The sequence below is a fragment of the Hibiscus syriacus genome, unplaced genomic scaffold (genome assembly GCF_006381635.1).
Source record: "Hibiscus syriacus cultivar Baekdansim isolate YM2019G1 unplaced genomic scaffold, ASM638163v2 tig00110773_pilon, whole genome shotgun sequence".
NCBI classification, from domain to species: Eukaryota; Viridiplantae; Streptophyta; class Magnoliopsida; order Malvales; family Malvaceae; genus Hibiscus; species Hibiscus syriacus.
Genome location: NW_024062855.1, coordinates 897,421 through 969,509, shown reverse-complemented (window position 1 = coordinate 969,509; position 72,089 = coordinate 897,421). Strand labels below are relative to the sequence as shown.

At 32.9% G+C, this 72,089-nt stretch overlaps 1 pseudogene; it reads right to left on the bottom strand.

The window, feature by feature from the left end:
• Positions 1-37,002: 37,002 nt before the first annotated feature.
• On the bottom strand, positions 37,003-55,974 carry LOC120139777 (annotated as a pseudogene).
• Between the last annotated feature and the right edge of the window lie 16,115 nt (positions 55,975-72,089).

Below are 72,089 nucleotides of genomic sequence, written 5' to 3'. Positions count from 1 at the left end.
CCAGTGGTGAAGACAAGGACGGGCTTCGAATCGGCCATCTGTAACACGATTTCACGAGGTGTATTGAGGGTGTTGCCATGGAGATTGTTTCCTTTGTTTGAGCAGTTTCTTCACTTGCTAAAACTCCATTAACTAGAACCAAGAACTTGTGGGAAGATGCCGAGAACATTGAACAAACTGGCACCAAAAATACCAGTTCCGAACATTTGAAATAAAAGATTAGAGCTGTTGGAAATGACAAAGCAATACCTTTTATTTAATTGATTTCCAGCTTTTGGTGGATACAAAAGCTAGCTGGTTGAAAGTGAAAGTTGAAAGCAATGTATTCCAACCTTATCTGCAATACCATTATCCTTACTTAAAAAATTATATCTCTTATTGAGTGGCCCTCAATTTGTTTCATAACATAATAGTATGATAACACACTCATTTGCAAATCAACTTTATATCATTACACATATTTTAAATTGAAAGAAAACTAACCCCATTTTGGGGTGTGACAAAGCCGGCAGTTGGGCAAACGATGCTTCTGGAGACCCCCTCAATAATTCCAAGGCATAACATTTGGTTATCCAAGCTTGAGAATATGAGATACTAATCTTGAACCGAGCATTCATGTCAGTTATAATTTCATGTCCCCGATATACCCTACCATTCAAAAACATTAACTCAGCCAGAAAACCACCCAACACCTTTTTGTTTGCCTGTCTATGGTGAAGAAAAACTTGGGTTCTTGAACATGTATGTTTATCAATAAAAGTCCTAACTTGAAACATTTCGCAATCTTTTATCGCCACGTACAGTTTTTGTCAACCATACACCTTGTTTCGAAACGATCTTTGCTTGATTTGTTAACTTTTAGTTGATAGCCATCTTCCACACATTTTGTATACAAAGCTATCTTCAAGTCTTTCTTTGTATCAAAACAATCATCTTTCTTGATACGAATAATTTTTGTGTAACAATCAATTGCTATCTTTACCAACTCTTCTTCCAGTATATGAAGTAATTCTGGCATATTCCAGTTATACTCCCGTGGCATTTTCTTCGGGGACTTTTCTTTGGGGATTTCTTCTTCTTCTTTTTCTTCTTCAGGGTTATATGAATTACAGAATAGATGTTCAACATGTTCATTTACAGTCGTAACTTCCTCCTCATTATCATCAACAACATCTTCCTCGGCAACGGCTGTTTCATCGTTAAAATTCGGGTATTGACCAATATCAAAATCATTACACGCATGGTCTGTTTCTTTTTCTGAAAAATCATCAAAATCTGAGTATTGACCAAGATCAAAGTTCGGGTATTGACCAAGATCAAATTTCGAATACTGACTAGTACTCACAATTTTTTCTATTGGCTCATCATCGTCTAACTGGTCAATACGAAAATCAGAATTTGGTGCTGAAAGTTGATTGGGATTTGGATTAGGGAAAGGTTGTGGGTTTTGAGATTGTGTTTGGTATTGGAAATGTGGTGAAACAATATTTGCTTGGTGATGAAATTGTGGTGGAACCATTAAATTTTGAGCACCATAAACTGGGGTTGAAAAACTTAGTTGATTACTACCCGCTACTGACCCAACTTCACTACTTCTAGGTTCAGCAACATACAATGTAACATCATCACTTGAAACACTAATGTAAGCAATGAATCGTTCAACATCTTCATTGTCGGTTAACAAATAAACTTTACCATTTCTCTGATAAGATAGCCTAAATCCACTTAGGGGCTCTAAATTCAATTTATTTGCAACTCGTAACATTAGAGTTTCATAAGTTAACTTTTTTAATGACAGTTTTAGTTGAAGATTCATGGGTAAAGGCATATATTGTAAAATACCATGAACATTCTCCCATGACCCTCCAAAACACAAATCTATCCAAACATGATCAACATTAGATGATTTCATTATTGTAAATTAATTTACTAAACAAACGAGCTGCGAAACTAAAACCTGTTGCCAGATGGGGAAGGATGTCGTTGGATATAGAAATGGATGTCGCCGGAGAGAGTGATAGATGGAGATGGAATGAGTTGTGATTTAGGGATTTAGGTTATGAGTTGCTACTGCTGCGTAGTTATATACCCAAAACATTTGTGTTACGAAACTAAAACCTGTTGCGAATTCAGAAATCGAGTTGCGAATTTGAAATTCAGTATTGCGATAGTCAGAATCTCGTTGCGATAGTCAGAATCTCGTTGCGATAGTCAGATTCGCGTTGCGATTTACGTATTCGCATTGCGATTTACGTATTCGCATTGCGAATTAGGAAAATCGCAACGCGAATATGGAAAATCGCAATGCGATAGTCAGAATCGCGTTGCGAATCTGGAAACTGATTTGTGATACCGGAGATCGCGTTGCGAATTATCGATCGCATTGCGATTTAGTTGGTCATTTTGGCAAATCCAAAAAAAATATGATTAAAATCGTATATTATAAGGCATTTTTGGTCACTGAGGATATTTTTTTTTTCTTTTGTCTATTTGCATGGACATGGAAGTCACAACTCCCTCCTCTGCTATACTTTTGTACCAACTTTCGAAAGCTACGAAAATAAAGATTTTGAAGGAATTAACTTACAGATTCATAAATATTTTTTTAAAGAGTATATATAGAGTTTGTATTCATTTATATTTAGTATAAAATTTTTGGTTCTATATATTTTAGGATCATTAGATGAGAGAAAATCAAAGTATGAGATTAATTTCTTATTTTTTTTTAATTAAATATTTTCTCATTTCTTACGGTTAATCTCAACCTTTGATTTCTCCCATCCAACGATCCTAAAAAAATGTAAAACTAAAAAAAATTTACACTATATAATTAAATAACTAGATAAATAAAATTTTAGAGTATAAATCATCATTAAAATAGATAAATAATAAAATAAAATTCAGATTCCGGAATGAATAACTAGACATGGATCTTTATTGGTAATGTATTTTTTTTAACTAATAGTGCTTGATTTAATTAATTTGGTATCAACTAGGTGCTTTTTTTTTCTTTTGAAATATTTATGCACCATCTTGAATAGATAGAATCACATTACTTATTTGTGCAGACGGGAGTGAAGAGGTTATTTTTCATTTCTTTTCTGCCTTAATTGATTATTTGACTGTGACACATTAAACATTATGCGTGGAATAAGGCAATATGTTTAGGGTAAATACGAGTATCCTACGCTAGGACAGGGATCCATTGAAATTAGTATAAAATTAATTAAATTTCATATATTTTATTTGTTATGATTACTATTTAAATAATCAAATCATTAGATTATATTGCTAAATTTAACAATTATATTTATTAAAATATTAATTAGAGACAATTGACATGACCCCTAACTAGTTAACTTTATTTTTAGTCCCTTTAGGTTTTAAAGATAAAGAAATGGTAAAATTGCCTTCTGGCCCACCAAAAATGGCTCTTTTCAATTTAATCGAATTAAAAAAAAGTATTATTATTATTATTATTTACTTATTTTTTTATTAATATGGGGTAAGTACAAGGCAATATCTATTCAAAGATAACTCTCAACAATGACATTGAACGCTCATACCCCTAACATACATAGTGTTCGAACTCGAGACCTTAAAAAATAATAACAATTAGATTGTAAAAATATTAATTCGATGGTAAGTTATGTGAGTGTATAATGTTAGTGTAATTTTACCGTAATCCCCTAAATTTGGCCCAAAAATTATGTTTAAATCTCGAATATCACATTGGTCACTGTAACACCCCAACCCGTACCCGATCCGGATATGAATCTGATATGTCACATTGATTTTTTTAAAACATTACATATTGAAAACTTATTGAAAATTTTTACATTTATTTATATTCTAGTGGTGAAACCCTTAAATCACATTCATTAAAAATAAATATTCAAACTTACATCGAAAGTAAATACTTTATAATTTACATAAATACAAAATAATATGATTACAAAATGGATCAGAGCATTTCAATTTAAACATTTTACTACATGCCAAAAATTTACATAATAACAAGAAAACCTAATGTTTAAATTGTTCTGATCTGATCTTTCTCCCTTGTATGTTGTCCCTTTCTAGCCTTAATCTTCTTATTTCTTTGAACCTATATGTGAAACAATCACACGCTAAGTCTTTGACTTAGTGAGGCAATAATGAAAGTAAGAAAACTTTTAAAACACTTAATGATTCAATTCATATAAACATATTCATACCGAACTCAAAATACTTTTCATAAACATGACATATGATGTTATTCATTATTCAAATGTATATTATTTGATTTTTTTAGCTCAATGCATACTACTGAGAACTAAAGGTATTTGAGTACATTGAGGTTGTGCACTAATGCATTCACCACTGCTTATATAATTTGCACCGAAGTGTCACGTAGAATTTGTCCCTAAGGACTGCATTGAATTTGTCCTGAAGGACCACGTAGAATTGTCTCGAAGAGCCACATATTTGTCCTGAGGAGCCTCGTAGAACCCTAGACTCTTGGCATGCCAACTATACCTCTAATTCTCATACATATACCTTGGCTTTAACCCTATAATTATTTCTCATTTCATTATTTAAAGTGTGTCTTATTCACATGGAGTACATTCTCGTAGTTTACTTTCACGTATAACATTTTTGTATAAAGCATATTCACATATCACATGTTCACATTCATGTACATATATCAATAAAAACATAGCTTTAGAAATATAACTTGAATAAAACAGTTTTCGATCGAAAACTTCGAGGTTGGCTTATCGCAAACCGTCCTCATATCTAATATAAAATATAATTCTGCACTCACCTTTGCCTCTCGTAAGTCATAAATGTAATTCTTTTCCATTAGATTAATCTCGTACTATATCAATTCTTTTGATACTCTTTCGATCCAAATCTACATATCAATATGTCCAATATCAATAACGAATTTCCATTAACAATTCATCCGTTAGCAATTACGTAAACGAAACAACAACTCTTGATTTAAATTTCAAACTGAATAGTATCGGTACCCCTCCTACAGTACCGATACTTCACTTCTATGGCACTGATACCCACTTCGGGTATCGATACCATTTTAGCATTCTGGAATTTCATTTTTGATTGCGGTATCAATACCTTCCTCTTGGTATAGATACCTACACCTCAATATCGATACTTATTTAAATCGGTATCGATACTGTTCATCCGAATCCTATATTATCCTTCCATTTTCACCTTATAGTATCGATACTGTTCTTCCAATACCGATACCCTTACCTAGATTTTACAACTTTTACTTTGAATTTTACACATACCTCACCTAAATCTTAACTTTCAGCTTCATTCATGCCCTCAAACATTATATCATTTATCTTGACTAACCTACCTCCATAAATCCCCTTATAACATCTAATTTCCTTCAAAGAACACTTAAAACTAAAAATCACACTAAATATTCAAACATGTTTTCAATCACTTCTAAGGCTTCAAACACCTTAATTGAACCTTTGACAAGTCAAATATGCATTTAGAATCCAATTTCTAACCAGATATAATGAATTCCCTTAAAAAACCTCTTTTCTTAATTCACCATAATTTCTTACTATCTTAGCTTTTAATCATCTTTAAGCTTTCCTTAAGATTTTATATCACCCAAAGACTAAAAGCCAACTTAAAAAATTCAAGAAACAGTCAAATTGAAAGTAACTCACCTTGGAAATGGAGGTTCACGGCAAGAAGGAAGAAGAAGAGAAGCGAACCAATCTTCCAGATAATCCCCTTTTTAATATTCATAAGCTTAAAATATCTAAAAGAAATGAATTTTAAATTCATATCCTGCTAAAATGCCTCTTTTCCCTTCCATTCTTTCATCTTTGTTAATAAGTCCTAAACACAAATTTCCAAAATTAGTCCTTGAACTTTTTAACTTATTCCAATTAAACTACTAAATTTTAAATTCTTACAATTAGTCATTGACCCGATGTTTGGGGTATTACAGTCACAATATGACATACAACAATTCTTGCATATACACTTGATTCTAGACAGTTCTACAAATGAGATAAGTGACTGATTTCCCAATGGGTTTAATAATAGGCATTGGTAAGTTATTTTTAAGTTACTGATTTGATGTTGATGATATAAGGGTTGTTCTGGTTTGATGTTGATGATATAAGGGTTGTTCTGGTTTGATGGTTCAGATTAAAACAATGTTAAGAACAAATTGGATCTAGGAAAGCTCCGATAGAGTAAACACTTAACGATGAAATCGTATGGTGTGTATCCATCTGAATGATTCCGGTGTAATATTATATATATATTTAACAATCTATGCTGATTATAAAGTTTAAAATATTTCTTTGTCATTAATAATACACACACTCAAAGATATAACTACTTGTACCGGTATTATCATCACAGTCAAATACATTATCATCCTTATACACGACAGACATAAATCAATAATTTTAATATGCAATTTCTTTCATTTAAATACAAGTCAATAATTTATGTCTTCTACGGATAAACTCGAATACTATTTTATGAATCTATGTGACTTAGAAAGACCAACTCGGATACGATCAACCTTTCAGCCACGTCTGCCTCTCCACTCTCCATATAGCTACTATTCAAGAGAGAAATTCCTCTCTTCTTCCCGCACATCAATATATCGATTTGTACTTATGGGTAACAAACACTCACAAGTACAACTATTTGAATCTAAAATATTTAATGAAAACAATACTTTCTTAATCATTGAGATTACTTGATAAATTCTCCTATGTTATACTATTTATTGCTCATCGTAGTTGTTAAATTGAATGTATGCACTTGCTTGACTCTTATTTTGGTTTCGCTCTGCCTTGATTGTAAGTTGGTTTCCTTCCTTATATTTGTTTACTGTAGAATAGAATGATTGAGTAGGTTCGTTGTAGCACAAGGTTTGATCATTGAGTAGCGTAGTATTGTTTGTATGTGTGATTTGACATTGAAAATGCTTGTCTATACTGTCAGTGACCAATAAATGAATAAATGATATCACAAGGCATAGTTAAATGTTGTGTATTATATTTTTAATAAGTATGATTTAAAAATTTAAGAGTCTAATCTATAAGTTAAATACGTATGATTTAAAGGTTCAAGAAATACTATTTATAAATCATATATCACATGATTTACAATGATTTATATTAGTATGTGAAAGTGTTTAAAAGTATGAGTTGCATATAGTATGTTCCTATGTAATATGTGGCAGCGTTAATTTAGTAGTATTTTTTATCATTCATTGAATTTATTTAAACTCATACTCGTTGTTTACTATATATATACTCAAGACTTTTGGTGGTAAAAGATTTGGTGACTTGGATATAATACTGAATTAATTAATAAGCAAATAATTAATAATTACACAATAAAACCTTTATAAATTAATTCTCGATAAAAATGATAACTTCTATAAAATAATATTTTTTGAGTTCCAATTTAGGTCCGAAGTCTAAATTAATACTTTTGATAAATTAATAAGATAATAATTTTTCGCAAGACTCTTGTATAAATTTATGGTCTCTTCAATATTATAAATTAATAATTCTATAAAATTACAAATAAACTAGAACAACTTAGTAAAATATGATTCTATTATTTTTTTTACTTCTTCTTAAAATTTAAATCTAACTATATTTTATCTTTAACTTTTCTTACCATACATAAACTTATATTAAGTTTTAACTAGTACAACGTACTACAATGAATTTTATTTTTTTAGGGGTATATATTATATTTAATTAGTCACATTGTACATGAACATAATTTAATTAGTCAATATAATATATATATTTTATTCATGAAAGATAATGTAGATTCATTAAATTAAAAAAAACTTTAAATTAATAATTTATTAATTAATTTATACCTCTTTAAATTGATAAAATTACGTAGATCTATACGATTGTTCATCATTGAACCTTTTATACCTCTTTACACACTGCAATTGAGATGAATGGACATTATTCTTCTAGATTGATGGGACATTATTAATTTATAGAAAAATCAATTTCACCATGTATCAAAAAATTGGAAATGGGATGAGGTGGAAAACCAAGGGAAATTAATTAAGGAAAAATAAACCCAAAATGTGAAGAGTTGAGAAAAATCTTAAATCTTAAAGTCCTAATTACCCTTAAATCATATTTTTCTCATTGTTTAGCTGCCCAAAATCCAGGATTCCAACTTTCAATCCAGGATTATAAAACAATTGTCTCGCAGGCAAAAATGCCTATGGTAAGGATGCCTAAGGTACGACAACCTTAATATACGGTTAAGAAAATACGGTATCAAAAATGTTAATATTTTTTTAACATTTTCGATAAAACGCTACCTAAAATATTATTTTTTTTACCAAAAATGTTAATATCGAGCGCTACCTAAAATATTTAATATTTTCGGTAAAAAGTTACCTAAAACATTATTTTTTCTACCGTAAATATTAATATTGGGCACTACCTAAAATGTTATTTTTTACCGAAAATTAGGTAGTAAAATTAACATTTCCGATAAAAAAAATAATGTTTTAGGTAATGCATTACAAAAAATATTAAAAAAATATTGTATAAAAATATACAATATTTTTTTAACCATATATTAAAAATATCATACAACATAACTATCCTTATACAAGAAAAGATTGCCTGTGGGGTCAATCGAGATCTCAGTTTGCTGGACGAGACATGACCAAACAATGATTTAAATAATAATTAATTGTCAGAAAATAACGGTTGTTATATAGTAATTTTAATATCATTTTAAATTGTTATTGTATGACCGTAATATTGATAAAGACTACTATAACAATCCAACGCAACACAATTAATCTACGTACCAGAAACTCCCTCACACTGACTAACCAGTAATGAGACCCATTGCTTCAGCTGACACTTACTTAACTCCAACTCCCAGTTTCAACTACAATTCTATAAAGTTTTAGTACACACTCAGAAACTGCAGTCTCTTTGCAGCTGCATTTGTTTGAGAAAATAACCTCAATGACCGAAAATTTCTTATAATATACGATTTTGATCAACTTTTTTTCGATTTGTCAAAATGACCAACAAAATCGCAATGCGATCTCTAAATCGCAACGCGATATCCAATATCGCAAATCAGTTTCCAGATTCGCAACGCGATTTTGACTATCGCATTGCGATTTTCCAAATTCACGTTGCGATTTTAGAAAATCGCAATGCGAATATGTAAATCGCAACGCGATTCTGACTATCGCAACGCGATAATATATAATCGCGACGCAATTCTGACTATCGCGTTGCGATAATACAAAATCATAATGCGATTTTCAAAGCGCCATTAGTGTCGCAACGCGTATTTTATTTTCAAATTCCAAACACGGATATTAATATATCCCGTAATCGCAACTCTTAACCTAAAACCCTAAATCACAACTCAGTCACATCTCCATCTCTCACTCTCTACAGCGACTTCCGTCCCCATCTCCGACGAAATCCATCCCTATCTCCGGCGAAATCCGTCTATCTCCATCTCTCAGAGCCACCATCACAATCATTCACGATCAGAAATGGAAAATCAACCAAATCAACCACCGAGGGTTAGTTTTTTTTAATTATTTTTATTTTGAAATTTTTGCATTATTATTAGGTTTTTCATATTCAAATTGATGATAAGTTTACTGGTAATTTCAATAATAGATTAACCATTTCACTTAGATTAATTATTAAATTCATTCGATTGCTGCCAATACTGCTAAACTGTTTAGTCTTTAACCTTGTAAAGTTAGTATTTGTCTTTGTTTTGTCTGTTGGTTGAAGTAATGCAATTTATTCAAGTTTCAATTTTAGACAATGACTATTTGAAACCGAGGATCGCAACGACAAAATCGCAACGCGATTTTAGTTTCGCGTTGCGATTTTCATTTCGAGTTGCGATTATCTCGTTGCGATAGTCATTTTCGTGTTGCGATTTTAAGTTTCAGAAACTATTTTTCTTCTGCAAATTGAAACTTGAATGAATTGCATTATTTCAACCAAAAAACAAAGACAAATACGAAATTCACAGTGTTGCAAATTTAAGTTTGAAGAATAAACTACTACTACTCTTTATGTTTATTATTGTTTTTGGTATATCTTCACAGTGTAGTTTTTGGTATATCTAACTTGGTATGTTTATTGTTTTTGTAGAACTTTTTTTCGGCTCAATTGACCTTAAGGAATAAAATAAGCCTAGTCACTACAATTGCATCGAAGTTTTCACATGTACAAAGAAAATTGTTTGAGGATACTTGCTTCGAGCCATGGCTGAAAGTACAACATCCGGGTGGAGATGCTATGTTGACCCATTTTTGGCTTCAGACCATGACTAGCTATCTACCCGAGAGTATAAAACGTGGTAATGAAGAGATATGGTTTCATTTTCCACCGGCGTATACGTGTTTTGGGCGGGAGGAGTTTTGCTTAATCACTGGTCTACGCTTCGGACACGATGATGTAGGTCGATACACTAGTCATATTACCCGCCCATCATGGTTATCCCGGGTTTTTCCTGAGCTGTCAATGGAGAAGCCGAATTTACACATCGACGACTTGACGAGATTATTGAATAAGAAAGATGGTTTTACTCGGATGGATGACGTCGATATTGTCCGAATATGTCTTTTAGTACTTTTGCATGCCGACTTTTTAGGCAGAGAGGCCAGACAACCTATTCCTAAGGACCTAATATTATTGGTAGAGGACCTAAATGCATGGAACCTATTTTCGTGGGGTTCGTATCTATGGAAAGCTACCTGGAATAAGTTATCGTCTACCTTTGATGACCGCAAAAGTTTGCGTGGTGATGGTTCCAAATACACTTTGTCAGGATTTATTTGGGCCTTTAAGGTAAGAATTTCTATATAATATTTCCAAAATTATAATTAATTATTTAACAATTACTAATGTTTGTGTATTATATTGTTTGTAGATTTGGATATTTGAGGCTTTTCCCAACATGCAGACATATGCATTAAAAACTTCAAATGATATTCTTAGAGCTATTTCCTGGAAGAGGAAACGACGGCTGTTGATTTGGGAAGAGTTACTACGGTATACGACAATAAATGATGTAAGTTAACACAAATACTACCATATATAAACAAGTTATTACTAGTATACGTTTAACTTTGTTTGAGCTTTTATATTGTTAGGAGACCAACACTCCATTACAGAGGCTGACACCCACGGAGGCTGAGCTTGCCACTGATTGGTGGCAAGCTAGTAAGCATTTTTTTGATGGCATGGATGATGAGCAGCCTCCACTTCGAGAGCCATCACCTCACCCAGAGCCATCACCTGATCGACCACACTATACACCTCTACAACGAGAGCCATCACCTATTCCGTCACATCATCGAGCCTCTTCTCCACCATCACCTCATGATAGGCGACCGGCAAAGATGCCACAACATTTATCTCCCTGTTCTTCACCTCCACCTCCACGGGATGAGTTAGGGGAGTTACGTGATGAGGTCAATGCCTTGCGTGAGGAGGTCGATACTTTACGCGATGACAATGGTGCATGGCGTGATGAGGTATCTACTTTACGTGGTGAGGTAGCGGCTCTACGTGAGATGGTAGCATCGTTGCAGAATGAGGTTCATACTCTACGCAACGAGGTAAGTTTAAGATTTTCATATTTAACTTGATTTACTAGTAATTTCACTTAGATTAACCATTTCACCTAGATTGCTTAGTAAATTCATTCGGTTGCTGCCAATACTGCTAAACAGTTCTAAAATAACCCTGTGAAGTTAGTATTTGTCTTTGTTTTGTCTTTTGGTTTAAGTAATGCAATCCATTCAAGTTTCAATTTGCAGAAGAAGAATAGTCGCAACACGAAACTTAAAATCGCAACGCGAAAATGACTATCGCAACGCGAAAATGACTATCGCAACGCGAAAAATGACTATCGTAACGCGAATTTGACTATCGCAACGGGATAATCGCAATGCGAAATAAAAATCGCAACGTGAAAATCGCAATGCGAAAATGAAAACCGCAACGCGAATTTAGTTTCACGTTGCGATTTTGGTTTCGCGTTGCGATTTTTATTTCGCATTACGATTATCTTGTTGCGATAGTCATTTTCGCGTTGCGATTTTAAGTTTCGTGTTGCGATTTTAAGTTTCAGAAACTATTTTTCTTCTATAAATTGAAACTTGAATGGATTGCATTACTTTAACCAAAAGACAAAGACAAATACTAACTTCACAGTGTTGCAAATTTAAGTTTCAAGAATAAACTACTACTCTTTATGTTGTCCTTGAACATGCACTAAACCTATATGTTGTCCTTTTAAATGTTTATATAAGTTCTTACTTCTGGAATGTTATCTGATGCATTTTGTGAACTATGATAGAATAATGACTTGGGTGAATACCGTGCAACTTTGAAACATATTTGTCTTTATTTTCACTGTTTAATATCATGTCTGTTTATTTACTGATTTATGTATTAATTTATTTTTAGCGGCCCGATAAGGTGGATGCTTTACGTCAGGTTTTTATTGTACGATGGGGTTCACGCATCAGACGGCGTGCACGTGCCATTACGTCTCCGTTCACCCCAATAGTGCGAAGACTCCGTAAGAAGAAGCCCGACTCACCTGTCATCATTCAAGAGTCTTCTCCTATCGTTCAAGAGGCCCCTATCATCCCTTAAGAGTCCCCTCCCATCGTTTAAGAGGCCCCTGTCATCGTTGAAGAGGTCCCTCCCCGCCATTCAAGAGCCCGATTCACACGGCGTAATATGTCGAATTATTGAGAAACCCTCTCACGTGCCAGACATGATGGATGACTGTTGGCTTTCGTATGAGTTACCGGCCAATACCATTCTGGCAGATGAAGTGGAGAGGAGAAAACTACCAGAAACAATTCTGGATAATACCCTTTGGGCTAAGGCCGCAGTTGATTTTTATCTACATGAGCGGAGCCAGGGGTGTTACGCTGACATATACAAACTCAACGATGAAATACATTTGTTGATTGATCAGTCTTTGTGGGGTGTGTTATTAGGGGTTGAAGACAAAGGCTATTTTGATGGGGGGTAAGTCTTATATTTTTCTTATATTTCATTTTGATTAATTTTTTTTTAAATTTATATAATTCACTGATATATGTCTTTTTTTGTAAAACAACATATTGATGCATGGGTGTCATGTCTTCTAATGATAAGGAAAATGAGGAAAAATAAAAAAAATACGCGATATACAATTATGCCGACTTATTTTCACGTAGTTCACTTGAAGAATCAACGACAGGAATCATGTGTTGGCTAATGGACAAGCTAAACTTTATCCTGCATGCTGGGAGGTCGATAAGGTTAGTATTTATTTTTTAAATATTTTAAAGGTGTTCATAAATAAGTGCGTAATTGAATTATTACTTATGATTGTAGGTGTTTATCCCTGTTTTGGAACATACTTATTGGCTTCTCGTCGAGCTTCAGCTCCCAACCCTGAAGACAATAGTATATGACAGCATGATAAATTACATATCATTGTCTGATTTGAGAGATATTATTAAGGGATGGAGCTCTCTTTTGGCTAAATTCTTGGATGCGATTAATTATTGGACTTATTCTGGAAACAAGAAGCCAAAGAAGTTCAATGTTACAGTTATCATAGACGAGACCGCGCCACAATAAACGCAGGAAGCCAGAGGGGATTGTGGTCCTCTCGTATGCATGTTCTTGGAGGGTTTGACGAAAGGAAGTACACAGTTTCTACCTCCCACCAATAGAGATAGAGGTGCAGTAGGCTTGTGGTTTTGGCATTTTATGGCTCGAGCGATATATGCGAGAGCTGCCTACCTACATCCGCGTTATTAAAGTACCATAAACAATTTATAATTCAATTGCAAGTGTTGTTAAGTACCTAGAATTCAATAATAATTTGTTATTTGTTGGTTTTAGATGTGTAGAAAGTGTTGTTTGAGCAAATGTTTGGTTTCTGCAGGTTAATCCTGAAGTAAGCTGCGTGAAATTGATGTATGGGTACATAAATAACTGTCTGGGGTACACTTTTTTTTATTGTTTAATTGATTCTTAAAAGTCTGATTTGTTTAATTGATGAGGAAAATAAGAATTATTAGCATTTTTTGCTTGTTTAATTGATTTGTAAAAGTTGATTTGTAAAAGTTGATTTGTTTAATTGATGTGTAAATAATTCTTATTTGTGCTTGTTTAATTGATTGAAATGTAAAAGTTGATTTGTTGATTTCAATCTGCATCATATTGAAGGCAAAAGACCTGTTGAAGGTACACTTTCGCAACGCTAAACTCAAAATCGCAATGCGAAAGTCAAAATCGCAATGCGAAAGCCAAAATCGCAACGCGAAAGTCAATTCGTGTTACGTTAGTCTAATACGCTTTGCGATTTTCTCGTTGCGATAGTCAAATTCCCGTTACGATAATCAAATTCACGTTGCGATAGTCAAATTCGCGTTGCGATAGTCAAATTCGTGTTGTGATTTTTGCGTTGCGATAGTCATATTCACGTTGCGATAGTGAAATTCGCGTTGCGATAGTCAAATTCGCGTTGCGATATTCAAATGAATGTGTAATAAGTGATAACAACTGAACATATCATAGCAATGTTCAAACTCAAGTTACTAATACATGCCTAACTAAAAATGTTAAAATTTTACACATAAAATACACATAATAGTCAAATTCGCGTTGCGATATTCAAATGAATGTGTAATAAGTGATAACAACTGAACAGATCATAGCAATGTTCAAACTCAAGTTACTAATACATGCCTAACTGAAAATGTTAAAAGTTTACACATAAAATACACATAATACAACGTTTGCATTTAAAAATCACCTAAGTTAATAGTCCCAAAAGGTGAAGCCGGTTGTGATTGGGATTTTGATTTTGATTGCGATTTTGATTGCCTTTTTCTTGACACCATATGAGCTTTGAATTTTGATGAGGATCCATATTTTGGTAGAGGAAAAGATGATTGTGATGGCACTGGTGATCCACATGTCAACCTTGTATGACCACTTTCCTTTCACCGACTACATAACGATCTCTTCTTCTCTTCACCCTTAGACGGTATACGATCGTGACTTTTTGGTCAGCCAGGTAGCCTTCTGTCCATGGCTGGTGGCAAAACTATTTGTAAGTCATCTGGTATGTCCCACTCAGAAGGATATGGAATAGGGTAGATAATCTCGACATAAGTCTGTCGATATACTTCTGTAGTGTAGCAATCCGTAGCGTATGCGCTTGAATCATCTTGGTTTAGATGAAGAGCAATTTTATAACATGGCCACACTGATAACCAGATGTTTGCCATTTCATACAACTACACGTCTTTGCATTTAGATCGACAAGCTCATTTAAGTTATTATTCAGTACTTCAAACAAAGTGTTTGAACATGGTTCAACTCTCCATGACGTTGACTTCACAACACGTTTCGTTATCTTTTTTTTTCAGTCCATGGTGTAAAACGATGTTCAAATGTTCCTGTAAATTTAAATAAATAATACTTAGTAAAATATATGATAAGTTACGAATTTAAAGAAATAATATCTGCATGGTTTCTTTTCTTGTAGTACCACTGTTGAATAGAGGCTCGAAAAAACTCCATTAATATAGTAATGGGTAATTTCTGGGAATGACGACTTAGAGCATTGATTGATTTTGCACTATTAGACGTCATGAAACCATATCTTGCTCCAAGTTGACGTACTCTTGACCATCTTTCAAACCCGACATCTTCTAGTGTTTGAGCACACTGAGGCAAAACACGTCTTAAACAATTTATATGCTTATTAAAATCCACTTCCAGATAAGCTTTTACAGCCTTCCAATATGTCCATTTGTGATTTTTTATACCAGCAGACCTTGATTTTAGATTTCTATACAAATGAACACCACAAAGTCCATGAAAAGCATCTGGGAAACACCTTCTAACAGCGTTGTCAATTGAGTTTGCACTATCGGATATGATTGTCAGATTGCTAATAGGACTTATGCAATCCCTAAGATGCCCCATAAACTATGCCAATGAATCAGAGGTTTTAGATTTTCCAACCTCGTAAGCTATTGGCAGTATCCCATTGTTAGCATCCATGGCTATTTCTAATAAGTTTACTCCAAGGTATCGACCTTTTAAATGTGCTCCGTCAACTATAATAACTGGGCGCATGCAAGTAATAAACGAACGAATCTACAAAATCATATACACAAGAAATATAATCATTTAAATGTGAAATGCATCTAACTAACAAAAATGAGTCAACAAAATTATATTGATTTACTAACCGCAGCACCAATGGCGATAAACAGCAACTCAAAGCATCCATCTCTATCTGTTTTGATATGAGTTACCGACCCAGGATTTTTTAGCTTTAAATTGTGACAATAAGTCGACAGTTGGGCAAACGATGCTTCTGGTGACCCCTTCAACAATTCCAAGGCATAACATTTGGCTCTCCAAGCTTGAAAATATGAGATACTAATCTTAAACCGAGCATTCATGTCAGTCATAATTTCATGTCCCCGATATACCCTGCCATTCAAAAACATTAACTCAGCCAGAAAACCACCCAACACCTTTTTGTTTGCCTGTCTATGGTGAGGAAAAACTTGGGTCTTGAACATGTATATTTATCAATAAAAGTCCTAACTTGAAACATTTCGCAATCTTTTATCCTCTTTGCAATCATGCGTCACGTACAGTTTTTGTCAATCATACACCTTGTTTCGAAACGATCTTTGCTTGATTTGTTAACTTTTAGTTGATAGCCATCTTCCACACATTTCCTATGCAAAGCTATCTTCAAGTCTTCCTTTGTATCAAAACAGTCATCTTTCTTTATACGAATAATTTTTGTGTAACAATCAACTGCTATCTTTACCAACTCTTCTTCCGGTATCTGAAGTAATTCTGGCATATTCCAGTTATACTCCCGTGGCATTTTCTTCGGGGACTTTTCTTCGGGGATTTCTTCTTCTTCTTTTTCTTCTTCAGGGTTATATGAATTACTGAATGGATGTTTAACATGTTCATTCACAGTCGTAACTTCCTCCTCATTATCATCAACAACATCTTCCTCGGCAGCGGCTGTTTCATCATCAAAACTCGGGTATTGACCAATATCAAAGTCATTACACGCAGGGTCTGTTTCTTCTTCTGAAACATCATCAAAATCCGAGTATTGACCAAGATCAAAGTCTGAGTATTGACCAAGATCAAATTTCGAATACTGACTAGTACTCACAATTTTTTTTGTTTGGTATTGGAAATGTGGTGAAACAAAATTTGCTTGGTGATAAAATTATGGTGGAACCATTAAATTTTGAGCACCATAAACTGGGGTTGAAAACTTAGTTAATTACTACCCGTTACTGACCCAACTTCACTACTTCTAGGTTCAACAACATACAATGTAACTTCATCTTGCGAAACACTAATGTAAGCAATGAATCGTTCAACATCTTCATTGTCAGTTAACAAATAAACTTTACCTTTTCTCTGATAAGATAGACTAAATCCACTTAAGGGCTCTAAATTCAATTTATTTGCAACACGTAACATTAGAGTTTCATAAGTTAACTTTTTTAATGACAGTTTTAGTTGAAGATTCATGGGTAAAGGCATATATTGTAAAACACCATGAACATTCTCCCATGACCCTCCAAAACACAAATCTATCCAAACATGATCAACATTAGATGATTTCATTATTGTAAAATAATTTACTAAACAAACGAGTTGCGAAACTAAAACCTGTTGTTGGATGGGGAAAGATGTCGTTGGATATAAGAACGGATGTCGCCGGAGAGAGTGATAGATGGAGATGGAATGAGTTACGATTTAGGGATTTAGGTTATGAGTTATTGTTGATTCGTAGTTATATACCCAAAATATTTGTGTTGCGAAACTAAAACCTGTTGCGAATTTCAAATTTAGCGTTGTGACAGTCAGAATCACGTTGTGATAGTCAGAATCGCGTTGCGATAGTCAGAATCGAGTTGCGATAGTCAGAATCGCGTTGCGATAGTCAGAATCGCGTTGCGATGCGATAGTCAAAATCGCGTTGCGAATCTGGAAACTGATTTGCGATATTGGAGATCGCGTTGCGATTTAGAGATCGCATTGCGATTTTGTTGGTCATTTTGGCAAATCGAAAAAAAGTTGGTCAAAATCGTATATTATAAGGAATTTTTGGTCACTGGGCCATGCTCTTTTATATTTATACTTAAGGCCCCATTCTTTTAATCTTTACAGTTAGGGTCCTATTTCTTTTTATCTTTTTATTTGTTTGTGTGTTTGTTGTTTAGGTTGATCTCGGCCTTTTTTTTATTCAAAAACTCTACCGAATGAGAGAGAATCAATGAATAAGGAAGAGACTTTTAAATGGATGTTATTATATACAACCTTTCTTGAGGTTCTTGGTGAAAACCGATAATAGTTGTTAAATATGAGAGAATTTTTGAAATTTTAGTTTGTTCTAAAAATTTCAAAAAGAAAAAAAATAAAATTTGTTTCTACTTTAATCCCTTTTCCTGTATTCCTTTTTAATTTACTTCAATTTCACCGTTTGTTTATATTTTTTCTAATTTGATTGTCTTCCCATTTTTTTTATTATTCTCGAGATCTTTTTTATTCTCATTTAATTTTCTTTCTTTAACCCAATATTCTAGTATTTGTTCTTTTTATGTTAATTTATTTTTTTAGTAACTTTTTCTAAACTCTTAGTGTTTATTATTATTATCCATATTTGTTTCATATTTCTTATAAATTTCGTATATTTAAGTTTTTATACATTTATTTTTATGTTAATTTAATTTATTTTTATGTATATTTGGGTCATTCCTTTTATTTTGGTACTCGTAACTTTTTATTTTAATTTTGCAGATTAAACTCAACTTTAAGTTCCATTTTTATTTAAAATAAATTGATTCTTTTTATTTTGTAGTAATAAACTGGCAAATTTAAGTAAATGAACCATTTTTTAAAATCAATAAGTCAAATTTTTTATTTTTGCTATTAAGACAATCTATAATTGTGTTGATATCGATTCTGAGTGTTGTGGGGGTGCTCATCTTTCTTCATACTTAATAAAATCTCGAACCATTCCAAGTAAATCTATAGTAATATGCAAATCCAATAAAAAATATAGGTGGCAACTCCAAAAAAGGTGAAATGTTCACTTTAAATCGAGTTTTGATATGAGCTTTCAAAGGACTGTTCCGACAATAGATTTAACATGAAAATATATTGGTATATATATATATTAATTACATTGATAATATATATTTAAAATGTTATTTAATATATTAATAATATGTTAAATGTAAAATTTAGTTACTCCAATAGAAGAGTTTTATGAATCAAACCTAGTCCAAATTGAACACCATAATTTCACATTTTTATCAAAAATAGAACAATGTAATGAAACATTCTATGAATCAAACCTACTCCAAATAAATTTTGTTGGTTAGCACTCACATGAACTTCACTTCGTTTCCCTTTTATATTGCAAACCTTCCAAGATTTTTTTGTATTATTTTCTCTAATTTTGCCACCACATGTGCTTTATTATGATTTTCATACAAATTTTGCAACTTGTAATATTCGTTATTTATTAAAAGTAATCTTGTAACATTCCAAAAACCGGGCTAGTGATCAAAGTGTAAGATTTTAAAATTTTGTGGTCAATTTAGATAAAATTAAAAAGTTTAGGGAGTTAATTTGAAATTATTGGTGTAGGTTGATTAGCAAAGTTGGAAAGAGGAAGGGGCATAATAGTCATTTATTAAGGAAATGAATTTAAAATTCATTCATTGGGTATTATATCCACGTGGAAGAGAAAGAAGGGGTTAGAAAATCCATAATTTTCTTCATCTTTCTTCCTTCTCTTCACCGTGAGTCTCCATAGCTAAGGTAAGGAATGCTCAAATTGGTTATTCCTTGTAATTTATGATTGGTTTTGATTATTGGAGTGTTAGGAAAGCTTAAGGAAGCTTAAAGAGAAGTAAAAACTAAAAGATGGACAAGTTAAGAGTGATTAAGTAAAAAGGGTTTTTTATTGAATCAATGAGAAAGGGTTAGTAATTGGATTTAGGAGTTATATTTGACTTGTCATAAGCTGGAATAAAACATCTAAAGTATTAGATATGGATTTGAGACATGTTGATTAATTGGTATGATTTTTGGTTCTAAGTATTCAAGTGAGATATTGGAGGTTTAGATGTGTTAAAGTGATGTAATTCGATTTGAATAAGTGTAGTTGAGTTTAAAGGCTTAAAAGGAGAGTAAAGTGGAAATTTATATAAGTTTTGGTTAATTTTTGGGTTAAATGAGTAAGTTCTGGGCAAGAGGTATCGGTACTGGATGAACAATATCGATACTTCAAAGTAAAAATATGTGAAATCTGGGTTTGGGTATCGATACTAGAAGAATAGTATCGATACCATAAGGTAAAATTGTATGAAATACTTTAATCAGTATCGATACCGAAGGAGTACCATTGATACCTAGTGTATCGATACTAATGGACAAGTATCGAAACCATTTTTAGAAGTCGAATTCCAGAATGTAGGATGGGTATCAATACTGAAGTATAATATCGATACCATAGTGAGGAAGTATCGGTACTAGGCCTGGGGTATCGATACTATTCAGAATAAATTTGTGAATCAAGTGTTTCATTTAGCTTAAGTTTGGATGATTGATTAATACTGATTCGAATTCCGATATTTATATCAATCGTATTATATTGTAGATATCTATCGAAGGCAAGTACATAACGATTTAAAGTTATAAGGTCAATCAAGAGTGCTTAGTGTTTTGCTTTGACTAGTGAGGCCAAGGTGAGTGCATACTACCATATATATATGGTGTTATGGAAATAAGACTTGCGATGAGTTTATTTCCAATATATTGAATTAAACCATGTCTAAAAGTGTATGAAATGATATGGGTATATGTTACATGAATATAATCCCAGTTTTGATTTTATTTATATGTGTACGTGAATATAAGTTATGAGTACAAGTCTATGTCTAAATGTTATATGCATTGTCTACATGATATATATGTTACATGTCATCTTATGTGGTTACTTGAACACATGATATAAGATATGTAATATGGATCTATGCGATTATATGTCTATATGATACATGTACTGTTATACATGAGCTATGGGTTACATGTTATCCTATGTGTTCTATGATCTATGTGAATATATGAGAACAAGATATAAGCTATGTGATATGATCTACGTGATTACATGAATATGTGATATAAGCCATGTGACATGACCTACATTATTACTTGTCTATTTGATATAAGATACAATAAAAGATATAAATGGTAAAGCCCATAGTATGTGATATGAAAGCTGATGGTATAATTGACATGTCAATAGTCGAGGGTTCTACGTGCTCCTTCGGAACAATTATACGTGGTCCTTCGGGACATTTATACACTATCTTTCGGGACAATTCTATATGGTTCTTCAGGATATTTCTATGTGGCACTTTGGTGCATATTCTACGTGGCAATTCGGTGTAATTTATATGAGTTGTGGTGACAAAATTTGTGCACAAACTTAATGCACTCACATACCTTAAGTTCTCATAAATGTACCATGGGCTATTAAAAGATATAACATGAATAAACAATGTGTGATGTTATATATATTGCTTTATGAAATGTATTATGATTTCTGTATTATATGGTGTTTTACAAATGTTAAGTATAAGATTAAATGTTTTCAATGGTTTAATTGTTTTGAATAGTGACAATGATAATGATGTTGATGATGATAATGATATGTATATATATATATATACATTTATGCTTTTGTATATGATGTGTTCTATAGTTTCTTTACATGATTGTATAAAATGCTTAGAATATGATTAAGTGGTGTAATATTTTATTATACATTTTATATGCCTCACTAAGTTAACGACTTAGTGTGTGAGTGATTTTCACACGTAGGTTCAAAGAAGTTGGGAGATCAAGATTATAGCTAATCAAGAAAACATAGCTCTCCAGAAAATCATATCAGAATTGATTTAAAATGTATGTTCTTTTTTTATATGTTATTTTGTTGCCATGTAAATGAAAATTTAAATTGAAAATGCACTAATCGAATTTTGTAAACATTCTCGATTATATTCATGTAAATTACTAAGTTTTATTTTCAATTTAAGTATAAACTTTTCTACGATTTACTTTTATTTAAGGGTTTCACTGCTTTAATATGATATACTTTTCAAATTATTGACCACTTTTTAAAAGTAAATATTTTGAAAAGTCAATGTGACACCTCATATTCGTATCCGATTAATATGGGTTGGGGTGTTACATTTAATGGTATCAGAGATATGACTTAGTCGATTCTAGGTTTAAGCCGAAGTCAAGTGTGTTTTAAAAAGTATACATGCCAACACAAAGCGAAAATTTCTGATATGATAGTGTAAGGAGTGTGTTGTCTTGCTAATAGAGTTGAATTGTTATGTTATATTAGATGTCTTACCACGAGATCTCCCGAAGTGAATCGGGAGATGATAGACATGAAGGTAGTAGAAATTCACCTGCCTTGGCCAGACAAGGTAAAGAGTAGGCATCTCAAAGAGTATCTGTACAAGATCATAGGGTGTTTTTTAGGACATTAAACGTTATTCTGACGTGTTTCCAACCTCTTGCTCTCTCAACTCCTAAAATGAATGTAGCGAAAGAGTTAAAAGGGTTAGGAGTACCCAAGTTCAAGGGTGATGCTAAGGAAGGTCCTGTTGCTGCAGACATTTAGTTAAATGATGTGAAGATAATGTTGGAAGGTCTCCACTGTTTTGAAGTGGAAGTTAAATGGAGTAGTATCGTTACTACGTATGCAAGCTAGAGTATGGTGGACGAATGTCACCATGATAATGTTAAATGATCAAGTGACGTGGTCATTATTTTTAGAAGAGTTCAAGAATAAGTACATCGGTGATCAATTTATTAGGCAAATGAAGTAAAAATTCATGAGTTTGAAGCAAGGGAATTACATCGTGTATGAGAACGAAAGTGAGTTTAATAAGTTAAGTAGATTTACTACTGAGCTAATTCCGACTGAAAAGGATGTATGCAATTGGTTTGTGGAGGGCTTGCACCCTAGATTAAAAAAGTTATTGTTAGCTTTGAATATGTCCTCGTTTCAAAAAGTGCTTAATCGTGCTAAAGCTCTAGAGAGAGCTCAGAATGAGAGGTATGGAGAATAAAAATCTAATATGATTAAGAGAACTGGTGCTTCATCGAGTCGAGCACCATCAAAGAGAGGTAAATATTCTTGTTTTCAACCTCAGAATAGGTCTGAGTTAGCTGCATCCTCTGCTAGAATATCAAATCTAAGTCAATCAAGGCAATGTTAGTATTATAGAAAGAATCATACCGGAGTATGTCGAGTGGTCTCTGGAGCCTGCTTTAGATGTGGTGACACCAGACATTTTATCTGGGATTGTCCATTGATGACTGATGAGGCTGCACAAACCGAACAATCTGTTATGGTATCTCAGAGAGGTAGAGGCAGAGGCCGAGGAAAAAATCAGACTGAGTCATCCACTCAACATAAGATGCGTTCTACTGCCCGGGTCTACAACATAAATACTAATGAAGATTGCGATGATCCAGAGATCATTGCAGGTACTTTTCAATTCTTTGGTAAATTAGTTTTGGTTTTGATAGATCCGGGATCAACAAATTTTTATATTAGTAGTAATTGATGAGAGAATTGAAAAATTCAATTGGAAGCAATAAGTAACGAGGTACTAGTGACTAAACCATTATAGCATAGTACTCGGGTGAATAAGTTGTGTCGAATTCATTTGAGGTATGAGAAACTTATTCCAAAAAACCTCTAAAGAGCTTAAAAGATCAGAAGAAAAAAGTTGACCTATGTTGCAAGGAGATTTTAATTTGTAAAGGAATATAGAGCTAAGGAAATTAAATGATTGAGTTTAAAGGATACAATATGATAAGGATTATTATAAGGTGTAGATTATAAGTTTGGTATATAAGTTATGAACTTTATATCATGATTTCTTTAGAGATTAAATTTGGATTTTTATGAACAAATTGGTTAAGTTAACACCCTTTATTTTAGCAAGGTAAATATTCTATGGATAAGTACGTGTGATTATAAGAAAAGATTGTTTGATTTCGTGAAGTATATGTCTTAATTATATCAATGGAGATTTAAGGTTATCTTATAGTTGTGGAAGTCTTTGAACGTGATCTCAGAAATTCGATTTAACTGTAGCATTTATATATATGTATAGACAGATAGTTAGTTTAAGTATGTTATTCAGGTTTTAAAAAGGTTATGTGAAGGTGAGTTTAATAGAGTTAATAAGATCTAAATAATAATGTCAGACAAAGTTAATCAAATATGACGTGGATTGTTTAAGATTGTGTTTCTTGGCCATGTAGACGTAATCAAAGAGATAAGGATTTATATATTAAGAAAACTTGAGATATAATTAAATGATTATTATTCCCTCTGATCAAGTTGTTAAGATAGACATGATACTTTTGAACGGTTTAGCAACAAGAAATTTTGAGATGATAAAAAAATATTGATGTTAACTTCAAGGTTAGTATAAGTAGAAATTGGAAAAGATTATGTGGATTGTAATTAGGATGTGGATTTAACAAGAGTAAAGGTGTGGTTTATGGTGGAAAACAATTAGAGAATGATGAAAGAAATCCACTTATTTATGGTCTTGAGTTGAAAATAATTTGAGGTTACCGTATTGATAAAACCCTATTATATACATGGTAAATGACATTATATGGATTTCTAAAGGTTACAAGTAGGTATAGAATCGCAGGAGTAAAAAGGCAGGTAATTGATTGAATTCCTTGGAGATTGAAGACAAGTCTATTAAATGCAACACAAAAGATTAAAGTAGAAGAAACAAAAAAGGAACGTGAGGATGATATGTGTAGATAATTTCCCCATCTATTTGTGCAGTGAAAATTCGAGGATGAATTTTCTTAAGAGGGAAGAATTGTAACATTCCAAAAACCGTGCTAGTGACCAAAATGTAAGATTTTAAAATTTTGTGGTCAATTTATGTAAAATTGAAAAGTTCAGGGAGTTAATTTGAAATTATTGGTATAGGTTGATTAGCAAAGTTGGAAAGAGGAAGGGGCATAATGGTCATTTAGCAAGAAAATGAATTTAAAATTCATTCCTTGGGTATTATATCCACGTGGAAAGGAAAGAATGGGTTAAAAATTCATAATATTTTTCATCTTTCTTCCTCCTCTTCACCGTGAGTCTCCATAGCTAAGGTAAGGAATGCTCAAATTGGTTATTCCTTGTAATTTATGATTGGTTTTGATTCTTAGAGTGTTAGGAAAGCTTAAGGAAGCTTAAACAGAAATATAAAATTAAAAGATGCATAAGTTATGAGTGATTAAGTAAAAAGGGTTTTTAATTGAATCAATGAGAAAATGTTAGTAATTGGATTTGGGAGTTATATTTGACCTTTCATAAGCTGAAATAAGAAATCTAAAGTATTAGATATGGATTTGAGATATGTTGATTAATTGGTATGATTTTTGGTTCTAAGTATTCTAGTGATGTATTGGAGGTTTAAATGTGTTAAAGTGATGTAAGTCAATTTGAATAAGTGTAGTTGAGTTTAAAGGCTTAAAAGAAGAGTAAAGTGGGAAATTTATGTAAGTTTTGGTTAATTTTCGGGTTAAACTGAGTAAGTTCTGGGCAAGAGGTATCGGTACTGGATGAACATTACTGATACTTCAAAGCAAAAATATGTGAAATCTGGGTTTGGATATAGATACTGGAAGAACAATATCGCTACCATAAGTTAAAATTGTATGAAATGTTTTAATCAGTATCTATACCGAAGGAGTAGCATCGATACTTAGGGTATCTATACTAATGGACAAGTATCGGTACCATTTTTAGAAGCCAAATTCCAAAATATAGAATGGGTATCGATAGTAAATATTGATACCATAGTGAGGAAGTATTGGTACTGGGCCTGGGGTACCGATACTATTCAGAATAAATTTGTGAATCAAGTGTTTCTTTTAGCTTAAGTTTGGATGGTTGATTAATACTGATTCGAATTTTGATATTTATATCAATCGTATTATTATGTAGATATCGATCGAAGGCAAGTACATGACGATTTAAAGTTATAAGGTCAATCAAGAGTGCTTATTGTTTTGCTTTGACTAGTGAGACCAAGGTGAGTGCATACTACCATATATATATGGTGTTATGGAAATAAGACTTGCGATGAGTCTATTTCCAATATATTGAATTAAATCATGTATGAAAGTGTATGAATTGATATGAGTATATGTTACATGAATATAATCCCAATTTTGATTTTGTTTCTATGTGTACATGAATATAAACTATGAGTACAAGTCTATGTCTAAATGTTATATGCATTGTTCTATATGATATATGTGTTACATGTCATCTTATGTGGTTACATGAACACATGATATAAGATATGTAATATGGATCTATGCGATTACATGTTTATATGATACATGTACTGTTATACATGAGCTATGTGTTACATGTTATCCTATGTGTTATATGATCTATGTGAATATATGAGAAAAAGATATAAGCTATCTGATATGATCTACGTGATTACATGAACATGTGATATAAGCCATGTGACATGACCTACGTGATTACTTGTCTATGTGATATAAGATACAATAAATGATATAAATGGTAAAGCCCATAGTATGTGATATGAAAGTTGAGGGTATAATTAGCATGCCAAGAGTCGAGGGTTCTACGCGGTCCTTCGGGACAATTCTATATGGTATTTCAGGACATTTCTACGCGGTCATTCAGGACAATACTATTTGGTCCTTCGTGACATTTCTATGTGGCACTTTGGTGCATATTCTACGCGGCACTTCAATGCGATTTATACGAGCTGTGGTGACAGCATTTGTGCACAACCTCAATGCACTCACATACCTTAAGTTCTAAAAAATGTACCATGGGCTATTAAAAGAGATAACATGAATAAACAGTGTGTGATGTTTTATGTTTTGCTTTGTGAAATATTATGATTTTTGTATTATATGATGTTTTACAAAGGTTAAGTATAAGATTATATGTTTTAAATGGTTTAATTGTTTTGAACAGTGACAATGATGTTGATGATGATAATGATATGTATATATATACATTTATGCTTTTGTATATGATGTGTTATATAGTTTCTTTACATGATTGTATAAAATGCTTAGAATATGGTTAAGTGATGTAATATTTTATTATATTTTATTTACCTCACTAAGTCAACGACTTAGCGTGTGAGTGATTTTCACTTATAGGTTCAAAGAAGTTGAGAGATCAAGATTAGGGCGAGTCAAGATATCATAGCTGTAACACCCCTAACCCGTACCCTACCTGGATACAAGTCTGAGGTGTCACATTGACTTTTCAAATCAAGTACTTGTACAAAAATGGTGTAAAAAATTAAACTTGTAATAAATAAACAAAATAATTTACATAGATTTAATACAAAAAGTATACAACAGATCATAGCATATACAACTTAAACCTTTAATTACATGCCAACATTGATTACTATAACAAAAGAACCTGCTGTTTAAGTTGCTTTTGATTTGATATCTGAAGGAGTGATGCTATCCCAGCTGCCTATCCTTGCTCGGTTGACTTCCTTGATCCTACGTGTGAAACACTCACACGCTAAGTCATCGACTTAGTGAGGCACAATATATAACGATACTATAATGAAATGTGGTATTATACAATCATATATTCATTCAATGCAACTATATAGTCATGCATTTCACACATAGAACTTATCATAATATTTAATATTAATTCATATTATATCTTTCTTTAGCCCATGATACAATACCGAGAACTTAAGGTATGTGAGTACATTGAGGTTGTGCACAAATATTGTCACCACAACTCGTATAAAATGCACCGAAGTGCCACGTAGAAATGCATCGAAGTGCCGCGTAGAAATGCACCGAAGTGCCATATAAAATGTCCCGATGGACCACATAGAAATCTTCTTAAGGGTTATATATATATTCCAAAGGACCAAATATGTGTCTTAAAGAACCGCATATATGTTCCAAATGATTACATATATGTCCCGAATGACCACGTAGAACCCTCGACTCTTGGCATGTCAATTATACCTATAGCTCTCATCTACGTAACATGGGTTTTTCACAATTCATATAGTTTATATCTCATAGACATATAAGTTCGTAGCTTTTATCACATAGTTCATGTAAACTTCTCATACATATTCACTTGTATCACTGTCTTATAATGCATATCATATGAGTTCATGTCATATATCATATCGTGTAATGCAATCAAGACATGTTTACACCCTACCATTCATGATTATGCTTCTACTTATGCAATCATGTATTAAATATGTTGAAACTAGACTTATCACAAGTCTAATTTCAATATCGTACTATAAATATTCTATAAGTATGCACTCACCTTAGCCTCACTATTCCAAGCAACACACCTATATCCTTTGTCTTTCCCTCGATCAATCTTACTCGTCAATTGTTCCGGAACTTGTTTATGCTCGGTATCTACATAAATATGATTTCCAAAACAATTATCAAATCGTAAACATTATGACTCAATCTTAATAACTTAAGCTATCTGACGGACGTAATTCACAATTTACTTATTAAGTAGTATCGGTACCCAAGGTACAATGCCGATACTTCCTTTATAATGGTATCGATACTGTGCTTGAGTATCGATACCCTTTCTCGATTCTGTAATTCTATTTCCCAAAATGGTATCGATCATTCTTTGTAGTATCGGTACCCTTGGTATTGATACTACCCCTTTCGGTATCGATACCTAATGAAGAAGTATATGCCTTATGGTATCGATAATGTTTATGCAGTATCAATACCTACACAATATTTTCACCTAATATGGCTTTGTAGTATTGGTACTTGTTCATCGAGTCCCGATACTACCAACCCAGAGCATACTCCTAACATCCGAAAATTATCATCATATAACTTAATTTCCACCTTTAAAGTTCCTTTCATACCACCAAACCCAACTACAAGCACTTTAACTATCTTTTATCATTCTAACACCTTATTCACTTCAATATCTCATTCAAAATCTTGAAACTAAGAATCTTACTAAATTTTCAACATAATCCAAACTCATTTTTAACACTTATTACTTCTTATTCTCACTATTGACAAGTCAATTCCAACTTCCAAATTCACTTATTTCACCTTATTCACAATTTCACTTATACACCTCTTACATTTAATCATCCATAACTTACAATTCTTTAAGTTTTTATATCCCTTTTTATCTCCACAATCTTTTCTAAAGCTTCATCAATCAAAACCACTCCTAAATTTCAAGAATTAATCAGCTGAAGCCAAACTCACCTTAGCTTATAGAGTTTCACGGCTAGAGGAGGAAAAAGATGAAGAGATGTCTAGAATCTTTTGTTCTTCCAATTATGAGCTCCACGTGGTTATAAAATAACCAAAACCAAATTTTTAATTATTTTCCTTGTCAATTTATCATTTTTCCCTTTTATTCCTCATTCTTTGTTAATCAATCCTATATAAAATATTCCAATTAAGTCCTTGAACTTTTCAATTTATATAATTTAGTCACTGAATTCTAAAATCTCATAATTTGGTCACTAACCCGATGTTTGAGATGTTACAATAGCTCTCCAGAAGATCATATCAGAATTGATTTAAACTATATGTTCTTTTGTTATATTTTATTTTGTTGGCATGTAAATGAAAGTTTAAATCAAAAATGCTCTGATCGAATTTTGTAAACATACTCGATTGTATTCATGTAAATTATTAAGTTTTATTTTCAATTTGAGTATAAACTTTTCTACGATTTATTTTTATTTAAGGGGTTCGCTGCTTTGATATGATATATTTTTCAAATTATTGACAACTTTTTAAAAGTAAATATTTTGAAAAGTCAATGTGACACCTCATATTCGTATTCGGGTCGGATATGGATTGGGGTGTTACAAATCTAAATTATGTTTGATATTATATTCCCTTTTGAAAAGAAAACAACATAAGTGCCCTTTAAGGTCAACAATAGAATATTTGGACATGGTAACCTCTCTTCTCTGTCACGGCTGAATTGATTTAATGTTATTTCCTTGTTTGTGTCAAAGGCTAATGATTTTCAACAAGACTGATCTTTTTCTTTTGTGAAACCTAAGTAGTGTAGTAAAACTCCAATTACATAGTTGAGTCCGCAAGTGGTGATGTTGTCCGATCACCACCTCAAGGCTACATTTTGGATTTCCTATTGGATGTGAATTCCATGACCCATGAACTGACATCAATTAAATTTTTATTCCACTACCACATACGTTAAACTTAAGTGGCTTTGACCCTACTCCCTCCACATAACGGAGGGGGAGGGGGATCCCCTATATTTATAAAACCATTCCATTTACCTAGTGTTTTATATATTGAATAAAAGTATTTAATTCTTATTTTAAAAGGTATAATGATAAAATAGCCCTTAATGTTTCAATTTTTTTTTTGTCAAAATAACTCATGTTGGATGGAAACTGTTAGTTAATTAACGATGAATAATATTGACGTAATATTTTCTCATATGCTTAATTGATGATGAGACACATGTGGATGATGTCAGCAATATGTGTTGACTATTGGTAAACTAACAGTTCCATCCAACATTGACTATTTTGACCAAAATTTAAATATTAGAGGCTAAAATGATTAAAAAGGATACGGCAGAGTGATCATTAACAACCGTTGAGGGTTAATTTTATCATTTTGTCAATTTAAAATATGTTTATCTATAATGTATTACTTTTTATTAAATTGAAAATAATATTCTAAATATAAATTGATATTACTTTTTTTATAAACCTGAGTGAATATAAGGTAACATATGTTCAAAAACTTAAACCTTTTGATAATGAACATTCATACCCTTATATACACGATACTCGAACCTAAGATCTCAAGGGATAACAACAAATCTCTTAATTATTAAAGTATACATACATATTAATATTACTTTAATAAATGTCGATTCCTAAAAGAAATAAGAACCCACAAAATTTTCAAATGGGATTTCCAATTTCCTATCAGTCAAGAGTCAAATCTCAAGCTATCATTGTGACCATTTACTCAATGCGACCTATTGGTGAACATCCGTAATGGTCCAATAATGCAAGGACAAGAGTCATCCAGAAGAATCTGAATTGCAATAATTTTCCCCAAAGCTGGCCTTCTCCCGCAAAAAATAAAAATTGAAACTCATTTTCAACCCTTCTATTGCTTTCTTTTACTATTATACGATAAGACATGGCCGATTTATGAATTATACAAAGAGCCTGAAAATACTCAAATTCCAATTTGACATGGACATGTTTCATTTTTTGTTTTGTTTGGTTCGAAGAAATGGACATGTTTCAATTTAGCAAAAGAACGAGAAAGACAAAGTCTATGGTCTTATCCAGCGATAAGTGACAAGCATGTCTTCGTGATTATTGGGTCATTCACTATTCCATTTTGGGTGGGTTTATGAATGATAAAATTATAGGATTGTAGAGGACTGCTTAAAGCATAATATTATGACCAGGAGCTTGCTTTAAATCATAAACCACTTTTTAAAGCAAACAAGCAAATTTTGGTTTGGTTTGTCTCATAGAACAAGTGATTGTTTCACGTAAATGAATTTGTATACGAAAAATATATTTAAAACAAAGATTAACATACATTAACGTATATGTAAGAGACGAGATTTAATGTTGTTTAGTCTTATTTACTTTTATGGGTATGAAGAATAGTAATACATTATAAATATAAAGATCATGAAGATTACAAACACGTGATATCTCATTAATCCTAAAATTTGATATCTATACCAAAATATAATGTGTCCTAAATCATTTTCTCAACATCCTACAAAACTTATATATACAATTGATAGTACTTAAAAGAACATGTGTTTTGTCCCTACTTAATGGTTATTTTATCCTCATTTCATTCATTTTAGTATCGGCATCGTAGCATTTTCATTTCATTGTATTGCATAGTATAATAACTTCAAGGCTTAATATAAAAATAAGTGCTTGAATAGGTGTCTAAAGAATTTTAACATAATGTAGGGAAATGGTTGAAAATATTTATAAACTGATAACTTCTGTTGCGTGAATGCTAGCTGGATGTTCTAAACTCTATAAAGAAGCTAGTTCGATTTAATCTCTATAGAAGAAAGTTTGATAGAATTGATTTTGTGAATTCTAGACTTCGTATAGATTCGAATTTACTTGATCAAGTATATTTTTTGCGAGACATTCTAGTCTTCTTATAATAGTTTATTTCTATTCTTTGAATATAATACATATATATTATCCAAAAACCGCTCCAGATTAATAAGAAAACTATTATGACAATATGATAATACGACACAAATAAAAAAATATAGATATGAAAATAAAAGATATGACATAAATGTATGGAGTAGAATTCAAGAATTCAAGAATTAAAAATTTAAAATAAATTACGTAGGTAAGTTATGAAAGTCGTAGAAACAAAAAAAGTGGATATGTACGAAGGATGCCCTCTGATAAGAGGCCGTGTGAGTGAAAAGACAAGTCAAACGTCGAATCGTAGGTCATCAAAATATGATGTGCTGTCAATCCATCAGATTTTCTTGTTTTTATTTCCTTTTTTTATTTCCAGAAACAGAACAACTGCTTCTCTGCTACCCTATTGGCCTTTTCCTTCTAACATAACTTCATTCATTAGCCACGTAATTTTTTATTACCGCGCCACTTAGTAAATTTTAGGGTGAAGTATAAAAATAATATCTCGGCTATAAAATGTGGTTTTATTAAGTATATTAATTATTAAAAAATTTAAAATAATTTTTTAATTATAAGATGATATTTTTTGAGTCACTCTACTATTAAAAATTATTCTATGATTATTCATATGTTTCAAATTCATCCATTACTGTTAAAAATTTGACAATAGTCTAAGCTGGACGTTAACATGTTGAATAAAATATTATAAAGGGTAAACTACGCAAATGGTCACTAATATTTGAGTAAGTTTTCGTTTTCACTATTGATGTTTTAAAAGTCACAAAACGGTAACTAACGTTATTGATTGTCACAAATTTGTCACTTGATGTTATCAGGCGTTAAAAGGCGTTATGTAAAACACAGTTGACGCGTTAGCTACTTATATAGACTGGGTTGACCGCCACGTTGGAGACCCAAAAGCCTTCAACTATCAAATCATCGTCTCAATCCCTAAACTTAATTTAGAGTTTTTCATTTCTATCTCCATTCTTTTTTCTTTTCTTTTCTTTTTTTGAAAATTGTAAGAGAAGAGAAATCCAGTGAAGATGCAAGACTCCATTGATGTTCTGCTTTGCAAGTGTTGATGCCCAACTAAGGTTTTATTTTTTTTTATTTTCTATCAAACCCAAAAAAAAAAAGCTTACAATAAAGCATAGTGTTGTCCCCCATTTGTCGTAACCTCCACGTGAGTACAATGGTTTTTCTTTGCTTATTTTTCTCTATACTTTTTCTCTCATACTAATGGAAGAATAAGAAATGGGTTTATGGAAGAATAAGAAATGAGTTTATGGAAGAAAAAGAAATGTGTTTTGGAAGAAGAAGAAAGGGGTTTATGGAAGAAGAAAAAATGAGTTTATCTATAAGAAAAAAATGGATTTATGGAAGAAACAATGAGTTTATGGAATAAGAAGAAAATGTTTATGGAAGAAGAAGAAATGTGTTTATAGAAGAAGAAGAATGGGTCAGAATGGTAAATGAAACTCTTGATTCCACCCTTAATTAATTAATTATTAATTACATATTAGTTCAAGCAGCGGTCAAAGGGATGTAATAGTCTTCCAATATGGTAGTCAACCCAGTCCATGTAATCAGTTAACGCATCAGCTGTGTTTTTTGTCACGTCTATTAAATGTTGTTAATTTCGAGTGACCAATATGTAACAAACGATAACGTTAGTAACCAATTTGTGACTTTTGAAACATTGGTGGTGAAAACAAAAATTTACTCAAACATTAGTGGCCAATTGTGTAGTTTACCTTATTATAAAATTATATTTTAATGATTTTATTGGTACCGCCGTTGCTTTTAAGCACTAGCTTGATGACATAATATTTTAAGTATTGGTCCGATGATATAATATAAATGGAGAGTAAACCTATAAAATACAGTTCAAATGATTATGAGAACATATTTTATCATATCTCATCCAACATGTTAATATCAAACTTAGACAATCGTTAATTTTTTTAACGAAAAATGACGAGTTTGAAACATATGAATAATCGAGTGACTATTTTATAACTTTTAATATTTAGAGACTTAATAAAGTAGCGCCATATAATCGAAGATAATTTTATAATTTTTAATAATCAGAAAGCTCAATAAAACCATGCCTATAGTCGAGATACCATATGTACACTTTATTCTAAATTTTAAAACGGATAGTTATGAAGAAACAATTACCTGTTTCTGGATACAGTTATGTAGTTAGTTGTATGTAATCCTTTTTCCTCGTGTACGGGCTGAGACTTGTCTAAATAGTTATGAAGAAACAATTATCTGTTTCTGGATACTGTTATGTAGTTAGTTGTATGTAATCCGTTCTCCTTGTCTCCTCTGCGGGCTTTTGTCCTTTACATTTTACACATTCAGTTATTGTATAAATAAATTAATTTTTCTTGAATTTTAAGTTATTTAAATTATTCTAGTTAATTTTGATCAATGATTTTGATCTTAAGCTTGAATGAAGAAATTGAAAAATTATTAATATATTATTATTATTATTATTATTATTATTTTATTGAAATAACATAAAAAATTAATTTCAAAAATAATATTTATTTCTATAGCATAGAATGAAAGGGATTTCACGTGGCAGTCCCTTCAAAAACATGACGAAGCTTATAAAAAGACGCTACCTAGTGACAGTGTATTTACTTTTATATTGATACCAGAAATTTAAAAAAGAATGATCTATTTTTAAAGTCGTTTCAACAATTACAATTTATAAATGTTTCTTTTACCAGTAAACTCCAGTTTATTCTACATTGTCTGAAACGTGAATGTTTCCATTGTTGAATAAGCAACTCAAGGAGTCGTAACCGTCTTTCGGTTGTGTCCGGAATTGAGCTTCGACTTAGAAAAATAGATTGGAGTCGTCACCGATCATTTATTTTAAAACAAATAGGTTGATCGGATACCCTATTTTTTACTTGATATGCGTCTTACCAAAGATGTATCGGATTCGGGAGTCGGTTACAATCAAGGAATGGTTAGCACTCTTGAACTGCTCTTTCGGTACTATATAATTTTCAGTTGTCTTTAATTAAGAAAGTGGTAAATTTAAATTAAAAGGTAAATAACGATCCAAAATTTACCCCTGATTGATTGAAATACCCTTAAAAGATAAAAATGTGAGAGGAAAAAAATGAAAATGAATAAAATAAAGAAAATAAAAAACAAATAAAATAAAGTAATATCAATAAAGAACAAGAAAAAAGTAAGTGAATAAACAAAATGTATATGCATATAAATAAAATGTTAAGAGAAAAAAATAGGATATATATAATAATAATAATAATAATAAATATATATATAATAACTATAATTATAATAAAGGGAAAAAAAAACCGACTCTACTATAATTAAAGCACCGAAAACAAAATAATTGAGTGGAGACAAAATAGGAGGGGCCTAAAAAGAAAAATGTCAAAAGTTGACAATATATATATATATATATATATATATAATATTAGGTAAAACAAAAAAGGGTAATATATATATATATAATATTAGGTAAAACAAAAAAGGGAACATATATATATATATATTAACGTGTAAACAATAATATAATTAAAATAAAATAAATATAATAATCAAATAAAAATAATAAAAGGGTTAAATTGTAATAAAAATAAATCTAGGCCAAATTGGGAGAAAAATTAATGATTAAAATTGATTTAGAGGGTAAAACGAATGATTTAAAAACAATGAGACCAAAAATGTGATTTACTCCTTTAATTATAAAAACACGCGGATCCCCCTCGCACATGGGTCGGGTTGAAATATAAACTCTAAAAAAAATTCAGTTTGCTTCATTTCTCTTCTCTTTCGCACAAGAGCCCCCCTCCCTCACTCAAATTCTCTCTTTTGTTCATCCAAAAGATGAACACAACCTGTCGTGTTCTTGGTGCCCAGATTTCGGCCACCTTACGCCGCCTTGCCGCCGCCGTTGAACGGCGTCGGCCGCAATTCATCGGCGGCAAAACTCGAAAAAAATTTGATTTTTTAAAAGCTCTTTCCCTCCTCGTTTTAAAAATCCATATAGTTTTTCAAAAAATCAAACCTCGGGGGCTAGATCTACGAAAGTAAATCCTGAAAACGCCCCTTGTTCATCGGCTAAAAACGCCTCTTTTGGGTTCTATTCGAACCAAAATGACGAAGAGACCATGCATGCAAGCATCTAAAGCGATAAAGGTACAAACTTTTACCTTTTCCTTCCGAAAACTTTGCGAAAATTCCTCTGTTTCACTCTAATATTTCCTACGAATTTTGCTAAGATTTTGTATCTATTTCGTGTGAAAAATCTCTCTTGTTATTTCGTATATCAATCGTATCCCTCAATGGGTTCTGATTACATGAATTTATAGTTTATTTACATCCTATTTTAGTCATAGAGTCCTAAACAAACTGAAATTCATTGTTTGAATGCTTGTTGGTTGCTTGGAACCCACGACCGTTGCTTGTGACCGAGAGAACCGGGCGTGTTGAGAGGTGTGGAGCATGGGGAGTCCTCGGGTATGCGACGCTCAGCTGGGAACCATGAACTAGGGTTGTTGCGTTCGGGCCGTGGGGTCTGGTACAGCTGGGCTGTGTGCTGAGGTCTGGGTTGGACCAGAACATTCTGTTGGGCCTGTAAATAAAAAAATAAACAAATAAATAATATAACACATAATATATATAATATGTTTTATATTAAATATTATAATGGGACGAAATTTGGTGTCTACACAAGGCAATCTCGTAAGCAGAAAAAGATAGCCCCATTGACTAGAAAAGCTCGAGCAACAACAGTCCCCCGTCCTCTCCATAGAACGCTATATCCTTCATGCTTCACACTTTTTTGGAGACAATCAAGGATGCAGTTGTACTTGAGTGGGGATGCCGGTGACTGAGCCTGCAGTCTAGTCTTTACAACATCCAAGGGATAGCAGCAAACCTAGCTAGCAACCCGCGATAAACCTCCTGATATCGGCATTGTTCTGAGGGTTTCTTGGCCGCTCTTTCTGCACCCCGGATGAAGCTGTTCTCGCATATACTCATACGTCCAAAAGTAGAAGCCACGAGTGTAGATGCTCGTTTTTCTCCGGAGGCTTTGTATCTGGTACAAGATGCAAATTTGGATCAATGGGAGCCCAAATAAGCCCAAAACAGAAGATTATCATTCCAACTTCCAGTCCACGTGGAGCCCTGCAAAACGAACATTTATGAGAAGATAGAGTAAAAAAACCAGAAAAATGAGGAGGCTATTTTTCGGGGGGAGAAATCAAAAACTGAAGAGAGTTGGTTTTTTTACTGGGGATTAACCACTATCAAAAGGGAGATTACACAGTCAGGAAAAAAAACATAGAACCCCTATTGATTTTTACAGAGATAGCAAAACAAAAATAGAATATACTGTATTTTCCTCTTATTTGAAGATCGAAGAGTTCCCTCTTTTCAGCGAACCAAAGCAATACAAAGATAAATTCAGTTCATACAAGGTTTTCCTTTCATTATTGTTTACATTAGTATTTTTCTTCATTTGTTTTGATAACTTTCAAACTATGGAAATCCTAAAATTATGAAAACAAAAATAGGTACCTTCGGTTTATCGTTGAAATGAATGAATCCTATACTTTAGGGGTCCTTTACCGAGGTGTCAACGTTGTCGGAGTTGGGTAGAATGACAGTGGGTTGTTTAAGTCCTCGCATGACATTTTTCGGTCTTGGGTTATCATCTATCGGGGTTAATAAAAAAAAGTAGAAATAAATAAGGTTTAAAATTTACCTTAGTGTTTCGAGTACCATACCATTGTCGAAGAGTTGGGTAGCGTTGAGTGATGGCCGTGAGGTTAGAGAAGAAGAATGAAAGAAGGAAAAGGAGAGGGGGTTGAGACAGTGAAGAACGGCGAGGATGCTGGTCAAATAATACATAGGAATTTAATTTTAGTTTAAGGGTTATAAGTAAAGCATAAAACGACAGTGCTTAGGCTTAGGGAAATGCGTGCCTGGCCAAGGAGGGGATAATCATGTGTGTAATCCTCTAACGTTCAAAGTTTTTCATTTTGGTCTTTAGATTGTTGTTTTTTGGGTTTTTGTTTATATCTTCTAAGTTTACGCGTTTTCTTTTTAGTCCTAGGCTAAGCTGTTTTCGATTCCATGTTGTTTTTAGATTTGAACTGTAATTTTGTGGATTCTTGTTTTAGTCCTGGAGCTAGTTATCTTGGTTTTGTATGAACTTTCGAATTTAACCTATAATTTTATTTCTTGTGTATTTTAGTCCCTTAAGCATATCTACGTTCCTGCTTTGCGATTTCATTTTCTATTGTTGAATTTTTTTTATGTTCGTTTTGGCCCTTGGATGTTCATAGTTTTTTTTTAGTTTGTGATGCCTAAATAAAAATGTTATTTAATTTAATCCTACATGTAAGCATGTTTGACCATATGTATAGAATTAGATTTTATTATTTATTTAACATGGCGACATCCGTTGCATAATTTTTATGATACCCTCATATGCATAACTCGACTTATAAATACATAGTTGGACTAAGGGTAATACCCTTTTAATTTAAATTTGTCTTGAGTGGCTTGTCTTAACTCATTAGAGGGTCGTTTTAACGATTTTAAATTAAAAGTATATCCCGAAAGTGAAACCTAAAAAATTGATTCGTCACTTAAAATTTGAGAACGAAAGAAAAGGAAATGTTCGGTTATTTAAATTTTTCGAGAAAATGTTGTTACAACTCATATAAGATTTGGTCTCGATATTTTTAAATAATCGAATATTCTTTATCTTTCTAAAACGACTCGGTAATTTTAATTTAATTTATTTGTGTGCTTTTGAATATTATTAAATTCACATCTTTTTTTTATGGGATCAAAAATCAAATTAAGTTCGAATTTGTAAAGGTCATTGCAAAGACGTTAATTAATCGACTAGGTACCGATTTAGGGCACTGTGACGGTGCTAATCCTTCCCCACGCGTAACCGACTCCCGAACTCGATTTTTTGGTGACGCAAATTTCAATTTGTTGTTTTAATTTAAATCAATTTTTATTTAAAATGACAAAATATTTTTGGGTGCCCAATCACACTCTAATCAAAGATTGGTGGCGACTCCTTGAATCGTATTTTTCTATCGTAAAGGAAATCTAAATTTTTCGAAACGAGAGGTTTTTTAATCACATTACTTTTTAATTAAAAATTAATCCGAAGAAATAATTAAAAATGATGTGGGTTTTTTTAAATCTCACCTTTAAGGAAAAAATCGTTTCGACAGTTTGACAACTCCACTGGAGACTTTTTTAGAGAGTCAGGTCGATAGTCGATTAATTAATTGTCTTTGTAATTGAAAGTTATAAATTCGTTTTAATTTGGTTTTTGATCCCTTGTTTGGTTTTAAATAAGTTTTGTTTGCGTTTTGATTTGTAGTTCGATTAACCAATAAATAATTATAATGATCTGTTTGCTAATGGTTTTAGATTAATTGTGTGAAATAAGAATTGATTTTTGAGTGTTTTTTTATTATGTGTTTTTTTGCTTTTCCTCACACACTGCACAACTGCATTATCATGACATGAGCTAAAATCACGATCTGTCCTATTTAAGTAGGAGTGAGAGACTATGCCCTCGTGTGGTTTTCACCTTCGCATGGGATAGTGGATCGCTCCTAGAGCTCACACCTTATGGTCCTCGTGATGGTATTCACCTCCGCATGGACATAAGGAGATGTGTTCCCTCGAAATTGAACTCGATCCCAAAAGCCTGTGATTGGCCAGGATTGAGGGTTCGGTAGCCCAAGGGGGCACCGACAAGGACAATTCAAGAACCTATTACTTTAGAACCGAACCCAATATATAGTGAATATAGAGCCTGAACTTAGGTTGAGCCTAACCCGAACCTTAAGAATCCCGTGAGGAGGGTACACAAGGAAAAGCTTTTTTGAGTCATTTATTTTCATTTTTCGAATAAATACATACGAACTAGATATCATGCGGTTAGGTTTATTTTTCAAGCAAGCATGCGAATTAGATATCATGCGGTTAGAGTTGTAATGTTCAAACAAAGCATGGGGGTAGATATCATGTTGGGTAGGATCTGATATAGTATGATTGGGCAGCCAACATGTGTGGGTAGGATTCTTTAACAAAATATTACCCCCGATTAATTGATTTATGTTTATTAATTGATTTTCTTTTATCTTTGTTTTATTTCTTTTTGTTTTGCATTGCATTATCCATTTCATGGTGTTGATTTGGGATCGATACCCATATAGAAGGCTAGTAATATGGAATGAAAGGTTCAGAAAGAGGTTGAAAACAATGCAGATGTTATGAGGTGGTCGAAACAGTCCCAGCTGACCAACAGAGATAGTATGATGCCCGGATACGTGTCAGAGTTATTTGGTTACACTCACATCAACGTACGTCAGAATGATCTAAGTGAGCTAAAAGAGGTATGGGGAAGATAGGAAGTAGCCGATAAGGAGATGTTTTATCAGTTGTATGGCGATATTCCTTATCTTCTGGATGTTCCTCTTGACCGGAATTTGTTTAGAGCATTGGCGTAGTTCTGGAATTCAGCTTATAGATGTTTCACATTTGGTAGAGTGGATCTAACACCAACAATAGAGGAGTATCAAGCTTTGGTCCGTTATCCGAGGTCCCAAATGGATAAAATATATACCAAGTTGCTAGTCACTCCTTCATTTAAGAAGAAATTACTATTGATGGCCGGAATGAGTGAAGATTGGGTAATAAAAATATTAAGAAGAAATGAGACAATAAATGCATCTTTTGGGCTGCTCTGAAAGAAGTAATTGATCGTCACCCTGATAAGAGAAAGAAGCTTGACCTATTTGCTTTAGGGATTTATGGGGTCGTTATTTTTCTGAAGGTGCTAGGATATGTAGACGTATCAGTCGTTGACCTATTTGAAAGACTAGACAAGCACATAGATCTTGTTTCAGCCATTCTCTTTGAGTTATTGTAGGCGAGAAGGAGAAAGAATTTTATAGGGTGTGCGCCCATGCTGCTAGTGTGGATTCTTAGTCATTTCAAACACGTTAAAAGGGCACCAGAACGAGTGTTTCTAGATGGGTTTTTACCTTTGAAGGATTTCATTTCTAAAGAATGGCCTGAAGGCTTCACTGAATAAAAATGGATGGTCATCTTCAAGGATATCAGTGATAGTGATTTCTTGTGGAGAGCTTCGTGTAATGTCTCTTTAGATATACTTTATAGATGTGGAGAGCGAGATTAGGTTCCTTTGCCAGGTATATGGGGTTCTGTCGGGTATGCACCGCTGCTAGTTTCCAGACAGTATGGGTCAAGGCAATATATTCCAGCCATATGGGACTTGGTAGGGTCAGATTTTGCATTCAAATGAGAACAATATATGAGTAAAGTCAAGGGGGTTGTTGAGGCTTGGAAACAGACTCGTCGTGTAAATCTGTTCACTTATGATCTCGATTTATCTTAAGAGTATGAGCAGTGGAGAAGTAGTCGAGTAAATGACAACATCCCGATGAGGAATCCTGGAAATATTAAACCTATAGAAGAACATTTGAGAATGGTGCCATCTCCATTAGAGCTAGCTAAGCGCGATTTCGAGGCAGAAAGGAAACAATGGAGAGCGACTTTGTAGAAACTAGAGGATGAAGTGTATCAAAAAGGATTGGAGATTGATATTTAAAAGGGTAGAGCGGATCGAATTGAAAGAGTGGAGAAGCAACTTCGGCTAGACTTTGGCGATCTTCAGTCAACTTATCAGTGAATGGTAAAAGCTAAGACATCTTTTAGCTCGAGTAAGTTATCTGTTGAATGGAGGCAAGAAGTGGCAAGCCTCAAGAGAGTAGCCAGAGAGTAGCCGGAGAGAGTCAAGAAGAGCTCAAGCAAAACAGACACCAAGTTAAGATTTTATCTAAAGAAAAGAGTTCTTTAGAGCAACGATTACAAGAGAGTCAAGCCCATAATGAGAAGTTGAAAGGAAAGATTTTAAGTTTAGAGGCTATATTACGATGATACCGAAGCAGGGAAGCCATGAGGATGTTGAAAGTTTGAAGAAACAAGTGAGTCAACTTGAGGCTATGGTTCAGGATTTTCAGAGGCAAGCAAGTGAGTTATCGATAGTTCCTTATGAGGGAGCTATACAGTGGCTTTTTCAATGAGAGCAAGCTCAGGCAAGAGTTAAGCAAAGAGAGGACCTTATTGCTTGTTACCTAGGACATGCGCGGGGAATAGCTCAATATTTTATCAATATATCTGAGGAAGTTGCTGATATAAGTGAAGAACTGGATCCCAAGGTTGAAGAAAACCAGAAGATTGTGGAGTTGCTAGCACATGTACAACAAATAGGAGAAATAGTGCAGATTTATTTGTGATATATTTGAACTTTGTAATTGAACGTCGTTCTAATATAAAGAGTTGTCTAAGGAGTCGTTCTAGGATCAATACCCTACATTTTTCATATACATTTTTTTTATTTTTTGTAATGCATTTAAATTTTTGCATCGTATTTTATTTATTCACAATCATATAATTCATATTCATTAATAAACATCAATGTTAACAAAAGAACTGTGTGACAGAGGAATACTGGGAACTTCCAAGCATCCCTATAATACCCGAAAAAAGGTCATGAATGATGAAATTGCTCAACTTGAGAAAACTCAGCTAGAGTTGTAAGAGAATATAAAGAAAATGCAAGAAGACATGATGAATGCCCAGAATGAGATAATTGCCAAGTTTGTAAGTCTGTTGGAAGGAAGATATCCGGAACATGGGAAAAGCCATGTACCAGGAGATGTAACTGAGGAACCACTTTATCCTCCAGGGTTCACCCCAGCACAATATCAGAATATTCAAGAGACGCCTGTTCATACTAGGAAAGTACACATTAATCTGGTCGGTGCTTCTGTGAACTTATATCCTGGATCTAGTTCACATGCTGAAGAACATCAATATCACCAGGTTCCGGACCTTGATGAAGAAGCCAAAAAAAGACCAAAACAAGCAATTAGAGGAACAATATAAACAGTTGGCAAGCAAAGTTCGGGCTATGAAAGAAGATACCAACATGTATGGACTTGACACTAAAGAATTAAGTTTAGTTCCTGATTTGGTCCAATCGAAGTTTTGTTGATATAGTTACGACATGAGAAATGATTAAAATGACAGTTAAGAGCGGAAAGCTCGAGGGAGGAGAGTCCAATAAGAGGTCACCAGTGAGGAAAAAGGAAAATGAAGTCATCAACGTGAGACAATATGATTACAATAACATCACCGTGTCCCGACCACAAGGAACAGAATCATCAATACAAAATGACAATAGACAATGGGCAAGGGATCAGAAGAGATAGAGGCCTCAATTTGACCCTATCTCGATGACATATAAGGAATTATTTCAGATATTATATGACCGACATGTAGTTTCACGTATCATGTGACACCAATGCAACCTCATTTCCCAAATGGTATGATGCTAGTGTTCAGTGCGAGTACCATACGGGGAATCCTGGGCATTCTATTGAAAATTGTATTGTGTTTAAAAAGGTTTTCCAAACTTTGAGAACAAGGAATGTCATCAACTTTGGTGACAGTGAACAGACGAATATAACTCATAATCCATTGCCAAGCCATGCAGGGGCAGGGGTTAATGCAGTTACTGAAGAGAAATAAAGAAGAATTATAAGGAAGGTTAGTGAGGTGGTATCACCCATGTATTGGGTGTGGTGCCAAATGGTCAAGGTAGGATTGTTGAAGCCCAGTTTGACATGTGAATAGCTTAACAGTGGAGAGGTATGCCAATATCATAACAATGAAGGACATAATATTCAATGATGTCTTGATTTCCTAGCTCTAGTATAAGACATGATGGATAGTAAAGAAATAGAGTTCTTTAGAGAGATTGATGAAGAAGAAGAAGTGGAAGTTTACGCTTCGGAAGGATCGTCTAAAGGGGTGTACAATGCTATTTGTCCCCTAATCATTACTCCCAAGAATCGAGTGAACGAAATGGTAACTATGAAAGTGGTTATTACGCCTCCATCTCCATTCTTATATCGAGATAATAAACAGATGCCCTAGAGATATCATTGCCAAATGGGAGAGGTAACAAAAGAAAGTGAAGAAATAGATTAGGTGGGACACTTTACTAGAAGCGACATGTGTTCTGAGAAGAAGGTTACTATTGATAAGAGGAAAAAGGTTGATGTGTAGATAAAAGAAGATGAGCCCATCATCAATGAACCTATAACTGAGAGTGAAGCAGTGGAATTTTTAAACTTCATAAAACACAGTGAATATAGCGTTATTGAACAGCTACACAAGCTGCCTGTCATATCTCTCTCTTATCACTACTTCTGAGTTTAGAGGCCCATAGAAATGCTTTGTTGAAAGTTTTAAACCAGACATTTGTTCCAAAGGAGTCACCCATAAAAAAGTTGGATCGATTGGTTTCCAACATACAAGCTGATAATTTTATATCTTTTTCTGAGGATAAGATCCCTTATGGGATGATTGGCAGTCATAAGGCTTTGCATATCACAGTTAAGTGCAAAGGGCATGTGCTGTCTCGAGTATTGGTTGATAATGGTTCGACTTTGAATGTGATGCCCTTGGTGACTCTGAAGAAGCTGTTATTAGATAATACACTTATGAGAAGCTGTCAAAGTGTGGTTCAAGCTTTCGATGGGACTAAAAGAGAAGTGTTAGGCAAGATTGATGTTCCACTAACTATTGGTCCAACAACTTATGAAGTGGAATTTCTCGTGATGCACATTATGCCTACGTACAATTGCTTGTTGGGAAGGCCTTGGATTCATCAGGCCGGTGCAGTTCCATCAACATTGCACCAGAGACTAAAATTTGTAATTGATGGAAGGTTAGTATGTATTCACGTTGAAGAGGACATCATTGCTTCTGTTTCTACTATTGTCTCCGTACATTGAAGTGGATGAGCTAGCCATCAAATGTTCTTTCAGATCGTTAGAGTTTGTCAATGCTACGTTTGTGGCCAAATGCAAGAAGATACTAAGGCCTAGATTGTCAAACTGTACCAAAATGGGACTCAAGCTTACCCTTGGAAGATGAGCGAAAGTTGGGAAAGGGTTAGGAAGTCAGTTACAAGGATCGGTGAATCCAATCTGCCCTGTTACTAAAAGAGATCGGTTTTGTTTGGGGTATTTGCCAACTTCAAAGGATAAACTTAGGGGAATTAAAAAAGGGTCAGGAAATGAGAAATGCCAAATTGGCTGGTGAAGACCTTAGCTGGGAACCCATGACTTTTCTGCCATTGAGCAACACTTTCATATGAGGAGGGCATATGTTTCAAGGGAATTCGAGGAATAATGAAGTGATGGTTGAGAATGCCTTAGGAGATTTAGGCATTAATGTTATAACAGATGATGAGTTTGAGGAAATGAGAGCTACGTGCATTTACCCTGCATCGCCGGCCTTCGTGTTGAACAATTGGACCGCGGAAGAACTGCCAGTAGTTTACACGTCTTTTACAGAGTAATGCACTAGAACTTTCCCATGTTGTTCATACATTGGGGCAATAGGTGATTTTATGTAAAGAGTTAGGCTGTTTGTTTTTGCTTGCTTTCAATAAAAGATGCATTATGTTAGTTCAAAATGGCAAATATTCTCCCATGCATTTTTTTCATTCTTCGTTGTATATATGTATGTATTATTTCTTTCTATTTATTTATATGGGAAAATATCCTCCCATATGTATATATATCTTCTCTTTCGTTATTCTTTTAGGAACTCAGATATCAATAATATGAATGTTAATGACCCTGACCCAGAGATTGATTTCGAGAAGCCTATATGTCAAGGGGAAATCAAAGGTTGTAATGATGATGAGGGATGTGAACTACCTTCTGAATTATTGAAAATGGTGGAGAATAAAGATAAGCAGATTCTGCCTTATAAAGTGCCTACTGAGATTTTGAATTTGGGGACGGATGAGGATAAGAGAGAAGTAAAGATTGGTATCACTTTGTCTGTTGGAGGACGACATGATTTGATAGAATTACTTCAGGAATACAAGGATGTGTTTGCTTGGTCATACGAATATATGCCAAGTTTAGATACAAAATTGGTTGTCCACAAACTGTCAATAAAGCCTGAATATAAGCCGGTACAGCAAAAACTAGGAAGAATGAGACCCGTGATGCTTCTCAAAATTAAAGAAGAAGTGAAGAAACAATTTGATGTCGGGTTTCTTAAAGTGGCTAAATATCCTGAGTGGGTGGAGAATATCATCCCAGTACCGAAGAAGGATGGGAAAGTTCGAATGTGTGTCGACTATAGAGATCTCAACCTAGCTAGTCTAAAGAATAATTTTCCTTTGCTATATATAAACACTTTAGTGGATAATACTGCTGGAAATTCTTTGTTCTCTTTTATGGATGGTTTCTCTGGCTACAATCAAATTAAGATGAACCTTGAAGATATGGAAAAACTACGTTTGTTACCATGTGGGGAACGTTTTGTTATAAAGTAATATCGTTTGGATTGAAGAACGCAGGGGCAACATATCAAAGGGCCATGGTGATGTTATTTCATGACATGATGCATAAAGAAATAGAAGTTTATGTCGATGATATGATTGTCAAAGCCAAGACAGAGGAAGAACATATTGGGAATTTAAGAAAGCTCTTTAAAAGACTAAGAAGATACCAGCTAAAACTCAACCCAAATAAATGTACTTTTGGGGTGACATCTGGAAAGCTTTTGGGATTCGTAGTGAGACGAAAGAGAATTGAAATAGATCCAGATAAAGTAAAAGCCATTCAAAATTTACCACCCCCAAGAACACAAAAAGAGGTCAGAGGATTTTTGGGGAGATTGAATTATATAACTCGGTTTATTTCACAGTTGACTGAAAAATGCGATCCTATATTTTGCCTTCTTCGCAAGAATAACTCGAGAGAATAGAGTGAGGACTGTCAAAAAGCTTTTGAAGCAGTGAAGAGATATTTGTCGAATACTCCAATCTTAGCGCCACCCATCTCAGATAAACCCTTAATTATTTATTTGTTAGTTTATGAAAATTAAATGGGGTGTGTATTGGGGCAATGTCACCAAACTGAGAAGAAAGAGAGGGCTATCTATTATCTCAGCAAGAAGTTCACTAAATATGAGATGAGGTACTCACCAATTGAAAAATTGTGCTGCGCTTTAGTATGGGCTACCCGAAGGCTTAGGCAATATATGTGTATCATACTACTTGGCTTATATCCAAGCTTGATCCTTTGAAGTATCTAATGGGTGTGCCTGCATTATCTGGAAGATTAGCTCGTTGGCAAATCCTATTGTCTGAATTTGAAATCTAGAATGTAAACTAGACAGCAATTAAAGGAAGTGCTAAATCGAAATTCATTGCAAGAAGGGTTTCGGAAGAATATGAGCCATTGAGCTTTGATTTCCCATATGAGGATTTAATGTCTATTTCAGTGGAAGAAGCAGTTACATCCGCTAGTAAATATTGGAAGTTGAACTTCAATGGTGCTTCAAATGCTATAGGACACAGAATTGGGGCAATTTTGGTCTCACCAGAGGGAGAGCATTATCCTTTCACCAATCGGCTTAATTTTGATTGTACAAACAATATGGCTGAATATGAAGCTTGTGTTCTGGGTCTTAGAGTTGTTGTTGAACGCAAAGTAAAAATGCTTAAGGTGTATGGGGATTCAGCTTTGGTAATCTACCAACTTAGGGGAGAATGGGAGACAAAAGATACCAAGCTTGTAGAATATCGTAAATTGGTTTTGGAACTTGCTAAAGAATTTGAAGAAGTAACTTTCAATTATCTCCCCAGAGAAGATAATCAAATGGAAGATGCCTTGGCCACACTGGCAGTATCATTTGAGATGAACGAGCATTCAAATATGACACCCATTGAAATGAAGGCTTATGAGTATCCAACCCATTATTTTAATATTGAAGAAGAAGAAGATGGAAACCCTTGGTATTATGATATCTTGCAATATATAAGGTATCAGAGTTATCCGGAGCATGCCACTGAGAATGATAAGAGAACCATTAGAAGAATGACATCAGGGTATGTGCTTGATGGTGAGACTTTGTACAAGAAAAGTCTAGATCAGGTTTTGTTAAGGTGTGTGGACACGAAAGAAGCCAAGTTGATTCATGAAGAAGTGCGTGAAGGAATATGTGGTACCCAAGCTAATGGGCATGTTATGGCTAGGCAGATTATGAGATTTGGGTATTATTGGTAAACTATGGAAACTGACTATATTAATTATGCCTGAAAATGCCACAAATGCCAGATTTATAGAGATAAGATACATACTCCTCCTCATCCGTTGCATGTAATGACAGCTCCGTGGTCATTCTCAATATGGGGCATGAATGTTATTGGACAAATTTCGCCCAAAGCCTCAAATGGTCATCGCTTCATTATGGTAGCCATAGATTACTTCACGAAGTGGGTAAAGCAGCTTCTTATGCCAATGTTACCCAGTCGATAGTATGTAAATTTTTAAAGAGGGAGATCATTTGTAGATATGGTTTTCCAAAGAGGATTATCTTCGATAATGCATTGAATTTAAATAATAAGATAATTGAATCGGTTTGTAAGTAGTTTAAAATAAAGCACCATAATTCCACCACTTATCGCCCAAAGATGAATAGGGCAGTAGAGGCGGCTAATAAAAAATCAAAAGGCTCATAGAGAAAATGACCGAAACCTATAAGGATTGGCATAAGAAGTTTCCATTTGCTCTTTTTGCTTATCGAACTTCAGTACAGAAGTCAACTGGGGCAACCCGTTTTCTCTGGTATATGGGATGGAAGATGTTCTACCTATTGAGGTGGAAATTTCTTCACTTCGGATTTTGTCAGAGGTGAAGCTAAATAAGGCAGAATAGGTACAGACCAGGTATGACCAATTGAATCTGATTGAAGAAAAGATAAAAGCTATTTATCATGATCAGATGTACCAAAAACGTATGATACGAGCACATGGTAAGAAAGTTCACCTTCGAGAATTGCATGAAGGAGATTTGGTGCTTAGATGGATTTTGCCTATTCAGAAGGATTTTCGAGGAAAATTGATGCCCAACTGGGAAAGACCTTATGATGTCAAGAAAACATTTTCTGGAGAAGCTCTAGTCTTGACTGAAATGGATGGATCGAAATTACCCTATCCAGTGAATTCCGACGCAGTTAAGAGATATTTTTCTTGAATAAGAAAAAAAAAAGGAAAAAAAAAGAAAAAAATGAAAAAATGAAAAAATGAAAAAGAAAAAAAATGAAAAAATGAAAAAATGAAAAAGAGAAAAAAAGAAAAAAAGAAAAAAAGGAAAAAAGGAAAAAAAAAAAGAAAAGGAAAAAGGAAAAGGAAAAAGAGAAAGAGAAAGAAAAAAATGGAAAAAGAAAATAGAAAAAGAAAATAAAAATGAGGTCTCAAGTTGAAAACCCGAAAAGGACGACTTGAGGTTAAATTTGGAATTCGTGCATGGTGGAGGTTTTGATTTGATTTTGAATGTGGAAAGAGCTCCTGATATGAGTAGAAATAATGACAATTGGTGATTAGGGTTGAGACCAAAGATTAACGAGTCTCGATGGAAATAATCAGGAGAAATATTGAATGCACACGAGATTCAATACTGGTTTAGGGCATCCAATAATGAGAGATTTGGGAATTCAGAAAGAGCTTCACACTCTTAAGCATCATCACAATGTTGGAGATCATTTTGACAGAAGCTACACTTGAGTCATTCTAACGGGGTGCCAGTTCAAAAGCATTTGCATAATTGATATTTGAAGACGCCTACTCTTTTGTTCTTTTACTGTTTCCAGTTAAAAGTTTGGCATATAGTTACCTAAAAATTCTCTGCATTTATATAAATAAAGAGATGTCTTTTCTTGTTAATTTCCCTTTTGCAAACATCTTATTTTGAAAGGTTAAAACATATAGCTTAACTTGAAGTACATAAGATCATTTTGTATTATTGTACAAAAGGTTTTTAGAAAATGCAGGTATTCTGAAGCTGATAATGGTTTTAACATGTAACCTTGTGTTGTTACGGGAAGCTAAAACCTTGGAATTCATAGAAAATCTCAGTCATTAATAGATGACCCAAAGAAATTGTCATTTATCAAGGAGTTGGTCATGGGTACTGGCGGGTTTCAGGAAATGAAGAAGTCAAAGTCCTGTTAAATTGAAAGATATGGTATTGAGATTATTAACTGGGGTGAACTAATCAAATGTTTTATGCCTAATATGAAACCGAGTTCCATCCAGATCAAAAGGAGATGATGTTCCTTCAAAGAAGAAAACACATTAATTGCATAATTGCATACATTTTAGGCATAAGTAGGATCATGACATTCATAATTGCATGATGACTTAAGCATTTACAGGTTTTTCAAAGATAGTTGAAGATTGAAGATATTAAACATCAAGGTGAGGATAACTAGTTTTGAAATCTTGAAAAGAATGATGTTTAATGAAAATTGAACCAAAGTATATTCACATATCTAGTGTCTTCCAGACAAGTTTTCACGATGGAGATGGATTTTCAAAAATTTTCTCAAATTCTAAATTTTTGAGTATAATTTTTTCAAGCATACATTAATGATTGATAATGTTTGATTTTTAGGTTCGACCTTTGAAGCAAATCAAACTTAAGCCTTCATGGAAGAGTAGTGAAGCAAATCATCTATAAGTCTTCACAGAAGAGTAGTGGAGCAAAACGAGATTGTTCGAGTTCTATATTCCCTAAAAGAATAGGGAGCGAACCCATTTTTAGAAGATTATTTGAGTTCTATACTCCCTGAAAGAATAGGGAGCGAACCCATTGTCAGAAGATTGTTCGAGTTCTATACTCCCTGAAAGAATAGGGAGCGAACCCGTTGAAGATTATTTGAGTCTTATACTCCCTGAAGGAATAGGGAACGGACCCGTTTGCTAAAGATTGTTCGAGTCCTATACTCCCTGAAGGAATATGGAGCGGACCCGTTTATTGAAAATTGCTCGAGTTTTATACTCTCTGAAGGAATAGGGAGCGGACACGTTTGTTGTAGATTGTTCGAGTCTTATACTGTCTATATGAATAGGGAGCGAACCCGGCATTCGAAGATTTTTCAAGTCTCATTTATATCGAAGTAACAATGGAGTGGTTTAATCTTTTGAAGTTCTCATGGCTGAACAAACTTGACCATGTATTGATCTTTGCTCTATTCTCGTTACATGATAATGAGCAAAGAAGGGCAGCTGTAGATGCTCGTTTTTGTCCGAAGGTTTTGTATCCAGTACAAGATGCAAATTTGGATTAATGGGAGCCCAAAACAGAAACTTATCATTCCAACTTCCAGTCCACGTAGAGCCCTGCAAAACGAACAATTATGAGAAGATAAAGAAAAAAACTAGAAAAATGTGGAGGCTATATTTTCGGGGGAGGAATCAAAAACTAAAGAGAGTTGGTTTTTTACTGGGGATTAACCACTATCAAAGGGGGAGATTACACAGTCAGGAAAAAAACATAGAGCCCCTATTGATTTTTACAGAGATAAAACGAAAACATAATATACTGTATTTTCCTCTTATTTGAAGATCAAAGGAAACCGAAGAGTTCCCTCTTTTCAGCGAACCAAAGCAATACAAAGAGAAATTCAGTTCATACGAGGTTTTTCTTTCATTATTGTTTATATTATTATTTTTCTTCGTTTGTTTTGATAATTTTCAAACTATGCAAATCCGAAAATTATGAAGACAGAAATAGGTACCTTCGGTTTATCGTTGAAATGAATGAATCTTAGACTTTAGGGTTCCTTTGCCGAGGTGTCAATGTTGTCAGAGTTGGGTAGAATGGCAGTGGGTTTTTTTAGTCCTCGCGTGACATTTTTCGGTCTTGGGTTATCATCTATCGGGTTTAATAAAAAAAGTAGAAATAAATAAGGTTTAAAATTTACCTTAGTGTTTCGAGTACCATACCATTGTCGAAGAGTTGGGTAGCGTTGAGTGATGGCCGTGAGGTTAGAGAAGAAGAATGAAAGAAGGAAAAGGGGAGGGGGTTGAGACAGTGAAGAATGACGAGGATGCTGGTCAAATAATACATAGGGCTTTAATTTTAGTTTAAGGGTTATAAGTGAAGCATAAAACGACAGTGCTTAGGCTTAAGGAAATGCGTGTCTGGCCAAAGAGGGGCTAATCATGTGTGTAATCCTCTAATGTTCAAAGTTTTTCATTTTGGTATGTAGATTGTTGTCTTTTGGGTTTCTGTTTATATCTTCTAAGTTTACGCGTTTTCTTTTTAGTCCTAGGCTAAGTTGTTTTCGATTCCATGTTGTTTTTACATTTGAACTGTAATTTTGTGGATTCTTGTTTTAGTCCTGGAGCTAGTTATCTTGGTTTTGTATGAACTTTCGAATTTAACTTGTAATTTTATTTCTTGTGTATTTTAGTCCCTTAAGCATATATGTTCCTGCTTTGCGATTTCATTTTCTATTGCTAAATTTTTTATGTTCGTTTTAGCCCTTGGATGTTCATAGTTTTTTTTTTTAGTTTGTGATGCCTAAATAAAATATGTTATTTAATTTAATCCTACGTGTAAGCATGTTTGACCATATTTATATAATTAGATTTTATTATTTATTTAACATGGCGCCATCCGTTGCATAATTTGTATGATACCCTCATGTGCATAACTTAACTCATAAATATATAATCGGACTAAGGGTAATACCCTTTTAATTTAAAATTATCTTGAGTGACTTGTCTTAACTCATTAGAGGGTCGTTTTGACGATTTTAAATTAAATGTGTATCCCAAAAGTGAAACATAAAAAGTTGATTTGTCACTTAAAATTTGAGAACGAAAGAAAATGAAATATTCGGTTATTTAAATTTTTCGAGAAAAGGTTGTTACAACTCATATAAGATCTGGTCTCGATATTTTTAAATAATCAAACATTCTTTATCTTTCTAAAACGACTCGGTAATTTTAAATCAATTTATTTGGGTGCTTTTGAATATTATTAAATTCACATTTTTGTTTTATGGGATCAAAAATCAAATTAAGTTCGAATTTGTAAAGTTCATTGCAAAGACGTTAATTAATCGAATAGGTACCGATTTAGGGCGCTGTCGGGTGTCAATCCTTCCCCACGCGTAACCGAATCTTGAACTCGATTTTCTGGTAACGCATATTTCAATTTGTTATTTTAATTAAAATCAATTTTTATTTAAAATGACAAAACATTTTTGGTTGCTCAATCACACCCTAATCAAATATTGGTGGCGACTCCTCGAACCATATTTTTCTATCGTAAAAGAAATCCTAAATTTTTTGAAATGAGAGGTTTTTTAATTACACTACTTTAATTAAAAGTTAATCCGAAAAAATAATTAAAAATGATGTGATTTTTTAAATCTCAACTTTAAGGAAAAAATCGTTTCGACAAGGTGAATGTGCATCTCGAAGCGCAATGATGGTAAAACCCCTGTATATTCCCCTCAACCCTTCTGTTTTTAGTAGGGTTTTAGCAATACTAATTGGCCCTGTATGAGCACTTGTGTTGTGCAATTACAGCAGAATTTTTACTAGTTCTACCAGAGAAAGCATGATGCTCTGTAAGGCCCCAATTCCAAGTCCTCCTAGTGCAACACCTTTGTAGGAAGGTGGATCGCTGGCACAAGCAGACGAGTCAAATGCTTGTGAAAGAATGGTAGACATCTGGACAACCATATCATTCTGAAAGGTTACTAACGCCAATGGTGAAGCCATTCCTCTGTAGAGTGCACCAGGTCCTTCCCCGGCAACCACCCGACGTAGGATGCTAAAGGCAGAGCCGGAATCCATGCTTTGTTGTCGGATTCTGAGGGTGTGGAGGTGATAACCGGAGACGATGCCAGCCATGCCACCGAAATCTCCGGCCATCAATTCTTTTCCCACCTGATTCGACGAAACTCGAGCTAGAAATCCATTATATCCACCAAATTTAATATCCCAAGATAATCGAAATATCAAGTTTTCTGCTTTTATATACAAGCAACATAGTTTACCTTTCTTGCACTACTTTGAATCTCCCTCTGCTGTGTTTTGGAATTTGGGTTAATTTCCACCAATAATAACAAATTCACCTTGAAAACTATTATCTAGGTGACTAGTGTGAAAACAATTGTACTAAAAATCACACCAAGGTAGATTCCCAGGAAAGAGGAGGGGTCATAATGGTCCCTCTTAAAACCCACTTTCCTTAGACATAACTACCAAGACAAGCCATTTTAATAGGACAATAATTAACAACTATACCCGACAATAGCTATTAAATAGACATAAAGAGAACACCAAAATTTAACGAGGTTAGGCCAAAATTATGCCTACCTCCTCGAACACTACTAAAATAATATTTCACTAATAGAGGAAATATTACAAAGAGAAAGAAAGAATACAAATAGCCTTTAATATAGAAGAAGACTTATATTTGTGGGATGCTAAACTAAGGAGGAGGAGGGCTTTATTTATAACAAAAGAATTTCCCCTCCTCCTTATACACAACCAATGTGGGATTTTGCCAAAAAACCAACAAATCTCCACCTTGGAAAATTCCACACACATCTCTCAAAAATCCAATCTTCAGTAGTGTCTGCAAATTCATCTTTCAATTTGTAACAATATTGACCAAGTCTAAACAATGTTTAAACTTGACTACAGTTACCACTTTTGTCAACATATCATCAGCATTCTCAGTGGTCCGAATCTTCTGGATTATGACTCCACCTTCTTCTAGAATCTCTCATACAAAGTGATATCGAACATCGATATGCTTTGTCCTTGCATGGTAAACCTGGTTCTTTGCTAAATGAATAGCACTCTGACTGTCACAATGCACTTTGACGTGCTTCTGTTCCATTCCCAATTCACCAAGCAACCCATGAAGCCAAATTGCCTCTTTCACAGCCTCTGTAACTGCCATATACTCTACCTCTGTAGTAGACAAAGCCACTGTTGACTGTAAGGTGGACTTCCAACTGACTGGTGCCTTTGCAAATGTAAACACATAACCAGTAGTTGATCGACCCTTGTCCAAATCACCTGCATAGTCTGAATCACAATACCCAACTACATACTGACCATCTTGTTTGTCCTGCTGAAAGACCAAACCAACATCTACGGTGTTCAGAATATACCGCAGAATCCATTTCACAGCTTGCCAATGCTCTTTCCAGGATCATGCATATACCTGCTCACAACCCCAACTGCTTGTGAAATATCGGGTCTTGTACAAACCATTGCATACATCAAGCTACCAACAGCACTTGCATACGGAACCTTTGACATGTATTCCTGTTCTGCATCATCCTTAGGCGACATGGATGCACCGAGCTTGAAATGAGGAGCAAGAGGTATACTAACTGGTTTTGACTTCTCATTCATGCCAAAATATTTTAGTACCTTCCTCATATTCTTTCTGAGACAAACAAAACATCCCCAATTTCTTATCCCTTGATATCTCCATGCCTAAAATCTTCTTCGCTTTACCAAGATCCTTCATCTCAAACTCCCTGTTCAATTGAGTCTTTAGTTTCGCAATTTCTGTCTGACTCCTGGAAGCTATCAGCATATCATCAACATAAAGAAGAAGATATATATATGATCTGTCTTGTAGCTTGCGTAAATACACACAATGATCATATTTGCTTCTTGTGTACTTCTGCCCTATCATAAACTTGTCAAATCGTTTGTACCACTGCCTTGGAGATTGCTTCAATCCGTACAAAGATTTTTCTAATTTGCACACAATCTCTTCTTTTTCAGCAACTTTGAATCCATCTGGCTGAGTCATGTAGATTTCCTTATCCAAGTCTCCATGTAAAATGCAGTTTTTACATCCATCTGAACTAGTTCCAAATCCAACTGTGCTTCCAAAGCCAACAAAATTCTGATGGAGGAATGTTTTACAACTGGAGAAAAAACTTCATTATAATCAACTCCTTCCATTTGAGCGTAGTCTTTAGCCACCAATCTTGCTTTGTAGCGGATGTTATTCTTGTCAGGAAATCCATCTTTCTTTGCATATACCCACTTGCACCCAATTGCCTTCTTTTCCTTCGGAAGACTATCTAGTTTCCACGTCTGATTCTTTTGAAGGGATTGCATTTCTTCATTCATGGCAATCCTCCACTTTTTATGTTCTAAACTTTGGACTGCTTCATTAAAAGTGGCAGGAACGTCATCAATTGAAATTGGTGATGCAAAAGAGACCATATCAGCATAACGAGTAGGTTGTCTAATGGTCCTCTTTTCCTTTCTAAGTGCAATTGATTCATGTTGTTATGGAGGTTCTTGGGTCTGAACCTCTTCTTCATATGACTCTTCTTCTACCATAGGAGAGTCAACATTAGTTTCTTTACTGGCTGGGTCAATTCTGCTTCCTTCAAACTCCTCCTGTTTGAGAGTTCCATCTGTCTGCTCTAATTTTTCTAAAGTCACCTTTCTCAACATAGTAGATTCATCAAAGGTAACATCCATACTGAAGATTATTTTATTTGTTTCTAGACACCAAAGACGATAGCCTTTCAGACCAGAGGTGATCCCCATAAAGACCGCATTCTTTGCTCTTGGATCCAGCTTTGACTCCTTAACATGGTAGTATGCAGTGGAACCAAACACATGTAAGGCATCATAATCTGTAGCAGGTTCTCTAAACCATTTCTCTAATGGTGTTTTACCACCACTAGCAGTCAATGGTAAGCGGTTGACAAGGTGACAAGCATATACCAAAGCCTCAGCCCAAAATTCTTTGCCTAACCCAGCATTAGACAACATACACGAACCTTCTCCACTAATGTCCGGTTCATTCGCTCTGCCACCCCCATTTTGTTGTGGTGTAGATCTGACAGTGAAGTGTCTAACAATACCTTCTTCTTCACAGAGTTTTAAAAATGGATCATTTTTGTACTCTCCACCATTGTCTGTACGGAGACGTTTGATTTTTCTAACTGTTTGAGTCTCCACCATCTTTTTCCATTTAAGGAAAAATCCTAACACCTCATCCTTTGTCTTCATTGTATACACCCAAACTCTCAGGGAAAAATCATCAACAAATGTGACATAATAGTGTGTTCCTCTCAATGAAGTTGTCTTGGAAGGCCCCCATACATCTAAATGAACATAATCCAAAATACCTTTAGTATCATGGATTGTTGTTCCAAATTTCACCCTCGTCTTCTTCCCTTTGATGCAATGCTCTAATTTGCAAGCCCGAGCACCCTTAAATAATCCTTGATCTATCAGCAATTTCAAGGATTTTTCACCAACATACCCCAAGCGCATATGTCATAACCTGGTTGCTTTGATTCCTGTTCATCAGTAAAGCTGACATTGCTGCTGTCCCAACAATTGTACTACACAGAAAGTAATACACATTGTTTCTTTTCCAGATTCCCTTCATTATCACCAGTGAACTAGAGATAATCCTCATAATCCATTTTTTTCTCTCACTTCTAAACCTTTTGACTCTAAGGTTCCCACAGAGATGAGATTTCTCATTAAATATGGTACATAATGGACACCTGTTAAGGTTCTGATTGATCCATCCTGATTCCTCAAGCGAATTGAACCAATACCAAGTGTGTCAAGAGGGGAATTATTTGATGTGTAGATAATTCCACCTTTTAGTTCTTTAAAATCAAAGAACCATTCTCTATTGGGAGTCATATGGTGGCTATAAGCTGAATCTAACAACCATGAACTGGAACAGCTGGTTGATAACGTAGCAGCGAATGCGAAATCTGAATCTGCATCATCATATTGGACCACATTTAATTCTGAGACAGCCTTTCCCCTTTCAGGTTTGCCTTTATTCTTTAGCTTGGGACATTCTTTCTTCCGGTGCCATTTTTCTCGACAAAAGGCACATTCATATTTGCTCAATCTGGACTTTGACTTCGATCTCCCTCTCCTTCCTTTATTTTGACTCTTCGAACGGCCTCTAACAACAAGAGCTTCTGCTTCGACACTTGTGTTTTCTTGTTTGTCCTTCTTTCTCAATTCATATCTATACAAGGCAGCAGTTACTTCACTGAGAGACACATCAACCTTCCCATGAAGTAGAGTAGTTTCAAGATACTCAAACTCATCAGGAAGTGATCCCATCAACATCAGAGCCAGATCTTCGTCTTCAAAAGTCACGTCCATATTCATCAGATCAGTCACCAGCTGATTAAAGCTAGTAATGTGATCATTCGTAGTGGTACATGGTACATAGTTGAAGCGGAACAATCTCTTTTTCATGTAGAGCTTGTTCTGACCGCTTTTCTTCAAAAATTTCTCCTCCAGTGCCTTCCACAATTTACTTGCAGAAGTTTCCTTAGAAAATACATACTTCTGCTCTCTAGAAATACACGATCGAATAGTACCACATGCCAATCTATTGATCCTCTTCCATTTTTTCTCCTCAACATCATCTGGTTTCTCTCCTTCAATAGCAATGTCTAGACCCTGCTAAAATAGGGCATCTAGAACCTCACTTTGCCACATGCCGAAATGACCAGTGCCATAAAAATCTCCACTGCAAATCTAACATTTGTCACAACATTTCTTGCGGATGTTTTTTTGTTGTCTGACATTTCTGCTACAAATTCTATTTAATAGTTGTCAATGCGAAATGTCGATTACCCCAAGAAATTTTTTTCTAATTTGGAAGATCAGCCTAAGCCGCAACCACAGAGCATACTAAAATAAACCAAGAGCGCTGATACCAATTGTTGTGTAATTCGGGTTAATTTCCACCAATAATAACAAATTCACCTTGAAAACTATTATCTAGGTGACTAGTGTGAAAACGATTGTACTAAAAATCACACCAAGGTAGATTCCCAGGAAAGAGGAGGGGTCACAATGGTCCCTCTTAAAACCCACTTTCCTTAGACAGAACTACCAAGACAAGTCATTTTATTAGGACAATAATTAACAACAACTATACCCGACAATAGCTATTAAATAGACATAAAGAGAACACCAAAATTTAACGAGGTTAGGCCAAAATTATGCCTACATCCTCGAACACTACTAAAATAATATTTCACTAATAGATGAAATATTACAAAGAGAAAGAAAGAATACAAATAGCCTTTAATATAGAAGAAGACTTATATTTGTGGGATGCTAAACTAAGGAGAATGAGGGCTTTATTTTTAACAAAAGAATTTCTACACAACCAATGTGGGATTTTGCCAAAAAACCAACATGTTGCTCCAACTCGGAAACATTCTTTTTAATGGTTAGATACTCAAATAAGGATCAAATATTCTTTACAACTATTTTTTTATTCATTATTTAATTATATTAAAAATTGCTAATTTCTTATTTGAGTAGATTTAAAATCTTAATGTTTTATTTAATTATTTAAAAAAATAATAATATTATTTTTAATATATTCAAAATTTATCATATATATATATATATATATCCAAAAATATCAAATTTTTATTTAATAATTTTAAAATATTAAACCTTTATGTAAGTAATCCCCACAAAATCAGACGAATATTATTTAACATTTTATCTTTATAAATTATGGATATAATTTACGTAGTTTTATAAGTTAAACTTACTCTATAAATTTAAAATCATTAGTATTAAAACAAAATTATATTTTTTTAACATTATAGTTTTTTATTATGTATCTTTATTTTAATACTTTAAAATTTATTTTAGAATGAAAATTACCCTAAACAATTACTTCGCATTATTGAATTTGAAGGAGAAAGATTATATTTCGATTTTAAATCCTCGTATGAAAGATAAATTATTTAATTTTGACTTGACATCTTCGTATACAAATGAGTAAACTTAGTGGCGAAACTTTGTGATAGAGTTTGAAGAGTCAATTTAAAAATTTTAAAAATTTAGATGTTTAAATTAAAATTTTCAAAAAATTTAAGGGTTCAGTTTACATTTTTTTTTAAAAAGAGGTATAACTAAATTTTTTTAAATTTTGAGAGACTTAATTATAATTTTTTAAAAACTATGTGAGGGACTTAATTAAGAATATTCAAAAAATTAATATGAATCTCTAAAATTTGGGGGCCAAATTAAATATTTTAAAATTTTAAAAGGTCTAAACTATAATTTTTCAAATTTTAGGGGCATGGCCTCATTAGTCTCCATTATCTTCCGCCACTAGGTGAACTTGTTCTTGGATTCGATATTTTTAGACAAAGAATTAATTATCCTCAATTTCAACTTAACATTCTCGAGTTCGAATAAGCAAAATATTTGTTGAACAAATCATTCATTTACGATTGGATATCCTTGAGTTTGAAGGAACAATATCATATTCAGATTTGATGTCTTTTGTTGAAGGAGATAACTCAGTTAGTTCAGATAAAATTGATTATTATTGCTATTTGTTCTATTCTCATTTCATAATAATGAGAAAAGAAAGACAATTGTAATACACTAATTTTATCTCGTTTATTTTTAAATTCTAACTCCAAAATGAATGAAATAAACGAATAAACATTTTATTTTGTTTTGAAATGATGATATCTTAAATTTATTTTCGAACTCACAAATTCTAATATTTAGGTAACATAAAATTGATTAAGTATTGATATTGAGTGTTGTGAGGATGCTCTCCATTTCCTATGTATAATTGACTCTCAAACTAATATTTTCTAATCTCTAGTATTTAAAAAGTTTTTTTTCTAAAAAAATCCTTTCGAAAAGAAGATATTATTGATATTCGTCTCTTCCTAGCTTAAAATGATCGATGTCAACTCTAATTTTTTTTAAATGTAATTTTCAAGATCTGAATTTCATATCCATATATTTCTCTAAAAATTAAATAATAATAAATCGTCTATGTTTAAGGATCGTTTCAATAATACATTTTTTTTGATAGGATACATTTTATATGAAATAAAGGATTCTATTTCAAAGATAAAATCAAATAAATAATTAGGTATCCATTGACTATATTCTTATCATTTTTGGAATTTCATTCGACTATATCTCAAGCTTTCTTAATATACATATCTTTATCCTCTTAGTTGAGTCTACATGGCCAAGGAATACAACCTTAGAACATCCACACTTATGCTTGGTCAACTTAGCATACAATTTTTCTCCTGATCCTTTAAACTCGATCACACATGCCTTAACATAACTTTTAAAATCTGAATAACCTGATCAGACCAACCATCTAGGATGAAATTAGTGCTAAAGTTAAATCGAGTTCCGAAGGCTTTGTTCAAAGAATTCCAAAACCTTGAAATAACCCCATATTACTGTTGGATACAATTGAGACATAGACTTCATGCAGTCCAACAATCTCTTTATATACAACTTAGTGTACTTATCCATAGAATAGTTACCTTGAACTGGAATAAAATGTGCAGACTAGTCAATCTATCATAATTGCCCAAAGTGAGCCATTTTTACTGGGTGCTAAAAGCAAATTTGATACAAAGTTCATAATAACTTCCTCATTTCCACTTAGAACTGAAAATTGTTTACTTTAATTCCAAATTTATTTAATACCTTATTTTCAACATGTCAAGCTTATTACTATATTTCTTTATAACCCTTGTCATACTTGATCTTTTAAACCATTCACTTTAATTCCTTATGTCTTTATTTCCTTCCAGAGTGAAAATATTTTCTTATTTCTTTATTAACTTAATATATATCCTATACTTCTCCATTTTCCTTGATTTCTTGTTCTATCCTTAATATTTACTTATATATTCTTCCTTTGTTCTATCAACATAAACTTGAACTTTACCTCTACATTTATTGTGTTATCTTCTTCTTTCAACAAACAATTGACGTAACATATCAATTTCCATAACTTTCTTATACTCCTTAGAAAGTCCTATCCTTTTTATTTGTTTTACTTTTACTCATAACTCAGTTTTTTTTTCATTCTTAAATCGAAACTTACTTGTAACATAGGTCATCTCTTTTTCTTCGTACTCCAATATCCTTCTCATAATGGTATGAAAAGCATCATCATACTACTTATAATCGTTACTAATTACCAAATTATTGCACCATCCTAACATTGGTAATATTCCCTACTTTGTAAGGAATCATATTGTTTGTTATTCCTTATACTCAGAATTTCTCCACTTGATCCATCATAAATAAATTCAAATATGTATCTAACTATTTAAAATACTTCTTCCACTTCAATTAGTACAATTTCTGACGGATTTTTCTAATCCAGTTTACAAAGTTTATATTTAAGCCTGGCTTCTTATCACTAACAATTTTTAACTCCTTATTCGTATTTCAAAATAAACTTCTCTTACTTCGAACAAAACCTACTTGCTTTATTTGTATTCTTTACCATAGTAGAATCATTTTCAAATATCCTCTATAACATTACAATTACTTCTCCAACTTATCTTATTACTACCTACCTTGCATTTCCTTGCTTCGTAATAATTCAAATAAATGTTGCCTCATTTACTAATAACTTGCTTAGTGGGGAGGGGTCATTAAGATTTTACTTAAGAATCTTTTGAATAATCAAAGAATTCCAAAAGATTTCGAATTAATAATAACTTTTCAAACTTCCACTCAATCATAACTCGAACATATATTATACTTTATACCATTTCACGAATATATTCTTTCTGAAAGTTTAAACCATTCATCAAAATTCTACTTCATGTCATTCCTTGATCTTAATCAATCAATTAGGGCTTAACAACCTTATAAAAATAACTTCATAATAATTACTTCAAAAGTCCCAGTAGGGAATATATTTACTCTCTTTATCACATTAATCCATCATGCATGTGCTTGACCTCTTAGCAGTGAGACTATTATGTCCAACTTCTCCATTTCAGAATAATGGAGTTCATCCAACAAAATTTTCCCGTCATTTAGCCAAAGTACCGTAAGAACAATACCTTCTTCATTTCCTTCCCTAAACTCAGGTGCTCCAAAACTTTTTAACTCTTTAACAATATTTATTCTAATAATATGAAGAAGTAGACGATTAGAAGCACTTCAGAATCGAGTCCATCGTCCGGAAAGTACTCCCTGAGGCGTCTGTTATTCACTATGTTGAATTAATACTTCTTTTATTAAATCTATTTCCCGTTTCACTTCAAAAAACCTCTTAGTCCAACATCTATTAAGATAAAATCATGAATTCTATTAGCAAGGACAACATACAATTTACCCTATCAGATCAGAAAATTTTTAACCTTTCGTTGGCATGTACACTTTTTAAATCACAATTTACTTCGATTCGAACTTAAAAATCAGTTAAACCTTAACTTTGATACCAATAAATATAACACCCCCAACTTGTACCCGACCCGATACGAATATGAGGTGTCAGATTGACTTTTCCAAAACTTCGAGTTTTTGAAAATTTGTTAAAAAATTAATCTTTTATTTGTATTTAAGTGGTAAAACCCTTAAACCAAAGTTATTATCAAAAATTTATAAATCACAATGAAAACAAATACTTAATATATTTACATAACTTAAAATAATATGATTACAAAATTGATCAGAGCTATTCGATTTAAAACCTTATAATACAAGCCAACAAAAATTCAAAGTAACTAAAATAAAACACCTGCAATTCAAATAAATCTGATCTGGTTGTCTTTAGTTGTATGTTGCCCTTTCCTAGCTTTACCCCTCATATTTTTTTAAACCTATGTGTGAAACAATCACACGCTAAGTCGATGACTTAGTGTGACATTAATGAGTATAATGAAACATTTAAAACACTTTTCTTAATCAATCCATATAAAAATTTCATAATGAAATCATGATACTTTTCATAAACATAACATATACTGTTATTTATTATTCAATTTATATCACTTTATTTTATTAGCCCAACACATATTACTGTGATTTTACTAAGTTCACTTCAAAATTTACGCAAATTTAACCTAAATCTCTTACTCTTATCTTCAATCATGCCATCAAACTTATTATCACTTTTCCCAATAACTCACATCCATAATCCCCTTTAACATCCAAATTTCTCCAAAGAACACTTAAAACTAAAAATCAAACCAAATATTCAAACATGTTATTAATCATTTCTAATACTTCTAACTTCTTAATTAGACCCTTGACAAGTCAAATATATCATTAGAAATACAAATACTAATCCATCTCATAAAATCCCTAATTTATCATTAATTCACCAAACTCTTAGTTTTATTCATCCTTAAACTTTCCTTAAGCTTCTATTATACCACAAAAGGTTTCAAAACCAAACCAAAATTTAAAGAAACAGCCAACTTGAAATCAGCTTAACTTAACAATGGAGTTTACAATGGAAGAAGTGAAGAAGAGAATATATCCCAGTTTCCAGATTTTTCCTTCCTTATATTTTCCCCACATGCTTTAATATCCTTTAAAATGAATTTTAAATTCATTTTATGCTAAAAGACCATAATGCCCTTCCATTATTCCATCTTTGATAATAAGTCCTAGACACAATTTTCAAAATCAATCCTTATCTTTTTAATTTATTTAAATTAAACCACTAAATTTTTAATCCTTATATTTTAATCACTGGCCTGATGTTTATGGTATTACAATTCTCCCCTTAAGAAAATTTGTCCTCGAATTTTCATTGTACAAAAATATTAAGAACTTATCTTCTCATGCCCTCTTCACATTACCACGTTGCTTTTTCTATAATATGACTTTTTCAAAAACTTTAACTAAATGAATCGTCTATTTCCTTAATTGTTTGATTTCATATGCTAAAATTTGTTCTAGTTCTTCGTTATAGATCAAGTCATATTGAAATTCTATCTCTTCAAGTGCTATAATGTGAGAAGGATCCGATTAATATGCATTACGAGTATCAAAACATGAAAAACATTATGAATCTTGAATAGTCGTCACTTTCCCTTTTACTTATTAGATCAAATCTAGCCCCGCTAAGTCTCGATCTTTCTATTCCAACCAATTTAATGGTGTCCGGCATTTTCTTCCATGTAGAACTTCATTTGAAGCTATCTTGATACCTTTTTTATTAAACTTGTGACATACCAATCAATTAAAAAAAATTCAATGATAACTCTTTTCATACCTACTTTTAAGCTCTTTCCATGGTACTATAATCATTCATCAGACATTAAGTCTTTAGTTTCTCCTTTTTCCTACTTATTCCATAATTGACAATTACGAAATTTTTCATCTTTTCTCTTAAGATTTTTTATTCGATCCCGAAACAAAAGCTTCAAATTTAATTATACAAACAAAACACAATCTTTCTATAAAGAAATTCATGAATTCCAAACTTTCCAAAATAAAAAAATGTCTTTCATCTTTGTCATACCAATCATCACATTAATCTTTCATGTTTATAGTTGATAAACACGTCCTCATTCTTCAAGGAATTTAATATATTCTCTTTTTTTCACTCATTCGATTCAACACATACTCTTGACTTTTGAGATCCGTATAGATATAACATCATTTACCATAGATAGTGGTGTTATAACAATAAATTAACCTCAATTATTGTCAGCTTGATGTCATGAGTCAGAGGATTTCTTCCATCATTCTCTAATTACTTTGTAGCATAAATCAAACATTTACTCTTATACAAACACGCATACTAAACCATTATAAGATACATTACTATAATTCACATTTTCTTTTCTAGATTCTAATCATACTGGCCTTGGAGCTTATGTCAATATTCTTTTTAACATCTCAAAATTTGTTGCATTTAACAGTCCAAATAAGTGATATGTCTAACCTCAATAACTTGGTCAAAGAAAATATAATCATTGACTATATTCTTATCATTCTTTGGAATTTCATTCAACTATATCTCAAGCTTCCTTAATATACATATCTTTACCCTCTTAGTTAAGTCTACATGGCCAATGAATACAACCTTAGAACATCCACACTTATGCTTGGTCAACTTAGCATGCAATTTTCTCTTGATCCTTCAAACTCGATCACACATTCCTTAACTTAACTTTTAAAATCTGAATAACCTGATCGGACCAACCATCTATCTGCGGATGGAAATTAGTGCTAAAGTTAAATCGAGTTCCGAAGGCCTTGTTCAAAGAATTACAAAACCTTGAAATAACCCTAGATTACTATTAGATACAATTGAGGCATATACTTCATGCAGTCCAACAATCTCTTTATATACAACTTAGCGTATTGATCCATAGAATAATTACCTTGAACTGGAATAAAATCTGCGGACTAGTCAATATATCCATAATTGCCCAAAATGAGTCATTTTTACTGGGTGGTAAAAGCAAATATGATACAAAGTTCATAATAACTTCCTCATTTCCACTTAGAATTGAAAATTGTTTACTTTAATTCCAAATTTATTTAATACCTTATTTTCAACATGTCAAGCTTATTACTATATTTCTTTATAACCCTTGTCATACTTCATCTTTTAAACCATTCACTTTAATTCCTTATGTCTTTATTTCCTTCCAGAGTGAAAATATTTTCTTATTTCTTTATTATCTTAATATATATCATATACTTCTCCATTTTCCTTGATTTCATGTTCTATCCTTAACATGTACTTATATATTCTTCCTTTGTTCTAACAACATAAACTTGAACTTTACCTCTGCATTTATTGTGATATCTTCTTCTTTCAATAAACAATTGACATAACATATCAATTTCCATAACTTTCTTATACTCTTTAGAAAGTCATATCCTTTTTCTTTGTTTTAATTTTACTCATAACTCAGAATTTTTTTCATTCTTAAATCGAAACTTACTTGTAACATAGGTCATATCTTTTTCTTCGTACTCCAATATCCTTCTCATAATGGTATGAAAAGCATCATCATACTACTTATAATCGTTACTAACTACCAAATTATTGTACCGTCCTAACTTTGGTAATCTTCCCTACTTTGTAAGGAATCATATTGTTTGTTATTCCTTATATTCAGAATTTCTCCACTTGATCCATCAGAACTAAATTCAAATACATATCTAACTATTTAAAATACTTCTTCCACTTAAATTAGTAAATTTTTTATGGATTTTTCTAATCCAGTTTACGAAGTTTACATTTAAACCCGACTTCTTATCTCTAACAATTCTTAACTTCTTATTCATATTTCAAAATAAATTTATCTTACTTCGAACAAAACCTACTTGCTTTATTTGTATTCTTTACCACATCAGAATCATTTTCAAATATCCTCTATAACATTACAATTACTTCTCCAACTAATATTATTACTACCTACCTTGCATTTCCTTGCTTCTTAATAATCCAAATAAATGTTGTCTCATTTATTAACAACTTGCTTAGTGGGGAGGGGTCATTAAGATTTTCCTTATGAATCTATTGAATAATCAGAGAATTCCAAAAGATTTCAAATTCAAAATAACTTTTCAAACTTCCACTCAATCATAACTCGAACATATATTATGCTTTATGCCATTTCACGAATATCTCTTTCTGAAAGTTTAAACCATTCATCAAAATTCTACTTCATGTCATTCATTGATCTTAATCAATCTATTAGGGCTTAATAACCTTATAAAAATAACTTCATAATAATTACTTCCAAAATCCCAGTAGAGAATATGTTTACTCTCTTCATCACATTAATCCATCATACATGTGCTTGACCCCTTAGCAGTGAGACTACTATGTCAAACTTCTCCATTTAAGAACAATGGAGACCATCCAACAAAATTTTCCCTTTGTTTAGCCAAAGATCCGCAAAAACAAGACCCTCTTCAGCTCATTCCTTAAACTCGGGTGCTCCAAAACTTTTTAACAACATTTATTCTAATAATCTGAAGAAGTAGACGATTATAAATGCTTCATAATCGAGTCCATCATCCGTAAAGTACTCCCTGAGGCGTATATTATTCACTTTGTCGAATTAATACTTCTCTTATTAACTCTATTTCCCGTTTCACTTCAGAAAACCTCTTAGTCCGACATCTATTCAGATATAATCACGAATTCTATTAGCAAGGACACCATACAATTTACCCTATCAGATTAGAAAATTTTAACCTTTCGTTGTCATGTACACTTTTTAAATCACAATTTGCCTCTTTTCGAACTTAAAATAAGTTAAACCTTAACTCTGATACCAATAAATATAACACCCTAACACGTACCTGATACGGATACGAATATGAGGTGTCACATTGACTTTTCCAAAACTTTGACTCTTTGAAAACTTGTTAAGAATTTAAATTTTTATTTGTATTTAAGTGGTGAAACCCTTAAACCAAAGTTATTATCAAAAATTTATAAATCACAATGAGAATAAATACTAAATATATTTAAATAACTTAAAATAGTATGATTACAAAATTGATCAGAGTTATTTGATTTAAAACCTTATAATACATGACAACAAAAATTCAAAGTAACTAAAATAAAACACCTACAATTCAAATAATTATGATATGATTGTCTTCAGTTGTATGCTGCCCTTTCCTAGCTTTACTCCTTGGATTTTTTTAAACCTACGTGTGAAACAATCACACGCTAAGTCGATGACTTAGTGAGGCAATAATGAGTATAATGAAACATTTAAAACACTTTCTTAATCAATCGATATAAAAAATTCATACTGAAATCATGATACTTTTCATAAACATAACATATATTGTTATTTATTATTCAATTTCTATCACTTTATTTTATTAGCCCAACGCATATTATTGAGAACTCAAGGTATCTTAGTACATTGAGGTTGTGCACTAAATGCAGTCACCACTGCTCATATAATTTGCACCGAAGTGCTGCATAAAATATACACCGAAGTATCATATAGATTTGTCCCGAAGGACAACGTAGAATTTGTCCGAAGGACCACGTAGAAATTTATCCCGAAGGACCGCGTAGAACCCTCAACTCTTGGAAAGCCTACTATACCTCTAATTCTCATACATATACCTTGGGCTTTAACCATATAATTATTTATCATTTCATTATTTCAAGTGTGTTTTATCCACATAGAGCACATTCAGATTAGGTATTTCACGTAGAACATTTTCACTTAGCACATTTTCACATAGAACATTTTCATAACAAACATGTTCACATATAAATAAAATCAAAACAGTACTTTGAAAAATACACTTCATATAAAGCATCATAAAAATAGTACATAAAATAAAATAAATTATTTTCGATCGAAAACTTTGAGGTTGACTTATCGCAAGCCGTCCTTATATCTAATATAAAATAAATGTGTTGTACTGACCTTTGTCTCACGTAAGTCTTAAAGGAAGACCTTTTTACTTTCGTTTAGTCTCTTTGCTATATCGCTTCGATCAGTACGCTTTCGATCCAAATCTACTCATCAATATGTCCAAGATCAATACCAACTTTTCATTACGAATAACCAATTAGCACTTACATAAACGAAATGAAACACCTAATTTAACATTTATTGTTGAATAATATCGGTACTCTTCCTACAGTACCAATACTTCTCTTTTTTGGTACAGATACCCGTTCAGTATCGATACCATTTTAGCATTCTGGAATTTCATTTTAATTACAATATTGATACCTTCCTCTTTGTATCATTACCTCCACATAAGTATCGATATTTCTTCAATCAGTATCGATATTGTTCATCTGATTCATAGGTTTTCCTTCAATTTACCCTTATAGTATCGATGTTATTCTACCCGTACTGATACCCCTTACCCTGATTTTACTTAGTTCACTTCGAATTTTACCCAAATTTCACCTAAATATCTTACTCTTATCTCCAATCATGTCATCAAACTCATTATCACTTTTCCCAACTAACTCACATCCATTAATCCCCTTATAACATCCAAATTTCTCTAAAGAGCACTTAAAACTAAAAATCACACCAAATATTCAAACATGTTATTAATACTTTCTAATACTTCAATCACACCAAATATTCAAACATGTTCTTAATATTTCTAATACTTCTAACTTCTTAATTATACAATTGACAAATCAAATATATCATTAGAAATCCAAATACTAATCCATCTCACCAAATCCCTTAAAAACCCATTTCACCAATTTATCATTAATTCACCAAACTCTTAGTTTTATTCATCCTTAAGCTTCTATACCACTCAAGGCTTCAAAACCAAACCAAAATTTAAAGAAACAACCAACTTGAAATCAACTTACCTTAACAATGGAGTTTACGGTGGAAGAAGTGAAGAAGAGAAAATATCCCAGTTTCCAGACTTTTCCTTCCTTTTCTTTTCCCCACATGCTTTAATATCCTTTAAAATGAATTTTAAATTCATTTCTTTCTAAAAGAAGATAATGCCCTTCCATTCTTCTATCTTTGATAATGAGTCCTAGGCACAATTTTCAAATTTAGTCCTTGAACTTTTTAATTTATTTAAATTAAACCACCAAATTTTTAATCCTTACATTTTAATCAATAACCCAATGTTTGAGGTATTACACTTTTGGTACAACTTATTGGACGTTTCATAGGATTAAGGTGAAAAAGAAAACAATAAGACATGGTTTAGAATGATTGGAGAGCAAAGATTCACCTATTTGACATAAATATTGTCATATGCTAAATTATTCAAAAGTTTTTAAATTAAGGGATATGGTTTTACCTAGAACATAAATCTTGAGTTTATTAATGGAAGATTATGGTAATAATTTACCTCTTAAGTAATACTATAAATATAAGTTTAAAAGAATCTATTGAGGGATCTCAACAGTAAAGAAAAATATTATTCATTTTAAAGAATTTGAGTTTAAACAATTATATTTATAGAAGATATGTTGTCAACATATTAAAAATGTTACAAACATATGTTATCTTATAATCATTCAGATTAATAAAAGAATAATTTTAAAATAATAAAACAAGACTTTGATTATGAAGATAAATGTATCGAAAATTTTAATTTGTCCCATTCAATTCCCCCACTATTATTTTTTTGGCTCGACAAATATAATTTTATTAAGGAATTAATCAAATAATCTAAAAACCTAAGTTTCATGCTTCATTAAAAACCTCCCTAATCTATATAGAGAAAAAACATACAACACAACTAGGTAAAGGCTACAACAGAAAGGGTTACAAACCCGACAACCATCGATCAAAATCAATAAAGTGCCCTGAGACACTCAACTCAAAACGACAACAATGAAAACCATTTCAAACAACAAAATTAACCATTTCACTCTTTCATAAAGGATGTTGAGGATCAAGGAGTAGTATGACTTTTCTTTTGTATCATTTTCAACTCATAAGTACATTAACTTCAACCTAGGAGGGACAATTAGTAGATGCTGAAAGAATGCCTTTTCTTTTGTATAACCATCAACCTAGAAGTTCATTAACTATATATTTAGCACTCAACCATGACTTTTATTATGTTTTGGTAATCCAACTATTTTTTTTAAAATCATATCTAACGTTTAGTTTTAGTTTCATTTTGGTCACCTGCCGTTAAAAAATTAACGATGATGCTGAAGTGTCATTAGGAGTGAGCATTCGATCGAGTCAAGTAAAAAATTTTGAGTTATTCGAGTTGACGAGTCCTATTTTATAACTTGAAATTGATTTGAATTTTTTTCAAGTCGAGTCGAGTTTTCGAGTTTCTGTTTAAATTTAATTTTAAATATTTATAATATTATGATACTATTTGATTCCAATT